At 44.2% G+C, this 61045-nt stretch overlaps 2 long non-coding RNA genes across 2 annotated transcripts; both read left to right on the top strand.

Moving 5' to 3' along the window:
* The first annotated feature begins 15093 nt into the window (after positions 1-15093).
* Positions 15094-15852, top strand: LOC122429466. Its single transcript, XR_006266047.1, has 3 exons — positions 15094-15281; positions 15366-15434; positions 15524-15852. It is a non-coding gene; the product is annotated as an uncharacterized LOC122429466 (long non-coding RNA).
* Positions 15853-26584: 10732 nt separating this feature from the next.
* LOC122429510 lies at positions 26585-54300 on the top strand. Its single transcript, XR_006266052.1, has 3 exons — positions 26585-26662; positions 35786-35936; positions 53947-54300. It is a non-coding gene; the product is annotated as an uncharacterized LOC122429510 (long non-coding RNA).
* Positions 54301-61045: the final 6745 nt, after the last annotated feature.

Raw genomic sequence — 61045 nt, forward strand, 5'->3', positions numbered from 1 at the left:
TCCCAGGGCTGATTAACTATTGAAATTCAAAGGACTTAAATAGATCTTGCTTCTGTCAACTGTCAGGTCTGCAAGAGACCACCCAAAGCACATAGATCAGATATATTGCAGGAGGGACAAACACTACTCCGCTAGCAAAAAAGTATTTACACACAAGCACGGTTTGGAAAGAAATAAAATGATCTTTATTCACAGATGACGTGATTGCTTAAGTAGCTAATCCCTAACAGATAAGGAATTTGCCTTGACGAGCCATTTTAGCACGATTTCTGAATACAACAAAGAGAAAATAGAAAAAAGATACCATTTGTAACTTATTCAAAACATGTAAAATACTTAGGAATAAATGTGATGATAGATGTAAAAAACAGCTACGAAGAAAACTATAAAGCCTTAGTGAGAGAAATAGAACTTAATTAAATATATGCATTTAGAAGGTCCCAATAGTTTACAGATTAGTTTACCCCCAGTTGACCATTAGATTGAGTAGAATTCTGGGTGGTGTTGCTAGAAACCAGAAAACTGACTCCAGAACTAGCAAGCTGACTCCAGAACTCATTTCGAAATACCAAGGACCAAAACTAGCCAAGAAAAATCTTGGAAAACAACCACGTTGGGAGATGCAGAGTCCCAGGTAGTATTTAGGAAAGTGTGGTTCTGAAAGTGTGGTATTGGCGTCAAGTAGACAGAAACAATTTATAACAAAACGACGTGCAGCAGAATCCTGAGAGGTGGGGCTAAGTCAGTTTGGTGTCTCCAAGGAGCCAAACACGCCTTTCCTCTGTCTGTTACCAACTCCTGAAGAGACCACCCCCAAACTTATTGATTACAGAAACTGAATTTATTAGATCTACGTTTTGACGTAAGTCAAAGTAAGCTATTTGGAGCTTGGAGATTTGGACTGAAGTGGCTAAAGGTAAATCTTTGAGGGCTGGGAACTGAATACGATTAGGAAAATACATGACATCATCGTTCAGGATGGGCGGCAGAGTCCTGAATCAAGTCTAGGTGAGCACAATGACTTTTGGTAAGTCAATCGCTTGCTCAGATAGGAAAGCAATTATCCTGACAGGAGACAGTTTCCTAGATAAATAAAATATTTGCCTGGAGAAGCTGGTTTGAAGGACTTTCCTGGAACAAATAGTTGTCTTGCCCCAGATAGCCTCATTTCTCGGCCCTGCCATTTTTGTGAATTCCACCCCCTTCCCCATGGGCTTACAACTGAACAACGGCAACAACGAAATGATATGAACAGCATCGTGGACCAAGATCAGCCTGAACGGATTACCATTCACACTAACAAAGCGAAGTGGAGAAGGAGAAGGTCAGTCTGGAGCGCGTACAGCTTGTTCAGCTGTCTGTCCAACGGTCCGCCGGGGAATCTTTCTCGGTGTCAAGCTTAAGCCCTTCATCCTGCGTTCAAGAAGCATCTACAGCTGGACGGGTGCTAACGCCCTCCCCTCGGGGCCAGACTGAGATCTTAATGGACAGGCCAGGCCCTGTTTTCCTTCTTTCCTTGCTGCAGGCAGAAGGAAATAGCATATGCTCTGAGGCTGGCGGTCAGGAATGGGACGCTTGCAGTTCTCGCAGGCATCCTCCTCTCCAGGAAGCCTCCATTCATTCCCCCTGACTTCACATGTGCGGGGGAACATTTGCTGCAAGGTGACTCTAACATGGGTTTCAGCTGACATCCTTTCTGCTAGTTCCAGAAATACAAATTAGCCTGTTGCTGGCAGAGGATTAGGGACTGCTCTTTTAAGCAATCTTTCATTCTGCAGTTTTATTTTCCATTCATCTTGCCAAGAGAGTATCTTTTTCCAGAAGTTTCTCCTCTGCTCTCCCTGCCCTCCTCTTCTTTCACTTTAGTTTCCCCCCACCCCTTCCTGGATCCAACCGTATCTTCACTAGAGCCTCTTGCTGTTTCTTATTCTTGTATTTTCTTACACTGCTGGTCTCTTTCATCTCTACACTTTCATCTCTGATTTTGAAGTCCTTGGCCAGCAGCCACAATGTTTATAAATTAAGCACTACCCATGAGATGGGTAAATGACTTGTTTTGCTCAATCACATTCCACTGAACGTTCAGATTTTCTTGAGTCTCATAAATTTGAGATGTAGACTCTCGGGCTAACCCTCGTTCATTAGCTATTGATTGTTTAGACCCTCTTCCTAATGAGAGTTTCATGTTCCCTTACATCAGAGAAGTGTGGATAAGAGGAGACCACTGCCTTCTGCAATCCTCTCTCTCTTGAATTCAGTGCCTCCAAGACGACGCTGTGTTACATGCTTACGTTCAGGAAGCCTAACGACGGGTACAATCCCTCGCCCAGTACTCAGTGGGTCTAGAAGAAGCTCGCTTTGGCTTCAGTAGCAGCAGAAGGGGGAAAAGCCAGGGCCAGTTAGAGTGTACCCCGCACCCCCGTTCCCTTCTCCCGGGTCTGCCACACAGGCTCATGATTTATCTTGTTTACAACTTTGGAACTTTGGCTGTCTCTTCACTCGCAAAGTCTTGCCACTTCCCGCAGCAAGTATGAGTGCATAGCACCAGGGTCGGTGGTCACCCCGCGCTGTTTGGACATTTCCAGGGAGGGCGCCTGGGACGGCGGTTTGAGCCCTGTGGAAACCCTGCCTGGTGACCTGGAACCCAGGGATTAGTTGAGAATTTTTGTGGCGTTAGTTCACGCCTCTCTCGTTTACATGTTTTTAAAAAACACTTCTTTTCTTTGGTTTTCTATGAGGTTGAAATATCCATGACTTAGCAGGAAGGCATGCTGTTGTTGGGTCTTTTCTCTATTTTTCATTTCCTTATTTGTTTATTTTTATTGAAGTATGGCTGATTTACAGTAATGCCAGTCCCTGTTACACAGCAGAGTGACTTGGTTATACATACACACACATCCCTTTTTAACGTTCTTTTCCGTTATGGTTTATCATAGGACATACTTTTAAATTGGAGTGTAATTGCTTAACAATGTTGTGCCGATTTCTGCTGTGTAACCACGTGACTCAGCGATGTGCACACAGCATCTTCTCACTCTTAAGCCTCCCTCCCGCCCCCCATCCCACCCCTCTCTGTCATCACAGGGCGCCGAGCTGAGCTCCGGGTGCTACATAGCAGCCTCCTGCTAGCTCTCTGTTTACACTTGGCAGTGTACATGTGTCAGCTCTGTGTGCGTGCTGAGTCGCTTCTGTCGAGTCTGACTCTCTGTGACCCCACAGACTGTGGCCCACCAGGCTCCTCTGTCCATGGGATTCTCCAGGCGAGGACGCTGGAGTGGGTTGCCACGCCCTCCTCCAGGGGATCTTCCTGACCCGGGGATAGAACCCTTGTACCTGTGTCTCCTGCATTGGCCGGCGGGTTCTTTACCACTGAGCCACCTGGGAAGCCCTATGTCAGCGCTACTCTTTCCCAATACAGTGTCCAAAATGTGTGCTCGTCTTGAGCACCGAGAAAGCATCTTTATGGAGTGATGGACAAGTTCAGTCTCATTCCTCCGTCAGATCTTGTGTTCATCAGGTGACTCGGCGGTAAAGAATCCTCCTGCCAGTAGAGGAGGCTCAGGAGACCCAGTTCAGTCCCTGGGTCGGGAAGATCCCCTGGAGGAGGGCATGGCCACCCACTTCAGTACTCTTGCCTGGAGAACCCCCATGGACAGAGGAGCCTGGTGGGCGACAGTCCATGGGGTCACAAAGAGTCAGACACGGCTGAGTAACTGAACACGCGTGCCCGCAACTGTTAGAAGGGAGTGGGTTTCTCGGGAGAGAGATCTCTCAAATGAATGACATTTAACCATTTTATTTTCATCATGTTTTATTTGTACTACCACTTGAACCTATTCTCAGTTATAAAATTAATAAAATAAGGGCTGACTCTGGGCCTTCCTTGCTGGAATTAGAGGTTATGGAGCTATCGATATTAATTTGAAAGGATCAGTGGCCTAGAAATCCAGAGAACTGTGATTTCAAATCTTTGTATCTGTTTGTCTGTTAAAGGGAGTTTATTCACTGGGGTTGGGGACCTTAGCTGAGGCCATGACACTGAGTGTAATAATATCATCTGAGTTTCATGACACGAAGTATAACAATATCATCTGGGTCCCAAGCCATAAAAGTGACTTGTGGGAAAGGGGTAGTTGCAGTCATTTTTTCTATGTAGATTCTGTCCCTGGAATACAAAGAAGTAAAAGAAGGAAGAAAGAGGAGAAAGAGGAGGAAGAGAAAAATTCTATATCTTATTTGCTGTGCTGTAGTGAAATATTACTAATATACAATAATAATCTAGGATCTTACTCCCCTGAGTTGCTTTGAGAAAACCCCGATATAATCATAAAGCCTTTTTCCAAGAGTAAAAATTATTCGAACCTTAAGTACAATAAATAGGTTAAAAGTATTTAGTCCTCTTGAAGGCCTCTGCTTAGAGAAGAAAACAAATGAAAATAACAGCCAGGATTCAGCATGGATAACGTGATGAATGTTTGCATGACCAGTCTGTGGATCTTGTAATTTTTCTAGCGCTCATCTTCCACTTGTGGAGGCCTAGGAACATATACATCCTTATCGTTTTGATTAAGCTTTTGCTTTTAATGTGCCCAAGTTTTCATGAGAGCTATCGCTTTATTATTGTGTTATGATAATATTTCATGTCTTTGTCCATGCTGAGTTGCTTCAGTCATGTCCAGCTCTTTGCGACCCCATGGACTGTAGCCCACCAGACTCATCTGTCAAAGAGATTCTTGAAGCAAGAATACTGGAGTCCATTGCCTTTGACCCATACAAAGCCAACCTAAACACATTTCTACCTAGTACATTATTTGAACTTCAAAGCTATCAGAAGAGTAGGTAAAAGAAATCCAACTATCTGTATTTTACGAGTAGAAACATGAAGTTTCAAGATACTGTGACTTCTTTAACTTCAAGGTCACACATCTATAAATCATGGGGGCTGCATGTTAGAATTTTTGTGCCTTTCTAATATAGCTTGTTCCAGTATTATTAACTTTAAAAGTTTCAAGGAAAATTTTTAAAAATTCCACTTACTTTTTTTCAATACCATCCCTCCCTCCTCCCAAATTAAAAAAAAAGGGGGGATTCTCTTTAACCTGTTGCTCATCAAATTCATTTTGTGGAACTAACCAAGAGGGGAAAAAAAAAAAACTGGAAGAAAAAATAGCAAAATGCCACCCTCTTTAACTGCACTGATTTAAGACATAACAAGGGAAATGGAAAAAATTGGGCTATCCTGACAGATAATTTTGTTTGCCAAACTACAGGCAGATCAGGATTTAAGAAGCTTAGTCTTAAACTCCTGGAAAATAAGAGAATTATTCCAACTGGAAATTTTGTAAAAAAAAAAAAAAAAGACTTTCAAAAGTAGGACATTGCAGATTAGTGATACGGTACAAATGCAAAAGTTAATAAAGAGAGTGTAATTCATCAGACTCTAGGTACACTTACTCACATGTCTAGAGGCATTCTATATGTGTTGGTAAACATCTTTATTGCCAGTGGTGCAAAAATGTTATATATTCTCAACAGTTTCAAATGGTCTCTTCCAATTTAAGACCATTAAAACCCACTGAAATCCATGGGGCTATAGTATAAACAGAGATATATAAACATGCATGCATTAAATGTCTTCAACAGCGACCAAAATGTTAAATCGATTTTATGAGAACTTGGTTTTCCAGCCACTGAGTGGCTGTAAATGTTAAATGTTTTTACAGGTTGTTGCTTCCCCAGCTGCTGAACAGCCTTAAATGTTATCACACACACACACACACACACACACACACACGCATTCTCCCTTTCCCAGCTGTTAAGCCTCTCTGTACATTTTTATGAAGTTTTTCCTCATTCTTCCACTTGCTAAATCTATTTATATTTTACTCACAAAAGCAAGTGCAAAGTTGTCTTGGCATCACCCAGCTTTTATTTTTATTGTATTTTTTTAACTACAAATAAAAATTCCATCCCCGTTTCAGTGCTTTCCAGAAAGTAGGGGCTCGAGTTATAATGAATCCAAGATGAACATTACGCGTTCATCTCAGAATTTAGATACCACAAAAGCACTCTCGTTGCGGTACGCTCAGTGGAAACACTGTTCTTGTGGTATTTCCATTGGAAATATTGTACTTGTGGTATTTTTCAATGGAAAAACTATTACCGTGGCATGACTGAGTGCTGCAGGAAATGCTGGCTGGAGTCTCGTAGCAAGTGGCCAAGAGACAGACAGAGATGCTGAACAAGAGAGTTACACTCAGGTACGCCAGAGGAGAGCCGGGGTTAAAACAAGGGACGGTGCGGATGGTGTTTTATTTGAGAATCCAAAGTGAAGTCCCTGTTCTATTATAAATGAGCGAAGAAGGAAATCCTTTCATGTGCAGCAGAAGCTTCATAAAAAATAACCCAAGATAAAAGTGGGGGTTTGAAGTAAGATTTACACATGATAGTGGAATGAAAATAATGAACACAAAATAAATGTGTGAGATGGGGGTGAGCCATGGGGGTGGGGGATGTGCTTAGAGTTGAATCTGAGTGTCTGTTCACAAGTCCCAGAAAGAAGTGTGCAAGGAGGGGGGACACAAATAAGAAGTAGATATTCAAAGAAAAAGACCCAAAGGAGAATTTGCTGAAGAGCTTTTCTCCAGTCATGTTTGAGACTGGACTGCTGTGCTGAACTCAACCGGCTGAAATAACCGCCTGCTCCCCAGGCTTGTCCGGGTCTGACGTGGGCTTGGGTGCTTCTCTGGGTGGCCAGCACTCCTCAGCAAGACTCTCTGCTTCTGTGGGGCAGAGGCCTCACCATCTCTCACTTATGCCTGGCATTTCTTCACATTTGTTTCCTGCAAGGGTCCCCTCCTTCCTGGGAGACCCTGCACAGATCCCAGTTCCTCCTGGGCTTCGAGCCAAGGTCAACGTCCAGCTCATCGAATGAAGCCCTTCTGACTTCACCAGCCTCTGTGGATAAACCACTCTTTCAAACGTTAACTTGGTGGCATTTCTGTACATGTCAGCATTTAACAGTGTTCTTATGATCCACTGCCTTCCCAGAAATGTGGAGGTCGGCGCCATAGTTGTTTTTTTTTGTTTGTTTTTAAATCCGAAATATTCTGAAAGCACTTTTTTATTGGAGTAGAATTGCTTTACAATGTTGTGTTGGCTTCTGCTGTAGGGCCACATGAATCAGCCGTTTGCACACAGATATCCCTGCCCCTCGAGCCTCCCCGCCACGCCCCGTCCCACCCTCACCCCAGAGCCCCGAGCTGAGCTCCCTGTTCTGCCCGGCAGCTCCGCACTAGCTCTCTCTGTTACACGTGATAGCATGTATATGCCAATGCTGGGGCTTCCCTGGTAGCTCAGCTGGTAAAGAATCTGCCTGCAGCGCAGCAGACCCCGGTTTGATTCCTGGGTCGGGAAGATCCCTGGAGAAGGGATTGGCTACCCACTGCAGTATTCTTGGGTTTCCCTGGTGGCTCAGCTGGCAAAGAATCCGCCTGCAAGGCAGGAGACCTGGGTTCAATCCCTGGGTTGGGAAGATCCCCTGGAGAAGGGAAAGGCTGCCCACTCCAGTGTTCTGGCCTGGAGAATCCCATGGACTGTGGGGTCTGTGGGGTCGCAAAGAGTTTTTATTTCTTTGTGCCCTACAGCACCTAGCATGACAGTAAGCGCCAAGTAAGGGCTTATTCGTTGGCAGTTGCTTGATTGACCAAAGCCAAGCAAACAGCATGTGTCGTTTCTCTGAATCCTCGTGAGATGATTATTTGAGCTGCTATACCAGAGGAGCCCCCGGATCGCAGAGCCTTTAACAACAGCAGCTGCTTTCTCATACACAGCCCGTTTCCACGTGAGCAGTTCTGGTGGAGTGGCACTTCTGTAAGCACGGACTTGCGTATAAATCGTGAGAGAGAGAGAGAGAGAGAGAACGTGCTAGGAAGGCCCGGGGACAGAGTAACTCATTCTGCCTGAATCCCACACACAAAAAAAGGGTGCACACAGTAGGTGCAATTTGGGCTGGATCCTAAGGCACTATGGTGTAAATTCAGGAGCACAGACATCGGTGTGGGACACAAATGTCTGTCATTTGTTTAGCAAAATAAATTTGGGTTTTTTTTTTCAGTGTAGTGGTTAAGGGTACAAACTCTGGAGTCGGATCGCTAGGGTTTGCATCCCGGTTCTATTACTCATTGTACAACCTGGGGATGTTTATGTAACTCCTCTGTCCCTGATTTCTTCAATTATAAAGTGAGGATAAAAGTAAATAGACCCTGCTCTGTGGGCTTAGTGAGAAGACCTATGAGTTAGCACGTGCAAAGAGCCCTGAGTGCTTGTGTTACTACCCACGCCTTGTTCTGCTTATTCTCAGTGATGCGGGGAGAAGCAGCCTTTAGGATGGATCTGAGGAACAAAGTCAGGATGCTTGCACAGACCTCCCTGGTGCTCCAGCGGTTCTGACTTTGCCTTCCAGGGCTCGGGTTTGATCCGTGGTCGGGGAGCTAAGATCACGTGTGCCTCTCAGCTGAACAGCCAGAATGTAAAACAGAAGCAATATTGTGACAGGCTCAATAAAGACTTCAAAAACAAACAAAAAAAAAGCCTACATGCAAAATGTCTAGGCAGTGGACTTCAGCTCAGAAACATTGCTTGCTTATTGATTCACTGACTCAACCAAGAGACAGGACTGTAGGTTGCCTCTATGAGGATTGCCTTTTCCTCTGTGCAGGAGACCTTTACCTTTATGTACATGGATTGAGCCCTACAGATTAGGATCTGAGCAGCAAAGTCAACATAGACCACACATTAACTGCTTTCAAATTCTGTACTGAGTTTATTTTGTTTTTCCTTTATGTGAATCTCTGTGATCCCACAAAACAGTTCAAATTAGAGTGTGTGAATCAGTATACTGTGAATAAGATTATTTCTCCCATGTAATTAACATCCTTTGCAATGTTTGGCTAAATGATATGATGAGACTTAGAAAACATAGCCGCTCTGAGTGAACAGGTGCATTTACTGTGCCTTTCTCAGAATTATTTTTAGCATCATTCCTTACATCCCACTTCGTGTAAAATATATTTTTAGATGGCTGAAAATGATACATAAAACTAAGCTAAAAATAAAAATAAGAGCAGCTGAGGGGAAAAATAAAAGTGGCGATATGAGAAAAACTCAGAGTTTCCATAGAGATATCAAATCTGAACTGTAGGTCAAACTACCATATGGCTAGTGAGGGACCACAGAAATTGGCCCTGACCATCCTGTAGATTAAACCAAAAAGGGAAAAATGATCTGTTCTGATACCTGTAGGGCCCATCAGATAGAAACAAGCATGTTAAAAGAACGCGTTTAAACACTTTTATCCATTTATTCATTGCTGCCTGGGCCGGGCCCTCCGTTGCCGCGCAGCTTTGCCCTGGCTGCCATGAGCAGGGGCTGCTGTCTAGTTGGGGTGGGTGGGCTTCTCGCCGAGCTGGCGTCTGTCGCTGCAAAGCGTAGGCTCAGTAGTTTCATCACGTGAGCTCAGTAGTTGCGGCTCTGGCTCTAGAGCACAGACTATAGTTGCAGCACCCGGGCTTGGTTGCCCTGCAGCGTGTGGGATCTTCCCGGCCCAGGGATTGAACCCATGTCTCCTGCATTGGCAGGCGGATTCTTTACCACTGGAGCACCAGGGAATCCCCTCAAAAGAACACTTCTTGCCAGTCTTCTAAATACCTCATGGTTCTCTGGACTCACAAACGTTGTTTCTAAGCTTCTTTTGTGTATGCACCTAGCTTCTGTTTTATTATCTATATCTGATTATTAAAATGGGCTTCTCTGCTGGCTCAGACGGTCAAGGATCTGCCTGTAATGTGGCAGACCCGAGTTCAATCCCTGGGTTGGGAAGATCCCTTGGAGACAGGAATGGCTACCCATTCCAGTATTCTTGCCTGCAGAATCCCACGGACAGAGAAGGCTGGCGGGCTACAGTCCGTGGGTCGCAAAGAGTGGGACACTAAGCGTGCACACACACACATTTACTAAATCATAGGCTCCCTGAAGACAGAGGCCTTAGTGTGTCGACTTTTGTATAACAGTGTACCTCACACAACACAGGACCTTCATAAAATGTTTGCACAATGAATTAGTGAAACTTTAAGATCAAAGATCAAAATTAGTGAAACTTAAGTTCAAAGAAAGAAGCCTGTTTGAGTGGACTTCTCACTTTCAAAGAAACTGGCCAGAAAGGCAAGCTAACTGGTGAACTGTGTTGGAAAAGATGAAAGTTAGAAGTGAATCTCCCTGTTTGTACAGAGATAATTGCCATGGAGACTTATTATCATTTTCACATGATGAGATAAGACTGGCCATTAGAAGGTAATTGCTTGCTAAGAAGGGAGAAATTATTGAATCCAAATTCTTCATTCCAAAGATCAATCAACATCTAAATCTCAATAAGACAATAATCTAACTTCACTGGGCAAATGCTGTTCATTTGCTTTAAAACCAATATTCATGAGCAACAAGTTCCCTCTATTTGCTCTTGCTAAGTCCCTTCGGTCATGTCCAGTTCGTTGCAACCCCATGGATGGTAGCCCGCCAGGCTCCTCCGCCCATGGGTTTCTCTAGGCAAGAATACTGGAGTGGGTTGCCATGCCCTCCTTCAGAGGATCTTCCCCATTATATGAAATGGCAAAGTTTATGGCATGTTAATTCCATCTTCATTAAAAAATAATGTGTTTTGAAAATTCATATATCCAAGCACTCTTGTAAATTGTTTAACTTAATTCTTTTTGTGTGTTTCAGAATCGTTTGTTCATTAGCCCTCCTTGTTTTCACACCTACTTTGATTTGATATCTGAGACCACCTTTTCTGTCTTATTCAGATTAGCAATCCTGCTTTTTGTAATCCTGGTTTTGACAGTGGTCTTTCTCCAGCTTTCCAGTTCCAGTCTTGTTGTTAATTCTAATATAGAAGACTAACTCCCCATCCTAGCAGCTGCGACACTGCCCCCTGATGCTTTTCTTTACCTGACTCCAAGGTTGGCTGGGCAGGGAAATTGTGCACAGAGATTTGATTGGAGTTAGGTAAACTGGGCACTTTGCACAAATTATATGCTTTTTTTTTTTAAGTTATACGCTTTAAAAAAATGTTTTATATTTATTTATTTGGCTTTGCCCCTTCTTAGTTGAGGCTCTTGGGGTCTTCAATCTTTGCTGTGGCTTGCAGGATCTTAAGTTGTAGCATGTGGGATCTAGTTCCCCAACTAGGGATGAAACCCCAGCCCTCTGCCTTAGGAGCACGGAGTCTTAGCCACTGGACTGCCAGGGAAGTCCCTATATGAGTTACATGCTCCTAAGGCTTAACCTGGGCTTCCCATGTGGTGCTAGTGGTAAAGAACCTGCCTGCCAATGCAGGAGACGTAAGAGACCCAGATTCAATCCCTGGGTCAGGAAGATCCCCTGGAGGAGGGCATGGCAACCCAGTCCAGTATTGTTGCCTGGAGAATCCCGTGGACAGAGAAGTCTGGCAGGCTATAGTCCATAGGGTCGCAAAGCGTCAGACATGACTGAAGCGACTTAGCATCCAAGGCTTCACCTCCAAGGAGGTGGGAGGAGGAATGGACACGGGAAGCGGGGAAGGACAGGACCACGTGCAGGAGTGGACAGGAAGGCGGAGCTGATGCATCTGGGGTCGAGACAGAGCAGCAGAAGCCAAGGTACATTTTTAGTACCAGCCAGCACCACTTCTGGTCATTTAGCTTCTCAGAGTTTCTACTGGAAGGTTATATATTGTGATAAAGCGTTGCATGGTACCTGGCATAAACACTTCATAAACTACAAGGACGGTGCTAGGACTCTGGGTTCTGTTTTTGCTTCTTGGAGACTCTTGCTTCCAAGCCGGTTCATGAATCATCATCATTATCATCTATGAGAGGTGGGGACTAGCATCCCAGTTTTATAAATAAGACCACTGAATGACGAGCAGGATCCTGGGACTTGCTCAAGGTCACGCAGTTAATGTGCCCTTGGCCTTTTCCTTGGGCTGTGGTTTTGTGCTGAGACAGAGCAAATCCTGCTAGATCTGGAAAGAAGCTGGGAGCTCAGAGGGTGATAAAATCTAAGAGTAGCAAAAGGGAGATGGGAATTAAGAAGTAGAAGTGGGGGCAAGGTGGATGCCAGGAAAATCGAGGTCAACTGAGGAAACCTCTGAAGAAATAAGGCAGATCCTGACGGGACCAAGACCTATCTTTAGCGATTTGAATTGGCAGGGCTGAGCCTACAAATCAGCCCAGCAATAAGAAAGAAGGGCAGGGCGCCTTTGATGGATGCCAATGCCTTGGAGCTTGGATGGGAAAAGCTGAGACACTCTGAGCGCCTAAGCAACTGGAAGAAGGGGCCAAGTAGGGCAAATCTCACAGCAAACGTTATTTGTGGAAATATGTTTTTTACCTCTTGCCATGGTGAATTGTCTGATAGCTTCATCGGGGGAGGCATGAAGACATAGAAAGACCACTTGGAGTCAAGCTCATTTGCAGCCTGAGGGCTCTTTAAATACTGGTAAATTCACTATCAAGGAAGGACAATAGCTTGTAGGGAATGGTCATCAACCTTGATGACCCCCAAACAGCCAAGCAGCTACTTTGTCCTAAAACCAGTCTTCCTTTCTCCTAAATCCCAATATCACAAAGTCCTCTGAGAGTTGTCAGTTATTATATACTATTGAGCAACAACAATTATATATTTCAGATCATCTTTTTGTGTATTTAGGCTATCCCCTCTTTGTTGTTGTCGTTCAGTCACTAAGTCGTGTCCGACTTTTTGCAAACCCATGGACTGTAGCCTGCCAGGCTCCTCTGTCCTTCACTATCTCCCAGAGTTTGCACAAACTCATGTCCATTGAGTTGGTGGTGCCAGCTAATCTTCTCCTGCCCTCTCCTTTTGTCTTCAGTCCTTCCCAGCATCCGGGTCTTTTCCAACGAGTCGGCACTTTGCCTCAGGTGGCCAAAGCATTGGAGCTTCAGCATCAGTCCTTCCAATGAATATGCAGGACTGATTTCCTTTAGGATGGACTGGTTTGATCTCCTTGCTCCCAGGGACTCTCAAAAGTTTTCTCCAACACCACACTATGAAAGCTGCCTCCCCTACTAGATTATAAACTCTTGCCAAGATAGGTGTGGATATTAATGTTTTTTTTTTTTTCCTATGGACGTTGCTTGTCCATTGGACTCATTTATCAAATCTTGAATGATTGACCTCTTGCATCAAGCATAGAAATGATTTGCACAGATGAGTCCTGTTTGGGCCCACTTGGCCAGTGCAGATGGGCAGATACTGTGAGGCAGATACTGAGGTGGGAATTACAGCTCAGGATGTTGATCGAGGTGTCCTCTTGGGATCAACACCCGAGGAGAAAGAAGCAGGAAGCAGATGAGACAGAGGAAGACGCTGAGCTGCAGTGGGCCTGATGACAGCTCGGGGGACCACAGAGCCAGAAAGATGCTTCGGGCTTGTCTCAGGCTGGGCTGATGCAGACAGGACCCTACTGCTCCATCAGTCAGCTGCTGGACCTGGGAAGGGGTGGGCCGGGGGGAGGCAGCTATTTGAAGGGGCTGACTTCTCAGGGACTGAAGGGCAGCCATTCTTCAGTGAAGAGGGTCTGTGCGCTGCAGCCCCATGCCCACCTGTGCCAGGGAGCTCCAGACAAACGGAAGTGCTCCCTTTAAAGGTAGGGATTATTTATTTCCTCTGCTTTGCAGTACCTCTCTGAGGCCACAGACAAGGGTTTCAGTGTCCACTGTTATGTTCATCATTTTCTGGTTGAGCTCAGTTAAATTGCATTTGTTATGGCAGTTTTAGAATTTGCTGTCAGCACCTAGAAAAGAGACACATTTTTGAAAACTCAAACACTGCCTTGGCCACTATGTCAGGACTCTTTCGGGCTTCCCTGGTGTCTCAGTGGTAAAGAATTCACCTGCCAAGGCAGGAGACATGGGTTCGATCCCTGGATCGAGAAGATTCCCTGGAGAAGGGGATGGCAACCCACTCCATCCAGTATTCTTGCCTGGAGAATCCCATGGACAGAGAAGCCTGGAAGGCTACAGTCCATGGGGTCACAAAATATTCGGACATGACTGAGCGACTAAGCGACTAAGCAGACAGGACACTTCCAGACTAAGTTCCCAAGATGTTACATGGTCTAAGGAAATGCTGGCTGAGATGGGACTTAGATTCAATTGCAATTGTTCCCTTTTCCTAAGATAACTTCAAGTATCAATACATTCCGAATTGCAAACACAAGCTTGGAACGGACATGTGCACACTGCTGTATTTAACGTGGATAGCGAACAAGGACCTTCCCAGAGCACAGGGAACTCTGCTTAATATAGTGTGACAACCTAAATGGGAAAAGAGTTTGAAGAAAGAAGAGATACAGGTATGTGCATCACTGAAGTGCTTGGCTGACACCTGAAACTAACACAACATTGTTAATCAACTCAGCTCTACTCTAAGATAAAATAAAAGGTTAAAAAAAGGTACTGGGGTAACTAACACCACTGCAAAGCAACCATACTCCAACTTTAAAAGTGTTTAAAAAAAGAGGGGGAGACGGAGAGAAACAGTCTGCTGGTACCCTTTGCTGGGTTCTTCAGAGGAATCCCCTTCTCTTACAGATGCGGCTAAGGTGACAGCGTAAGCTGGGAAGTGAGCCGGCTCCCAGGCGGCGCTGGTCCTAAAGAGCCTGCCTGCAGTGCAGGCGATGTTGGTACACGGGGGTTCCATCCCGGGGTCAGGATGACCCCCCGGAGGAGGGCCCGGCAGCCCACTCCAGTACTCTTGCCTGGAGAATCCCAGGGACAGAGGGGCCTGGCGGGCTGCAGCGCATGGGGTCACAGACAGCTGGACACGAATGAAGCGCCTTAGCACGCGTGCACACACATGCGCACACGCACGCACGCACACACAGAATGGCTTGCACGGGAAAAGCTAGTGAAACAAGAGCGCATGTCCCCGGTGGGTGCTTGATGCTTCTCTGCGAACAGGCACCAGGGGAGCGGCGGGGCTTCGAGCTCACGGAGGAACAGCCGGGCAGAGCCTCTCCCGGCTGCGCGGAGAGACCAGCAGACGCACACCTGCTCCTGCGCGGGGCCTCTGCCAGGTCCGCCGGGCCGCTCCAGGCTCTCAGCTCCTGGCCGCTGCTCCGAGCTCCGCCCGTCCTCGGGGAAGGAGCCCCTCCCAAGGCAAGTTCAACCGGGTTCCTTGGCAGCCGAAGTCTACACGGACCCCGCAGGGAGTGGTGGAGAAAAGTGAGTTTGACATGCTTGGAAATATTTAGATCTGGGATGTAAACTGCAAGGAAAATATTTACACTGTTTGTTTTCATACCACAGAGATCTGGATCCAGAGAATCTTCAGAGAAGCCTGAACGGCTCCTGCCAAGACACCGATTTGACAATCTGGTCAGTGACACAGGGCATCCTGTTTGGGAAGCCTGAGTTTAAAGAGCGTGTTTCCAGGGCCCTGACGTGTCTGTCCTGTCACTTTACAGGACTGTTTTCTTTAATCTCTGAATCTGGGGTTTGGTGTCTGCATTTGGACAGAATCAAAATGCTTTCCCTTGATAAAAAGCAAGTGAGCAAGCACATCCTATGCGCTGAAGAGCCTGCTCGCCAAGCCCAGGCAACCCAGAGCCACCTGACTCTTCTGAAGCCAGCTCTTCATAGGAGTCGCCTGTGCTCACGGCCCACGGTAAAAGTCCCCGGACATGTCGCAGCCTGGAGTTCAGACACTGCAGCGTGCTACAGAGCCTTCTCATCGTATACTTGCTCAGTAGGTTTTAACCAGGACTTATGATAAAAGAGGGCTTCCCAGGTGGTACTAGCGATAAAGAACCTGCTTGCCAGTGCATGAGATGCAAGAGAGGTGGGTTCGATCCCTGGGTGGGGAAGATCCCCTGGAGGAGGGCCTGGCAACCCACTCCAGTACTCTCGCCTGGAGAATCCCATGGACAGAGGAGCCTGGTGGGCTGCAGTCCATGGGTCACAAAGAGTTGGACACGACTGAAGTGACTTAGCTCACTATGATAAAAGAGAAGACTTTGTAGACGTGATTGGAAAGCTTGCCTGATCTGAGGTTTTGTCTTCTGTGGAGAGATTTCGTCTCGTAGGACCCAACCTGACCTCTTTAGCATTTTCGGGTCAAGTTAGTTGACAGCAGATTGGGGAAGTTACTTGTAAAGGGAAGTTTTAGAAAAGTCTGAGTTATGTCCACGGTGTATGTGAGGACCTACTGGGAGGAGAAATGTGCCAGAAATCAGGCTGACATCCAAATGTTCCCTACATGAGTCTGTAAGAGATTAACTGGGACACCTTCCTGCCTTCAGATAACATACAAGGCAGAGGCAATTTAAACCATTTTCTGCTCTCAGAAAAGCAGATTCTGTGATCTCTTACAGTTTCCTGTCCCACCATCTAATTACTTCCCTGCTTTGGCGATTTCTCTTTCAATCAAGCCTCTTTGGCTGCACGGCCAAGCCAACTCCTCTTGTCTAATTGACATGGAGAACAAGCGGCTGCTTCGCAATTGTTGGTCACAGTTGTGTTTCTCTCCCAACAGCTGTGAAACAGAGTTCCTCTTCGGAATCTTGTAACAGCCAACTAAAAGCAGAGGGCCTCTTTTCCTCTCTGTGGTGATAGAGACTCATTTTCTGCTTCCTTTTCAGGACACTTAATGGCAACCCACTCCAGTATCCTTGCCTGGAAAATCTCATGGACAGAAGAGCCTGGTGGGCTGCAGTCCATGGGGTCCCAAAGAGTCGGGCACGACTGAGTAACTAATCCCTTCACTTTGACCCTTTCTGCGTCCCCTTTGACTATCCTCACTGTACCTGTAGTTCCAACTAAATCTGATGTCTGCTGATGAAACTTCAAATATTTAAGATCCTCTGGTCCATTTCTCCCTGAGTCTAAAGAGAAAGTTATTTCATTTCTTACCTCTCGACAATGAAATGAAGAAAGCCATTTAATACCCAAGCAGATATTCTGACATAGTGCACATTTTTCCACATTTCTTCTTAGTTGCAAATTAGTCATAAGAACATCTATAGTGGGAAAAGTTCAAGCATGCAAAGGAATTACATTTATTAATGAACTAATTTGCATGAAAATGAAAATATAAATGTATTTGATTTTATCAGCTTAGAACACAGGGATAGGAAAGATGAATTATTCTAAATCTAGTTCCTTTTATTTTGGAGAAAGAAAACCAAGCAAGAGAGGTAAAATAATGTTTTTAGTCAGATAACTAGTCTCTAGTGTAGCTCAGACTGAGCCATAAGTGAACATCATCTTTGTCCACCTTCTATTGACCAGCTAAGTCCTAGGCATGCATGCTAAGTCACTTCAGTTCAGTTCAGTTCAGTCGCTCAGTCGTGTCCGACTCTTTGCGACCCCAGGCCTCGCTGTCCATCACCAACTCCCAGAGTTTACTCAAACTCATGCCCATCGAGTCGGTGATGCCATCCAGCCATCTCATCCTCTGTCGTCCCCTTCTCCTCCTGCCCTCAATCCCTCCCAGCATCAGCGTCTTTTTTAACACTTTTTGAGCCAGCTCTTCGCATGAGGTGGCCAAAGTATTGGAGTTTCAGCCTCAGCATCAGTCCTTCCAATGAATATTCAGGACTATCTCCTTTAGGATGGACTGGTTGGATCTCCTTGCAGTCCAAGGGACTCTCAAGAGTCCTCTCCAACACCACAGTTCAAAAGCATCAATTCTTCGGTGCTCAGCTTTCTTCACAGTCCAACTCTCACATCCATACATGACCACTGGAAAAACCACAGCCTTGACTAGACAGACCTTTGTTGGCAAAGTAATGTCTCTGTTTTTTAATATGCTATCTAGGTTGGTCATAACTTTCCTTCCAAGGAGTAAGCGTCTTTTAATTTCATGGCTTCAGTCACCATCTGCAGTGATTTTGGAGCCCAAAAAATAAAGTCAGCCACTGTTTCCACTGTCACCCCATCTATTTCCCATGAAGTGATGGGACCAGATGCCATGATCTTGGTTTTATGAATGTTGAGCTTTAAGCCAACTTTTTCACTCTCCTCTTTCACTTTCATCAAGAGGCTTTTTAGTTCCTCTTCACTCTTTATGATAAGGGTGGTGTCATCTGTATATCTGAGGTTACTGATATTTCTCCCGACAATCTTGATTCCAGCTTGTGCTTCTTCCAGCCCAGCATTTCTCATGATGTACTCTACATATAAGCTAAAATAAGCAGGGTGACAATATACAGCCTTGAAGTACTCCTTTTCCTATTTGGAACCAGTCTGTTGTTCCATGTCCAGTTCTAACTGTTGCTTCCTGACCTGCATACAGATTTCTCAAGAGGCAGGTCAGGTGGTCTGGTATTCCCATCTCTTTCAGAATTTTCCACAGTTTATTGTGATCCACACAGTCAAAGGCTTTGGCAGTCGTGTCCAATTCTTTTCAAACCTATGGACTGTAGCCTGCCGAGCTTCTCTGTCCACAGGATTCTCTACGCAAGAATACTGGAGTGGGTTGCCTTGCCCTCCTCCAGGGAATCTTCCCAACCCAGGGATCAAGTCTCAATTTCCTGTGTCTCCTGCATTTCAGATGGATTCTTTACCAGTGAGCCACCAGGAAAGCCCAGTTAAATCCTATCGTGGTTTAGTTGCTAAGTTGTGTTGGACTCTTTGGGACCCCATGGACTGTAGCCCACCAGGCTCCCCATGGGATTTTCCAGGCAAGAATATTGGAGAGGGTTGCCATTTCCTTCTTCAGGGGATCTTCCTGGGGATTGAACCCAGGTCTCCTGCACTGCAGGCAGATTCTTTACCAATTGAGCTATATTTATACCTAGTTGCCAAGGGTGACAGGAAGTGTATTCTGGTATGTTTCCAGTGGGAAAAGGTATGGAATCTGGTATGTGTGTGCCGTCTCCATCACCAGAGGGTGCAGAATTGAGTATATTGTTCACCAAAAGCCAGCTGCACTTGGTTACAGAGCGTTGCTTAGGGGTAACCATCACTGGCAGTTATTGAATAGTTAGCAGCAAAATCCCTGTTAATAGAATAATATTCTTATCCAGTGATTTTAAAATCTCAAGGTGTTCAAAGCATCATAGATCAGAAGTCGTTTATTTACCCAAATGTATTGTTATATATGTTATTGATATGGGCTTCCCTGGTGGCTCAGATGATAAAGAATCTGCCTGCAATATAGGAGACGTGGGTTCGATCCCCGGGTTGGGAAGATTCCCTGGAGAAGGGAAAGCCGACCCAGTCCAGTATTCTTGAGGGCAGGAGGAGAAGGGAGTGATGGTTGGATGGCATCATGACTCCATGAACATGAGTCTGAGCAAACTCCGGGAGATGAAGGACAGGGAGGCCTGGCGCGCTGCCGTCCATGGGGCCACAGAGAGCCAGACACAGCTTACCAGCTGAGCAACAACAGTTGGTGTACTTTTGATAATATCTGGTAACCAGACATTGTATGACGTGCTAGACCAATGGAGACCAATAAGACACATTCTTATCCTTGAAAAGCTCTCACTATTTAGAGGAGGCAGGCATGTGCACATGTAACTAAAATACAACCCTTTTTTCTATAATAAAATTATATACATTTGGGGTTAACATATACACACTACTATATATAAAGTAGATAAGCAGCAATGACCTGTTGTAAAGCTCAGGATTCTTGTTTTTTAGTTGCTGACTCGTGTCCCTGATGCTGGGAAAGACTGAGGGCAGGAGGAGAAGGGGGCAATAGAGGATGAGATGGTTGGATGGCATCACCGACTCAATGGACATGAGTTTGAGCAAACTCTGGAAGATGGTGAAGGACGTGGAGGCCTGGAGTGCTGCAGTCCTCGGGGCCACAAAGAGTTGGACATGACTTAGTGACTGAGCAACAACGAAGTTGTATCCGACTCTTTTGTGACCCTGTGGGCTGTGATCCTCCAGGCTCCTCTGTCCATGGGATTCTCCAGGCAAGGATACTAGAGTGGGTTGCATTTCCTTCTTCAGGGGATCTTCCTGACCCAGGGATCAAAGCTATGTCTCCTGCACTGGCAGGAGCTTCGCTATCACTGGGCCACCATGGAAGTCCATATAGCTCAGGGAGCTATATTCAGTGTCTTATAAGAACCTGTAATGGAAAAGAATCTGTCTATATTATCTTTCTGTCTGTCGTCTGTCTATAACTGAATCACTTTTCTCTGCACCTGAAGCCAATACAGCATTGTGAATTAACTACACTTAATTAACTACACTTCAATTAACTGCACTTCAATAAAAAATGGTTTAAAAACGTACATGTGTGCTATGTGTTCTAAGTTGCTTCAGTTGGGTCTGACTCTTTGTGACCCCATGGACTGTAGCCTGCCAGGCTTCTTTGTCCATGGAATCCTCCAGGCAAGACTACTGGAGTGGGGTTGCCATTCCCTTCTCCAGGGGATCTTTCGGACCCAGGGATCAAAATTGGCCTCCTGCCTCTCTTGCATTGGCAGGCAGATTCTTTACCACTGGCGCTGCCTGGGAAGCCCATATATATAAATCAGATAAGAAAGAGACAAAGACAAAAATGAAGAATGAATATCTAGAATATTTTTCAATATTGGAATCCATTATAGGGCTATTAAAATTCAAGCAATTGCTTTTGATGAATTCTTGGCTCATCAACATTACTGATTATTTATATTATTTTATTTATTATTTCTGTCATTTATAAGTAAATTTTTATAATACCCATTCCAAGTTCCTCTGTCCATGGGATTCTCCAGGCAAGAATACTGGAGTGGGCTGCCATTTCCTTCTGCAGGGATATATGTGCTATAGAGGCACCAAAAAGGGAACTATTATGTCCTGGTCTGATAAGAGAAGTAAACAGGGATGGTGAGGGAAAAGTCAGCAGTAATTAACCGTGCCTGTAGTATCTCATTAAATAAGGTAGTTTACGAGTAAGGGGTTATCAAAATGCAAAACAAACCGAACTGAAGAAGTAAAAACAAAAAGTGTTTTAAAAGGTCAGTGGTTTTTCTAGTTCAACATCTTAGGAAAGAGGTCTTGAAATCTAGAATAACGTTCAAACTAAGAAAATCAGCAAAGCCCGACACCCACCCCCCCACTTCGTGGTTTCCCCTTGGATGGAGCCAGTTAATGGTCAAAGTCTTGTTGCCGAGATGCTTCCAGCAGGGCACTTGGGCCACCTCCCGCGATGCTGGGCCCCCGATGGGTCTGACGAAGGCAGACTTTCATTAGAGCCGCTCACCACCAGTGGCTGGAACCCGTCCACTCCATGCGAATGGAGAACCACAAGTATTCCGTTCTGTGGATCAGCACCAGAAGGAGAAGCATGGAATGCACCCAGTATGCTTTGAACCTCATAATTGTTCCTTGTAATAATAAATTTTTACATTTGAACCTGTGAGTTATCAAGGAAAAAGAAACACAAAGCCACTTTGGTTAAAGGATCGACTTAAAATAACAGGAATTATGGAGATGGAAAAATACCACTTTTCTTTGTTGGCCCAAGGATTTATGTTTGGGGAAAAAATGATTCAGAGGTGATGGCCTTTCTTGGACAGCGACAAACTGGAGGACGGTCTGCGTCCCTGACAGGGGCTGGTGTGTCTGCTCTGGTGGGGAGGGGCTGGGGCAGAGAAAAGGAAAGAGCTACGTTCAGACAGCTTGGTGTTTACAAAGGGGAAAATTCTGAATTCCTTTTGTAAGGAAAATTTATTATGAAATTCTCCTCAGCCTTTACTAGAGAGTGAGAACATTTGTTGTGCTTTAAACTGGAATACCAATATTGCTGAAAGTGATATATCCATACAAACAACAGGTTTTTCCAGCCAACTTGTTATACTCAACGCACGCTTATCAGATTCTGAGCCTTATACAAATGAACTCCAGATGGGAGAAACAGTCAAACATTTACACGTTAGAAACCCCGTGACAAAAGAATAAAGAAAAGATAGACATTTTTTTCCCCGAAATTTCCAAAGAGGAGAATTGAAAGGAAAAAGTTGACTGTTGGAATTACAATACATTTTTCAAATTTCATACATAAAAAATTACTTTATATTGAAAGGCAAGCTGCAGAGTACCCAAAGGGAGTTTGTCTCTCTTGTTAATGCCATGTGCAAATTCATAACAAAATAATTAACTAATAGATACACTATCCAATGTTGTAGCTAATTTATATGAGCAAATATAGATAACAGATAAGCAAATAAAAATATTTACTTATGTTGATGATTAAACATTGTCATTAAGTTAAGGTCATATTTCATCTGTTAAATTACAGTAAACATCAAAAGGGAATTTTTAAAGCTAGCAAAAGCATCATAGAACCAACTTTCCTTCATCACTGATGAAACTTGTAAATAGGTAAAAATGTTTTGGGATGCAACTTCAACTTCCACATACTTGTTGATTGAATGAGCTACGTTCAGAGATGTGAAACAGTGAAAAAATTATGTTTTTCTTTCACAGTAGCCTGTTAAAGTTCTGTGTTGAATCTACCTTCTTTGCTTTTGGACAAAAACCTCTGGTAAATTCATTTTTGAGTATACAGAAGTCCAGTTTGAGCTTAAGAAACAAACACAGCGCCAGCCCTTCATTGTGTAATCCTGCCTCACGCTTCTTCCCTGGACACCCGACTTAGAATTTGGAAACCTGGAGTGCGGAAGGTGGAGGATCTGTCATCTGTCCACCTTGTTCTCTGTTCCTCCTTCCTTACTGTGCTGCTTGGCCCCTCCTTGGCGATAAGGAGTCAGAGAAGAGGAACTGGGTCTTAAAAGTTATCAGTTTGTGCACTGGTCCAGTGACCCACGATGGAGGCACGTAGTTACATGCTGGCCTTTCTGCCTCAGGGTGTTTAGGGACTCTTCAGAGACCACCCGTGATCCCACCCAGTGACTTGGGCAGTGGCCCACGCGGGTGGCCGTGAATGATGTCCGTCTGAACTCCTGCCCCTCGTGGAGGACTTCTTACACCCTCTTACTCTTGCAGGCAGGCCACGGATGGTCCTCTGCAGTGGTCCTCTCCTCCTCTCTGCAGGGTCCATCCTGACTCAGTTTCCTTTTCTGTGCTGAGCCCTCTGGATTCCTTCCATCCCACCTCTTGCCTTTAAATGTTTCAGGCGAGGGTCAGCTTCTTTGTTTTCCAAATTCCTCACATAGCCACGTTTTCTCGCTTGACCTGAGACTGGGTGGTAAAGCAGAGTGGAGGGGAAGAAAACTGTGGGACTTACTGACAATTGTTCTAAAACCTTACTTAGCCATCTTCCCAGTGCAGTCTTAGCTTTTGTTACATAAAAGAAGGTAGGTGATAGGCTGAGAGGAGCTGAATCTGGTTTTGGCTACCTCCTTCACAGGTCACAGGTAAATGACCATGCATCTCTCTCTACAAGGACAATCATACATGCCGTTGCTGTCATAAGACTTACATGAGCTGAGACAGAGACAGTGTCAGTAAGTATGCACTCAGAAAGCCCTCTTCAAATCTTGAGAAAGACATGCAGAAATGAAAGTAGGATGAGGTTAAAAGGATGATATTTCTTTCACCTTATTCATATTCTTCAACAGTGCTCTATTACTTCCACAATTAAAAACAGACTCAAAGAAACCAAGTGGTAGGAAATTGATATATTGGTGATGCCAGCCCACGAACTCTAAGGACGACTCCTGAAGAGGAGGGTGCACCAGACTGAGGCTTCTGCATATTTCCCTGGCAAATCTGTTTCGTCACAGATTGTGCTAAATCATCTAAAAAAGACTCTGCACATCCCAGTTATCGGTGCTCCCTAGCCCTCTCTGCATCCCCGGGTACCGCTCCCTTGGACTTCAGATATAAGCTCTCTGATATATGTTCACCCAGCTTTCTCCCAAGTCCATTAATGTCAAATGATATGATCTCAATAAAACTCTTAAGAAATAAACCAAAGCTAATGTCCTTTGATGAAAGAGGGAAAATTACAACCTCCTAGAGTGTGTTTAATGCAAACAAAAGAATACATCTTGGCAAACCTTTCAGTGAATTTTATCTGTTTATTACATGTCCTCATTATCTGAACTATAATCTGCATATACATTGGATATGAAAGTAAACTGCTTTTGAAGGTTTGCAAATAAACTCTTCCTAAAGCATGATCACTCTTTTATTTACTGATATTTGCACTAATAAAAACATTATATGCTTTGTTTCAAACCAAGAAGAGAGCTAATGATAGCATTTAAAGTGGATGAAAAGGTCGAAAATTTTAAAGGTCTTTGTTGAGTGGGTTTAGGGACTAGAACTTTTACCGTGTGTGCCCCAGAAACATCTAACTGATTAACCTAAGCGAATCTACTCAAGTCTAAGTAAAATTAACTTTTGCATATCTACTTTTTACATGGCTTTATGCTGTTGCTTACACTGAGAACTAGTCAACTTGCACAATCAATAGTGTTAAAAATCTAAATTCTCATGTTTGAGGGGAAGTTTAAATCTTTATAACTACATGTCTTGGTTCATGGTTACATAAGGATAATTGATTAAAAATAACCCCCCAAATAAAAGCATATCAGGTGTATCCATTTAAGAATATCATCCTTTGGGGCTTCCTGGCGGTCCAGTGGCTAAGATTTCGCCCCTGGTTGAGGAGCTAAGATTTCACGTGCTTCGGGGCCAAAAAACCAAAACATAAAACAGAAGCAATATTATAACAAGTTCAATAGAGATAAAAAATGGTCCACATCAAAAACTCTTTTTAAAAAAAGAATTATCTTCCTTTGATCTTTTAGTATTTAAAGAAAAGAGGGTAAAGCTTGTGGTCAATTATTTTTAAAGGAACGTGGAGTTGGGCATAACGGCTCATTGAAATTTGGGCCCTGTGGTGCATCAATCCACTTTGGCTCCTAAACAACGACGGGAACTCAGTCGCACTCAGGCACAAGCACTTATTTCCCGTCTGTGTGTCTGTGTGGGAGCAGGGTGCGGGGTGGGGATTCCCTGGGTGGCTGGGACCAGCCGGACCTGGGCTCTGGACACAGTCAGTGTTGCTGTGTGTGTTCATCTTCAGGGACCAGGAGGCGAGACAGGGAACGTGCTCATCAAGGGGGACGGATGACCCCAAAGAGGATGAGGAAAAACAAACCATACCTCTCAAGGCTCAGAACTGTAACGTGCATGCTATCCTTTCCACTCATTATTATAAGTTACGCATTTGTGTGTTGGAGAAATATACTCCTCCCACAGAAATTCTGCAAGAATGGAGGGACGGTCCCTGAATAACAATCTCATGTCACACAAGCAACACGTGTATTCTACTTCATGGTCCTACAACGATGTCGTAAATACATCAATCTAATCACTGAATTCTCTCGTTATTTTTTCCACTTTAGTGTTTCTCCCACCTCTCCAATTTCTCCATCCCTTGTTATGTGTATAACATCCCTCCCCTAAATTATTACAAGGGATTCCTTCCCTGTATTTCACGCACCTTATCTGTACCTCCTATAACACTGTCATTGTTTACTTTTTAACATAAAATTTGGTCATATTGTTGTTGTTTAGTCACTAAGTTGTGTCCGACCCTGAGACCCCGTGGACTGCAGCACGCCAGGCTTCCTTGTCCTTCCCCATCTCCTGGAGTTTGCTCAGACTCAAGTCCATTGAGTCGGTGATGCCATCCAACCATCTCATCCTCTGCCACCCACTTCTCCACCTGCCCTCAGTCTTTCCCAGTGTCAGGGTCTTTTCCAATGAGTCAGCTCTTCGAATTAGGTGGCTAAAGTATTGGAGCTTCAGCGTCAGTCCTTCCAATGAAGATTCAGGGTTGATTTCCTTTGGGATGAACTAGTTGGATCTCCTTTCAGTCCAAAGGACTCTCAAGAGTCTTCTCCAGCACCACCATTTGAGAACATCAGAACTTCAGTGCTCAGCCTTTTTGATTCTCACATCTGTACATGACTACTACTCTTCCCCTTATAATTCAATGAGCCCTCCATCATGACAGGTGGGCAGGTTTTTTAACATGGAATGAATGAATGTCCTCTAATTTGCTCCTCTCCCCTCACCCCTTTCCTGAACAACTGCTAGTTATTGCCATGGCTTTTGTTCTTGACAAAATTTTGATGACTCTTGGAAGAGTCTACCATGGGCAAGTTTAATAATCAGAAGGACAGACAGAAGAGTATGAAAAGTCTGGCAAGAAATCTGGATTCACCTCCTCCAAAGCCAGCATAGAATATGTTCATTCCCGATCCTCTAATCCTAGATTGAGTCTCCGGGTTTGGGTACCTTGTGTGTCTGTATCGGTTTCTGGGACCCTTTCTAATAAGCTTGCAATAACATAGGATCATTTCAGTAGCTTCCTTGAGTCAGATTCAGTGGGCCTGTTGGCCCCTTCATGCTTAAAAAAAGATGGTTTGGAGTCAGGGGTATTTCTGTGACAACTTTGCTCATTAATCAATGCCTGTGATGAACAATGAGAACCAGCCATTTGGGGGGTTTGGCCTCCTGTTTTATTCCTTCCTACAGTGTGAATTTCTGCCAGGGGTGATCAGATTTCTTCTTGTTCTCCCAACCAAGATGCAGGAGAGTGATGAATCTGCTTGAAGAAAAGGATAACATGGAGACCTGGGAGAGTGGGAATATAGCTTACCTCTAGACCAACAGAGGTAAGTCTAATATTTTATTTTACTCTGGAAACATGCCAAAGTAAGGGGATTATGATCCTTTAGCTATGTTTCTATTCTTTATTTTACAATTATTTTATTATTCTTATTTTTATTTATTTTATTTATTTTTTGGCCATTACTGCCCAGCATGGGGGATCTTAGGTTCCTAACCAAGGATGGAATTCACACCCCTTGCATTAGCAATGCAGAATCTTAATACCTGAAGCATCAGGGAAGTTCCTAGCTATATTTTTTGTTTAAAAAAAGTGCAAGTCAATGTGTTAGTTGCTCAATTGTGTCCAACTCTGCAACTCCATGGACTATAGCTGCCAGGCTTCTCCATCCATGGAATCTCCAGGCAAGAATATTGGAGTGAGTTGCCATTCCCTTCTCCAGGGAATCTTCCTGACCCAGGCATCAAATCCAGGTCCCCTGCATTGCAGGCAGATTCTTTAGCATCTAAGCCACCAGGGAAGCCCAGATACATTTTTAGATAGCCTATATTCCCTGGCAGGTCAAAGTATAGCCTATGAATTTGACCTGAAGAAAGTGAAGGAAAATAAGTCATTAGAAAAGAGTCAGAGAAAGAGGAGGGCTTGGTAACCTCTGGGATGACGGCCCAGAACTCGACAGCCATCTCCTCTGCTATGAAACCCCATGAGTAACCTTCACCCTTGGCAACGAAAGCCGAACTGGGAACGGTTGGACACTCTGGTGATTCCCCTGGACGTAGAGGAAGGAGCCCTTCGGCTTCATGTCCGCCCGATGCCCCGTGAGTTGTGACAACCAATGACATGGGTGGCATCTGTGGGCGGAGGAGAGTGAGAGACCGTTTCAAAGGTAGGGAATTCCATCATGCGCCTGGAGGAGCATTTCTTACTGCTGTTTATTCCCCGTAGAGAACCAAAGAGGAACGTTTGTTTTTCTCCTTGTAACAAAAGTGCCGTTAATTCTCTGAAGCACATGGATGAGGTACTTCCCTGGGGGCTTGGTGGTAAAGGATCCACCTGCTGATGCAGGAGACATGGATTTGACCTTTGATCCAGGAAGATCCCGCACACTGCTGTGGAGCAACCAAGCCCGTGTTACAACTACAGAGCCCGTGTGTTAGAGCCGGGGGCCACGATTTCTGGGCACACACACACTGTCCTGCAACAAGAGAAGCCACCTCAAGGAGAAGCCCATGCACCCCAACGAAGAGCAGGCTCTGCTCACAGCAGCTGGAGAAAACCCAGCGGAGCAAGGAAAAAAAAAAGCACAGCCCAAAACAAATAAATAAAACTTGTACAAAAGAATATGCATGAGAAGGGAAATACTTTACTGCCTGGACATTTGTTCTTGTCAAGGTGATGGAGTGTAGGTATGATTGACAAATAACCTTACTAAAGCACTTGTCTTTCTTACTGACACTGGGCTTTCTGGTGGACCATCAGCTTGTATGACCTCAGAAGTAAGGTCACAAAACTTGCCAAACTTGGTGGAGAAAAACTTGTGTCTTTGAAATTTAAGAGCAGTTTTTATTCCCTCTGGTCGTCTCTCTGAAATTCTGTGAGCAGGACTTACCTAGTTTGATTCTCCATTACTTGGAAGTGCTGAATCGTTTTTCTTGGAAGTGACCAGATGGAAAAAATTAAAAATGTTTTAGAAGACCTATTAATGCTGGGTGGATTTTTTTCTAGAAGCTTTTTTATTTTTATTTAGATTTCGATCAGGCACATTTATGAGCTTAATATTTGCTTATCCAATGTGATAAAATTTGCTTTGGTTGGAATTTTAAGCCAAAGAGAAATGCATGGATAGGCTGGATTCTGCTTCAGATGGTCATCTTTGCCTCTTTTGAGCATTCAGAAGACAACAAAATGAAAATTTTTACTATAGTTTTGCTTCAAATGGCATAAATTATTGTGTTTAAAAATGTGAACCCAAGGGAGCAATGGTTTGTCTCCAGAATCCTTTCATAGAGGACATTTAGTCCCATTTCTTTTGTTCTAATGGATGTTCCTTGGTAAAGAACAAGACCAAGAGGATAACAGGGAACTCTCAAAGGTTTTTGTTTAGTTTCTTAAACAAACTAGATTTTAGTGAGTGGTAGGAAGAGAAATTCTACAGAGAAAAATAATGAATAAACTCAAATAAATTAATTTTCTTCTTCATATTTTATAATCCTATGCCATCAACAGTTAGAGATTACGTGTTGAAATCCTCAAAATTTCCACAAATGGGAGAGCATTTTGTAAGATTTTCATGGTGCAGACCCAAATACTGTAGGGTGGACAGAGGAAGAACAAGGCTCTTAAGTCCAAGGAGGCGCCAAATAGTTGGCTGCTCAGTGAATGTGACTTACTGCCTTTGCCAGAAACAGCGCCTCCAGGAGTTAGTGTGTTCCTCTTTCTCTTTTACAAGACAGAGGCTGAGACATAGAAGAAGCGAGAAGGTTTTGGGTGAGACAGAGGCTGAGACATAGAAAGAAGCGGGAAGGTTTTGGGTGAGACAGAGGCTGAGACACAGAAAGAAGCGAGAAGGTTTTGGGTGAGACAGAGGCTGAGACATAGAAGAAGCGAGAAGGTTTTGGGTGAAACAGAGGCTGAGACATAGAAGAAGCGAGAAGGTTTTGGGTGAGACAGAGGCTGAGACACAGAAAGAAGCGAGAAGGTTTTGGGTGAGACAGAGGCTGAGACACAGAAAGAAGCGAGAAGGTTTTGGGTGAGACAGAGGCTGAGACACAGAAAGAAGCGAGAAGGTTTTGGGTGAGACAGAGGCTGAGACATAGAAGAAGCGAGAAGGTTTTGGTTGAGACAGAGGCTGAGACACAGAAAGAAGCGAGAAGGTTTTGGGTGAGACAGAGGCTGAGACGTAGAAAGAAGCGAGAAGGTTTTGGGTGAGACAGAGGCTGAGACACAGAAAGAAGCGAGAAGGTTTTGGGTGAGACAGAGGCTGAGACACAGAAGAAGCGAGAAGGTTTTGGGTGAGACAGAGGCTGAGACACAGAAGAAGCGAGAAGGTTTTGGGTGAGACAGAGGCTGAGACACAGAAGAAGCGAGAAGGTTTTGGGTAAAGCAAACCTGGGTATGCAGCGGCAGCAGCTTCATCTTCCAAAGGTTTCTAAATCTTTCCAAACATCTGTTTTCTCCTTTCTTAATTTCTAAAAGGGCTTCCCTTTCACAGTGTAGATACAGTTGACAAATAATCACACCAAAACACTAGTCTTTCTTATTGACATCAGGCTGACCGGCTGACTTTGTCACAAAAAGCTAGAGATACTGCATAGCTATTTCCATCATGCTTTCTGGTGTACCGTCGACTTCTATGACGTCAGGTTAAGGTCATAAAGTGTACCAAACTTGGTGGAGAAAAACTTGTGTCTCAGGGGTAAAGAACCTGCCTGCAATGCAGGAGATGTGGGATTGATCCCTGGGTCAGGAAGTTCCCCTGGAGAAGGTCTCCCACTCCAGTATTCTCTTGCCATGGACAGAGGAACCTGGCTTGCTACAGTCAGTCCATGGCATTGCAAAGAGTTGGACGTGACCCAGCAACTAAACAACAGACAACAATATTGCTTAGGATGAAAACGAGAAACAAACTATCCCTTTAATCAGAAAACCAAGGTAAAGAAAGAAGTGACAATGGTAAAGAAATAAGCAATTATTTCTGTACTATATTTACTTCATGACATTTCCTTCTAAGCAGGATGTTTAATGAAAGCCCCAAAGACGTGATACAAGGTCTCATAGTTCTGAATCCTTGAGTTTCTCCAGGTTCCAATCCCTTATGGCAATAAAATTTCTTATCTTCTACTTACAATGGAATTCTTACTCCAATACTGCCCTTGTGACTATAGTAGCTGATGATTGATTATGTAGACAATTTCTGTTTGTACAGAGCCAAGCAAATAAAAAATGCAATAGGATTATTATTATGAAGTATAAATTCACATGAACTCTGTACATGGAGAGTACCAAAAGCCATCCAGAGAACTAATTGTCAGAAAGAATCAACTCAGCCAGAGGATGGCCCATTTACTGACTATCACAAACAGCAATATTTGGTCCTTGATGGAATCTTCAGCATCCCCAGATATACAACGTCAAGTAGCCCCAGTTTTCAGTTTTTTAATGATAATTTATAGGGATTTATACATTCTGCTTATTTTTTTGTAATTGTTGTTTTTCAGTTGCTAAGTCATATCCAACTCTTTGCAACTCCATCAACTTGCAGCACACTAGGCTTCCTTGTCCTTCACTATCACCTAAAATTTGCTCAAACTCCTGTCCATCAAGTCGGTGATGCCATCCAACCATCTCATCCTCTGTCGTCCCCTTCTCCTCCTGCCCCCAATCCCTCCCAGCATCAGGGTCCTTTCCAATGAGTCAGCTCTTTGCATCAGGTGGCCCAAGTACTGGAGCTTCAGCTTCAGCATCAGCCCTTCTGATGAACATCCAGGGTTGATTTCCTTTAGGACTGAGTGGTTTATTCTCCTTGCAGTCCAAGGGACTCTCAACAGTCTTCTCCAGCACCACAATTCAAAAGCACTTGCCCAATTTTAATTTTGGAGAAGCAAATCAAATTGCATGAGTTCCTGGAACTGTTCTTTATGTAGCCTCGTTGTTCGGTTATCCTGGGTGTAGTGAGGTTAACACTGACCTTCTGCACTGGAGACCAGCTCTTCTGGTCTAATCTTCCACATGGATAATAATACCTGGAAACAGTGAAGCTGTGAAGGACACAGATGATCTGGTCCAAGGTTTCAAGAACATCTGGTAGTTTTTAGTTTTTCTTTCCTCATATTTCTCCCCTAATATGTTTTCTCTCAACACAGAAACACCTTAGAATATAGACTGGTGACAGAAAGAAAGCCGTTCGGAACTGTAAGATATTGATTTTCCATGCCGCTTAAAAGAAAATCTACATATATGTGATTATGCTGAGAGGAAACAATTAAAAGTAATGTCTATTTTATTGCAACTAAAGTTTACAGCTTTTCAACACACCAGCTCCAGCAAGACTTGGAGAAATATCCAGAAGACTCATAAAATGCCCTTAAATATCCATCTGAAAGTGAATTTGTTTGTGGCCTTTTGGTTTTGCCAAAAGAGGGAAATTTCCTGAAATGTTTGCCGATTTTTCTCAGACTCAGGGTATAATGTCCTAGTTACTGAGATCCTCTGGAAAATCAACGAGGCAACTTTGTCGATCTCACTCATTCAGGAAGCGAAATGAACAAGCGTCTCTTTTCTGATGGGGCAGTGACATCACTGGGCACTGGAGTGTATTGACTGATCCCCAAGAGAAGAGAGGTGATGAGAATGTCCTTTCCTAAACTGCTCACATCTCTTTTTATTTTCCTCCAGTGAAGCTCAGTCACAGACCTAAGGCGTCTTACGAGTTCACTGGTCTGCCTGCCCAGTGCTAACTCTGTCAGATCTTCTGAACCTTGTCCCTATTGATATTTGGGGGCACGTAATACTTTGCTGGGGGTTCCCTGGTGGCTCAGTGGTAAAGAGCCTGCCTGCACTGCAGGAGAACCGGGTTCAATCCTTGGGTCGGGAAGATCCCCTGGAGGAGGGATTCTTGCCTAGAGATCCCATGGACAGAGGAGCCCAACAGGCTGCAGCCATATAATACGGTTGCACAAAGTTGGACACAAATGAAGTGATTAAGAGGCAGGAGCAGCAATGCTTTACTGGGAGAGGGAATGTCTTACACACTGTGGGGTGTTTAGTAGCATCTTTGGCCTCTGCTAGATACCAGTTGCCCCCCCCCCACTAATTATAACAACTAAAGATGTCTCTAGACATTGCCTTTGGTTGAGAACCATTGCTATAAATCTTAAAAAATAGAAGTAAAGCATCTTTAATATTTTAAGACTTAAGATGTGATGTAGAATATTAGATAGGCAGAAAGATAGATACATATACATAGATATGTACTATATATATATATATATATATAAAGTATAAATATATATTTAGTTTTGTACATCTATCTTGGCTTACCAGGTGGTACAGTGGTGAAGAATCCTCCTGCCAATGCAGGAGACCCAAGAGACTTGGGTTCAATCCCTGGGTCAGGAAGATCCCCTGTAGTAGGAAATTTCAACCCACTCCAGTATTTTTGCCTGTAAAGTTCCAGGGACAAAGGAGGCTGGCGTGCTACAGTCCATGAGGTGGCAAAGAGTCGGGCATGACTAAGTGACTGAGTGACACAGATTACATCTATCCATATGACATGCATTTGTCTCTTTCACATACGATTATCTACAGTCTTTGGTTGATCTTTTAAAAGAAACTGAAGGTTAGCTAATAAACTACTGTCTTCTCAGTCAAAACTTGTAATTTGTGGGACATGTGTATTTTGAAAAGTGTTTTTAATGGGTGGGCTGCTTGTTCATTATTGATAGAAACCATTTTTTGCCTTTGACCCATCCCTCAGAGATCTCAGATCGTGGATGGGGAAGATTATGTTCCTGGACTCGCTTCCGAAGGGATCGCATCACTACTTTTAAATACACTTTCTGGTTTCACAGTCTTATGTGCAGTGGTCTCCAAGAACTAACGGGCAAGGACCTCCTTGGAACACGCGTCCCATGTTCCTCTCCCAACATTTCTCCCTCCCTTCCATGCTATACGTATATAGATTCTGATGAGAGGACTTGCTCAGAGAAATAGTCAAGAAGGCAATATATTGAAAGCAAAGCTGTGACTGACAAGAAAGGTCCTCAAGGTAAGTAAGAAGATGGGGTTGCACTTGTATGCTGTGTCGGAAAAGGTCATCCTCGAAAAATCTGACTCTGGAGGTCAGCCGTTATTCCCTTTGGGGGAGTGTGTTATGCAGAAGTTCTCCTGATTTTAAGAAGTATCACAATGACCTCTAAAGACCTTGGTGCTTTACTCAGGAGCATGGACCAAGTTTCAATCAAAGAAAGAACATTGACTTAACACAGCACCTTTCTCTGGGCAAGCTGCCTTCTTTGTAATCTCTCCAGTGTTATGTAAAATTTATATTTGCAATAGAAAAATATGTAAGCATATAATTCAGCCCACAGATTAATTGTTTGGATTTTCTAAATTCAGGAGAATTGACTTACTGAACCAGATGTTTCTAAATTTTATCTCTTTACTGAAATCTCCACAAATTGAAATTCCTTTTAGATTTGCATGATTTGGGGGCCTGATAACCTTGAAAATAACCATCTGATAAAACTATTGCACCTTCTCTCCATGTTTCTGTTCATGTATTTTCAAGAAAGCATTGAAATTTGTACCAGAGCTCTTATGTAGATGGTCTCTTAAAAGCTGGGCTCCATCCCGTGTGTGTGGGTGTGTGCTCAGTCGTGTCCAGCTGTTGGTGACACCAGTTGGACTCTAGCCCACCAGGCTCCTCTCTCCATGGGATATTCAGGCAAAAATACTGAAGTGGGTAGCCATTCCCTTCTCCAGGGGATCTTTCCATTATAGGGATGGAATCTGGGTCTCCTGCATTGTCGGCAGATTCTTTGCCGTCTGAGCCACTAGGGAAGCCCTTTAGATGAGTGGAAAGGTTTAAGAAGTGCATTCATTAGAAGAAACAACATCATAGAGATGGCAGTTTTCCCTAAATTGCCAATAGCAAAAATATCCTCAGGTTGCCAATTTGTTGATCTTTGAGTAATACAATTTTTTTTTTAAAGGCTGGGAAATTTAAATGTAAATGATTAATTGTAGGATACTTTTAATGAAAGATTTAACACACTGGTTGCTATAATTATTAAAAGTGTTAGCATTTCTCTTATTTATCCATTTCATGAGCACACATGCTCTGAAAGCTTTATGACCCACGTGCTTCGCAGAGACACTAAGAATGAACAAAGCTGCAGGCTGCATCGCTGCTCTGACAGCCATCCTATCAGAAGTTAAATACAGTGAGATCAATACAGATAAACCTGAGACCGGAATAAATGGGTGCTTTTTCAGCTCTTCAAATTTTTGGTTCTATGTAAATAGAAGACCCACATGTGTGGCATGGAGCTAATCAAACAAGACTGAGGACAAACCAAACTGATGGAAGAGCTAACTGGAAAAGGCAAGCAGAGGAAACTATATGGTGATCAGTCCTGAAATAAGTGCATTTTTTAAATGACTCCCCACGTTCCAGATGGTGAGGTGGGGCCTTGTAGACTATCCATTCAGTCCTTTCCATTGCATCAAGAAGCTGTGATTATTTATGACTCTGGTACAGATTAGGAAGCAGACTTAAAGAGATGACTTCCTCTGTTGTACCCTATAGAGCTAGTAAGTGGTGGACAGGTTTTGAATCCCAGTCCCGACTGCCCAGCTCTGCTTCGCCCCCCTGAACTGAAGCTGTGACGGGGGCTTCTCTGTAGGACAACCAACAGGGTCTAACTCCTTCAAAGATCCTGGCACCCTGGGAGCCTGTTTCTTTAGGTAAGGGGGGAAAATAGAACCGTCCTCATTTTCTCCTGACAATAAATCCTTCAGTCATACAAACTCCAAGTATAAATGCTTGGGAATTTAGTGGAACTGTGTTTTCTTCTTCTTTTTTTTTTTTTTAAAGGGATGTGGGGGATGGAATTTCAAACCAAGCAGCTTCTGGAAAGAGCCTCGCCTCTGAAGCTGCACTCGTCCTCTGGAGGTCCCGCCATATTGGAACAGGTCCTAGCTGGCGGAAAGAAAGGGCAAGATTCGCAATGAATGTAATAACAGGGCGAGATGGAAGGAAAAGGACTCCTTTCTCTTTTCCTTCTAATCTAGGGGCCTGATAAAAGACATGCAGACACATAGCGAGAGCCTTCCAAGGTTGACTCATATTTGTTTTCAAACCTGCTGTCCTTAAAAATGTAGGTTCAGAAAAATAAGCAACCAACAATCAAGAAAAACCCTCTCATCCTGGGCCAGGTTCTGAGCTGAACAAAGGCAGGATATTTTCTAGAAGCCTATTAAGTGTTTGACCAACATGAAACAGTCCTGCATGTGTTATAAAATGTTTCTCAGGCTCCCACAGCTCCAGTGATACGGATGGGTTTAAGTGGAGAGAGTGACATGGGAGAGAATGTTCATGACGCTGTTCACGTTGACTAATGGGAGATACAGGGTGGGACCACTTGACTCATCATTTCTATTATTACAGGTGCCCACGTTGATGGCTTTGATCTCCACTGCAGACAGCGTTCTGCTCCATCTCAAAAGAGGTTGCCGTGTGTGCCCCATTAGCTGGCCTTTGGAATAAACTTGCAACAGACCTCACAGCTAGAATTCCACCACTGACCATTCACAAAGAGGTAAGTTGTAAGTGCTTCGCATCACTTCCAAATATTTCTTTCAACAGAGAACAGTTTTTTTTTTTTTTTTTTTAAATCTATTAGCTAATATTGCCATCTGCTTTGGTCCTAATAAGGTTTAGAGTTTGGGCCTTAATCATGAAGTGTTTTGCCACAGCCCCCTTTTTCTTGCAGTCGTTGAAGGAACTGCAATTTTAGGCCTGGGTAGACTTTGTAAAAGATGTTTTTAAATGTTGGCATTACACCCTTGCTGCTAATGAGAAGAACACTCATATCTGCAATTTGAAACCTGATTTCAGATAAGGATGCACCATAGAACCACAACTGTAGTCAGTTGGGAGGAGATGTTAGTCCATTTTCCGTGGGATTTTTTAAAATATTTATTTGGCTGCACTGGGTCTTCATGGCAGCATTCGGGATCTTCATCTTCAGTGTGGCATGCGGGATCTTTAGTTGTGGCGCGGGGGTCAAACCCAGAGCCCCGCATTGAGAGAGCAGAGACGTAATCACTGAGCCACTAGGGAAGGCCCTCCACGGGGCTTTTCCCCGCTAGTGTGTATTTTTAGTCTAGGGGCCGGTAACATGTGCATTTCTGAGGTAGAGGGAGGTTGTTTTGCCATTACAGGGGACAGAAAAAATATAACTGGCTCTCGTAAGGCGAGAAAGTGTGACTCATTGGCCGCTGAGTTTTAATTACCTAAGACTAAACGAAGGCAGGCAGGTCGGCAGACTGAATAGCCTGGGACTTGTGGTCAGAGTCCTGAGACAAAAGCCAGGATGTGTCCTCAGTCCTGGCTGTCCTTGGGTGAGCCCATTCAGACCGCACAGACTCAGTGCTCCGTATCCTATCTCTTACCTGAGATGCATGCTCACAGCTTGTCTCAGTGAACCGTTGACTTAATATTTATGGGACTAGTTTGTAAACAGTCAATCCTGTGTAATGTGGAGTGTGCCATCCTCAGTCGTGTTTGAATCTCTGTGGTCCCGTGGACTGCAGCCCTCTAGGCTCCTCTGTCCATGAGATTTCCCAGGCAAGAATCCTGGAGTGGGTTGCCTTGTCCTCCTCCAGGGGGTCTTCACAAATTAAGGATCAAACCCATGTCTCCTGTGTGTCTCCTGCATTGCAGGCAATTTTTTTTTCCTCTCCTGAGCCATCAGGGAAGCCCCAGTGACCACCAGCTTTATGGCCTAAAGCAGCACACATTTGTCACCTCACAGGTTCCATGGTGAGGAATCTGGGCTCGGTTTAGCTGGGTTGTCTGGAAAGTTGCCATCAAGCTGTTGGTCGGAGCTGGGTTCTCATCTGGCGGCTTGACTGGGGTGGATCTGCTACCCAAACCATCCAGTGTGCTGGCAGAGTTCATCTCTCCGTGGCTGTAGAACTGAGGCCTTGGCTTCCTGCTGTCTGTTGACTGGGGATTGCTCACGGCTCTGAGGATTGCTGTAGCTCTGTGTCATCTGGGACCCTCATCAGGCTTTTTCCCAACAGCTTATTCCCTCAGCCTGGCAGAAGAAAGAGTCTTTAGCATGAGACTGCTTGCTAGCAGAGCGATTTTATATAATGTGATCATGGCAGTGACGTCATCACCTTTGTCATGTAGCGAGCATTGTCACAGGAGAGACAGCAGTCCTCTGCAGTTTCTGGGGGTAGAGGCAAGTCACAGCTACCACCATCCTCGGGGGGAGAGGACCTCTCAAGGCATGAACGCCTGAGAGCAGGGGTCATGTGGCTGCCTTAGCGTCTGTCCACCAAATGCTTCATTTTTAGGTCTCTCTGTGTTAAATATACACATCAGAGCATTTCTTCAGTTCATAGACTACAGAATTTAGGTATTGACTTCCCAACCTTTCAAGCAGACCCAACTGCAGAAACTAACAAATCGTCATACAAAAATAGACTAAGTCACATTCCCGCAAAGTACAAAACAGACAGAATATTCTACTTCTCAGCCAAAACTGGGTGTCCAACCTCTGTTAGTCTCCTCTAAGACAAGATGAAGATCTTCTTTAAAAAAAAAATTACTTATTAGCTGTCATGGTGTGGCCTGTCGGATCTTTAGTTGAGTCACGTGGGATCCACTCCCCTGACCAGGAATGGAACCCGGGCCCCCTGCATTGGGAGCACAGTCTCAGCCGCTGGACCTCCAGGGACGTCCCAGAGGTCATCTTTATTTCAGTGAAGTCGGGTCATTACGATGAGTGTTGCCACTGGGACTAGCAGCCTTGTGATGTCCCCCCTGAGTCCTTCTCCATCATCCCCCTTGCTGCGGGCTCTGGGAGGCTGACCACTCTAGATTCGATCAGGTCCTTTGAATTTCCTTTGGGCTCAGCCAGTGGGAGGCCACAGTGGGAGTGAAGAGAGAGGGGCTGAGTTGTCTTTCTGTCCCGTGTCCCCCCGCTGTGGGGTCTGCGTAGGCTGCCCTTGTCTCTGCCCCACCGGCCCCCACCCCATGCTATCCCCTCCTCCCGTCTCTCCAGGAGCCTTCTGTCAGGACACGGGAACTGCTCTCTTCCCCATCTACTGGGCCACAGATTACAACCTGGGTGTTACTAGCCCTGGGGGTACTGACGGCCCTGTTGGCATGTACTTGTGTGTGTGTGTGTGTGTGTGTGTGTGATTTCTCTGACCTCTCCCTGCAACTTTGCTAATAATTCCTCCATTAAAAATCTTCCTCAAATTACCACAAATCAAATGTGGCATTTTTTTTTTTCTTGCAGAATCTCTGGCAAATATATCCCTCAAGGAATTTAAGTTTCAAAAACACAGGGGTTTGTGCATAAAAGGCAATCAAAGCATTGTTGAATGATCGAGAAAAAAGATCCTTTACCAATAAGTGGGTTCTTTTTCCTATTCAATAGATCTTGAGGGGCTTCCTCTGTCTTGCAGAGTTCTATAAATTTTCTTTCTTTTTTTAAAAATTTGTATTGAACTTATTGCAATGTTGCTTCTGTTTTGTGTTCTGAGTTTTTGGCCACAAGGCACGTGGGATCTCAGCTCCCCAGCCAGAGATCGAACCTCACTCACTGCATTGGAAGGCAGTCTTAACCACTGGACCCCCGAGGAAGTCCTTGCCTTGCAGAGTTCTTGAGAAACTTGAGGAACATCAATATAATGGTTCATATTTCCTGGAAAATCTTCTAAGAGGCTTGAGATGACAGATTGCTCATTCCAGAAAAGATAAGGGCATTGCTTTTTACAGAATTTCTCCCTTACTCTTATCCAGTAAACAGGGATGGGGCGACGGGGGAGCAAGGTGTATATACGCGACGGACAGCACCCACTTCCGTGTCCACTGATGTCAGAGTCCACGTCTGTCTTTGGTGGAAAAGCAACAGTGCAGTAGCAAAGGGTGTAATATTAAAGAATTATCATAACATGCTTAAAAAAGACAAAATAAATGTGAATATTGCATAAAGCTAAAATGTTAAAAAAATTAAGCATGCTATAAGGAAAATCTAAGTAAAAATATGAGAGATGGTAGGATAAACACTTGAGGCAGTGTGAAAAGTTTGATTTTTAATGATAATTTGAAGGGAATTTGGCTGAATATTCTATATCGCCTTGTGGATGGAAACTGGGAAGCGATCAGGGATTAAATCAATAATTTCGGAGTCTTATTATGGCTCTGATGGTGTATAGGGCTATCTCATCATATTCTGGGGTTAACATTTGCTCAGTGGTGTCTGATTGATGAGAGATTGCTGAGATTTCTCAAACATCTGTTTTGATCACGCAGATATGAGTTATCTTAGCTGAAAATGGAAATAAGCAGTGGCCAGATTTCTGGGTTTTGTCTGCATTCTTTTCTCCTATTAGTTTTGACATTTACAGATACAAGATATCCTGGACGGACGTGGGGCCTTGGAGGGTGAAACCCGTTTCTAGCCGTGGAGTCATTTTGCTTGTTTGTTGGCCAGCTCGCGGCCCCTTTCCTCTCCGTTTGCTGCCTGCACTGCCGCAAAAGTAGGGCACGCCGTGTCGAGGCTGTAAATCTGAGCTCCTTTACAGACAAGCAGTCTGAGGTTCGAAGGAGGAAGGACCTGACTCGGGGGCTCTTCACAGACGTCATTAGTCTGTTTGTTTGTTTCTAATTAACTTTTTATTGGAGAAGAGTTGCTTTACAATGTTGTGCTAGTTTCTGACACGCAACAAAATGAATCAGCCATTTGTTGTTATGGTTTACTTGCTCAGTCGTGTCTGTCTCTTTGCAACCCCGAGAACTGTAGCCCACCAGGCTCCTCTGTCCATGTGATTTCCCAGGCGTGAATACTGGAGTGGGTTGCCTTTTCCTTCTCCGGAGTATCTTCCCGACCCAGGGATGGAACCCACGTCTTCTGCACTGGCAGGCGGGTCCTCAACCACTGAGCCACCGTGGAAGCCCGGATCAGCCGTGCGTACACTTACATCCGCGCCTGCTGGGCTTCCTCCCCATCAGGTCACTGCAGTGCATTGGGCAGAGCTCCCTGGGCTACACAGCGGCTCTCGTTAGTTAGTGATCTACTGTACCATCGTATCAGATTGGGACCGACACATACGCACTATTGATATCCTGAGAAACACTTTATTGCCAAGAGGAGTTAAGCAAAAATATAGTCTGAGGTTAATCTCAGGTAAATGTTCTTCTTTAACAGGGGTGCAACAGTTCAGTTCAGTTTAGTCGCTCTGACTCTTTGCGACCCCATGAATCGCAGCACCCCAGGCCTCCCTGTCCATCACCAACTCCCGGGGTTTACTCAAACTCATGTACATTGAGTCGGTGATGCCATCCAGCCATCTCATCCTCTGTCGTCCCTTCTCCTCCTGCCTGCAGTCCCTCCCAGCATCAGGGTCTTTTCCAATGAGTCAACTCTTTGCATGAGGTGGCCAAAGTACTGGAGTTTCAGCTTCAGCATCAGTCCTTCCAATGAACACCCAGGACTGATCTCCTTCAGGATGGACTGGTTGGATCTCCTTGCAGTCCAAGGGACTCTCAAGAGTCTTCTCCAACACCACAGTTCAGAAGCATCAATTTTTCGGCGCTCAGCTTTCTTCACAGTCCAACTCTCACATCCATACATGACCACTGGAAAAACCATAGCCTTGACCAGACAGACCTTTGTTGGCAAAGTAATGTCTCTGCTTTTTAATATGCTATCTAGGTTGGTCATAACTTTCCTTCCAAGGAGTAAGCGTCTTTTAATTTCATGGAGGCAGTCACCATCTGCAGTGATTTTGGAGCCCAAAAAATAAAGTCTGACAGTGTTTTGTCTCCCCATCTATTTCCCATGAGGTGACGGGACCAGATGCCATGATCTTAGTTTTCTGAATGTTAAGCTTTAAGCCAACTTTTTCACTCTCCTCCTTCACTTTCATCAAGAGGCTTTTCAGTTCCTCTTCACTCTTTATGATAAGGGTGGTGTCATCTGCATATCTGAGGTTATTGGTATTTCCCCCGGCAATCTTGATTCCAGCTTGTACTTCTTCCAGTCCAGCGTTTCTCATGATGTTCTCTGCATAGAAGTTAAATAAGCAGGGTGACAATATATAGCCTTGACTTACTCCTTTTCCTATTTGGAACCAGTCTGTTGTTACATGTCCAGTTCTAACTATTGCTTCCTGACCTGCATACAGGTTTCTCGAGAGGCAGGTCAGGTGGTCTGGTATTCCCATCTCTTTCAGAATTTTCCACAGTTTATTGTGATCCACACAGTCAAAAGCTTTGGCACAGTCAATAAAGCAGAAATAGATGTTTTTCCAGAACTCTCTTGCTTTTTGATGGTCCAGCGGATGTTGGCAATTTGATCCCTGGTTCCTCTGCCTTTTCTAAAACCAGCTTTAACATCTGGAAGTTCACAGTTCACGTATTGCTGAAGCCTGGCTTGGAGAATTTTGAGCATTACTTTACTAGCATGTGAGATGAGTGCAATTGTGTGGTAGTTTGAGCATTCTTTGGGATTGCCTTTCTTAGGGATTGGAATGAAAACTGACCTTTTCCCGTCCTGTGGCCACTGCTGAGTTTTCCAAATTTGCTGGCATATTGAGTGCAGCACTTTCACAGCATCATCTTTCAGGATGTGAAATAGCTCAACTGGAATTCCATCACCTCCACTAGCTTTGTTCATAGTGATGCTTTCTAAGGCCCACTTGACTTCACATTCCAGGATGTCTGACTCTCGGTGAGTGATCACACCATTGTGATTATCTGAGTTATGAAGATCTTTTTTGTACAGTTCTTCTGTGTATTCTTGCCACCTCTTCTTGATATCTTCTGCTTCTGTTAGGTACATACCATTTCTGTCCTTTATCGAACCCATCTTTGCCTGAAATATTCCCTTGATATCTCTGATTTTCTTGAAGAGATCTCTAGTCTTTCCCATTCTGTTGTTTTCCTCTATTTCTTTGCATTGATTGCTGAGGAAGGCTCTCTTATCTCTCCTTGCTATTCTTTGGAACTCTGCATTCAAATGGGAATATCTTTCCTTTTCTCCTTTGCTTTTTGCTTCTCTTCTTTTCACAGCTATTTCTAAGGCCTCCTCAGACAACCATTTTGCCTTTCTTTTCCATGGAGATGGTCTTGATCCCTGTCTCCTGTACAATGTCACGAACCTCCATCCATAGTTCATCAGGCTCTCTGTCTATCAGATCTAGTCCCTTAAATCTATTTCTCACTTCCACTGTATAGTCATAAGGGATTTGATTTAGGTCATACCTGAATGGTCTAGTGGTTTTCCCTACTTTCTTCAGTTTAAGTCTGAATTTGGCAATAAGGAGTTCATGATCTGAGCCACAGTCAGCTCCTGGTCTTGTTTTTGCTGACTGTATAGAGCTTCTTCATCTTTGGCGCAAAGAATATAATCAATCTGATTTCAGTGTCGACCATCTGGTGATGTCCATTTGTAGAGTCTTCTCTTGTGTTGTTGGAAGAGGGTGTTTGCTATGACCAGTGCATTCTCTTGGCAAAACTCTATTAGCCTTTTCCCTGCTTCATTCCGTACTCCAAGGCCAAATTTGCCTGTTACTCCAGGTGTTTCTTGACTTCCTACTTTTGCATTCCAGTCCCCTATAATAAGAAGGACATTTTTTTGGGGTGTTAGTTCTAAAAAGTCTTGTAGGTCTTCATAGAACCATTCAACATCAGCTTCTTCAGCGTTACTGGTTGGGGCATGGGCTTGGATTACCGTGATGTTGAATAGTTTGCCTTGGAAACGAACAGAGATCATTCTGTTGTTTTTGAGATTGCATCCAAGTACTGCATTTCGGACTCTTTTGTTGACCATGATGGCTACTCCATTTCTTCTAAGGGATTCCTGCCCACAGTAGTAGATAAAATGGTCATCTGAGTTAAACTCACCCATTTCAGTCCATTTTAGTTCGCTGATTCCTAGAATGTCGACATTCACTCTTGCCATCTCCTGTTTGACCACTTCCAATTTACCTTGATTCATGGACCTAACATTCCAGGTTCCTATGCGCTATTGCTCTTTACAGCATCGGACCTTGCTTCTATCACCAGTCACATCCACAAATGGGTATTGTTTTTGCTTTGACTCCATCCCTTCATTCTTTCTGGAGTTATTTCTCCACTGATCTCCAGTAGCATATTGGGTGCCTACTGACCTGGGGAGTCCCTCTTTCAGTATCCTATCATTTTGCCTTCTCATACTGTTGATGGGGTTCTCAAGGCAAGAATACTGAAGTGGTTTGCCATTCCCTTCTCCAGTGGACCACATTCTGTCAGACCTCTCCACCATGACCCGACCATCTTGGGTGGCCCCGCATAGCATGGCTTAGCATCATTGAGTTAGACAAGGCTGTGGTCCTGTGATCAGATTGGCTAGTTTTCTGTGATTATGGTTTTAGTGTGTCTGCCCTCTGATGCCCTCTCGCAACACCGACCGTCTTACTTGGGTTTCTCTTACCTCGGACGTGGGGTATCTCTTCACGGCTTCTCCAGCAAAATGCAGCCGCTGCTTCTTACCTTGGACGAGGGGTATCTTCTCACGGCCGCCCCTCCTGACCTTGAACATGGAGTAGCTTCTCTCAGCCCTCCTGCGCCCTGCAGCAGCCGCTCCACAGATACATGTAAATGGTTCAAAATATTTCCAGTGGCCACTGCTACAAACATGCATTTCCACAGAACTTAGAGTTAAAATTGTTATTGTGTAGCTGCTAGGTCGTGTCTGAGTCTTTGTGACCCTGTGGACTGCAGCATGCCAGGCTTCCCTGTCCTTCACAATCGCCTAGAATTTGCTCAACTCACGGCCATTGAGTCAGGGATGCCACTCAACCATCTTATCCTCTGTTTTCCCTTCTCCTCCTGCCCTCAATCTTTCCTAGCATCAGGGTCTTTTCCAATGAGTTGACTCTTCACATCGGGTGGCCAAAGTCCTGGACCTTTAGCTTCAGCATCAGCCCTTCTGATATATTCAGCCCAATTGAATATTCAGGCTTGATTTCCTTTAGGATTGACTTGTTTGATCATGCAGTCCAAGGGACTCTCAAGAGTCTTCTCCAACACCATAGTAAGAAAGGATCAATTCTTTGGCTGTCAGCCTTCTTTATCATCCAACTCTCACATCCATACATGACTACTGGAAAGACCATAGCTTTGACTATTTGGACCTTTGTTGGCATAAGATCCAATAATTTCTTGCTATGGTGACCATGAAGGTGGAAATGGGTTTTATCCCTCTTAATTATCACAAAAATAAATTGTGTGGCATCTGAAGGTGCTAAGAGAGGAAAGCAGATATCAGATCAGGGTGCTCTTATTCTCAGAGTGCACTCTTGCCTTAAAGCAGGGGTGCCTAATGAGCTTGCCTGAAGCAGCCCGTCACTGATGAAGCCGTGCTTCCTCTGAATCAGCTACTACTTGGGACCAACTGTGAAGTGTTCAAAAGGAAGCTCTCATCTTTCTGAGTCATCAATAACTTGAACATTTATTTTCAAGTCCAATCTGGAAGCAGAAGCAGTAAGATGAGTCAATACCAAAAGCAAAAGGGAGACCACATTGACAAAACCATCAGTGCTGCCAAGTTCAGACGCCTCCAGCTTTGCGGCAGGATTCAGGGAGGTCTTACCCATCAGAACCAGTTCCCCCTTCTTCTTCATTTCCCTTTCATGGACTCTGCCTCTGGGCATACAAAAGTGTCCTTCCATGCAATGGGGACTTAGCTTATTTGTGTGTGGGGGTAAGGCAGCCTTTGATAAATATAAAACCCCATCATTATCTCATTTTGGTGTATTCTGAGATTTTCCTAAACAGATGTCATGGAAAATTCATTGAGAAAGAACATAACTTGTTGCAAAAGTAACCCACAGATTTTATCTTTCTCTTTTCCCTTAGGAGTTCAAAGCTGGGAGAAAAGGGCTTGATTGAGATAGGCTTTGGAAGAGAAAGAACTGAACGGTCAGCATGTGGCATTGACAGGGTGGGAGAAGTGAATTGTTTGGGATGGAAACTTAAATGCTGTCGATGCCCTGTGATTGGGTTTGGCAACTGCAAATCATCCCATTTTCTTGCAGTATTAAACCGTTCTCCTTTTGAACATCACTACGCTCCCCGTAGTAAGAGGGTGTCACCATGGACAGAAAACACAGTTGCGTTTACTTTCCTACATAATAGACTGGTTTTTCCCTCGAACTAAGGAGAGGCCCTCCTCAAACCTCTGATCACAGAACTTTGGTAAATAATTTGAAAATTTGTTTTAAACATACATTTGCCATACGACTCAGCCATTTTAACCCTTGATGTTTACCCAAGAAACATGAAATTTGGGGTGTACAGAAAAACCTATATGTGAACGGTTGGCATGCTTTTTTTCACAATCGCCAAATCCTGGGTACAATCCAGATGTTTTCCATTCAGTGGCTGGATAAACAAACCATGTTACATCCACACAATTAAACTGATGTCTTAATCAACAGGAAATGGCAACCTGCTCCAGTATTCTTGCCTGGGAAATCCCATGGACAGAGGAGCCTGGCCAGGGGGGGTTGCAAAGAGTCAGACACAACTTAGCAACTGAACAACAACAAATATATGTATTTATACACACACACACACACACACACACACACACACACCACACGGGCTTCCCAGGTGGCACAGTGGTAAAGAACCCACCTACCAATACAGGAGACGTAAGAGACGCAGGTTCCATCCCTGAGTCTCGAAGGTCCCCTGGAGGAGGGGATGGCAGCCCACTCCAGTCTTCTTGTCTGGAGAGTCCCATGGACAGAGGAGCCTGGCGGGCTGCAGTCCATAGGGTGGCAGAGTCAGACGTGACTGAAATGATTTAGCACACATGTGCACATACACACATACATGCATACAAATACTACAAACTTATCTACCACGTTCCTAACGCACTCTCAGAGACTAGAGATTCATCGGCTGAAATAGATGGAATCTATCATTCACCAAGCAACTTGAATTTGATGTTTGTAATATTCTGGGGTCAAACATCTTTCCCTTCCACTTGCTTGTTTGTCGGTTACTGAAAGCTTTCCTGATTCAGCTGTTTCAACTACTAATTAAAGTTGATTTGAAAAGCACACAGAAGTAGCATCAATGAAAAAATAAAACAAAACACAGTATCCATTTGGTGGCCTCAGTCATTTCTGTTTTTCTGATTTATAACTCAAAAAGAACTGGAGTCTTTTGCAAGCTGAGATTCTGGAAACTAATTGCCATTTTCACTTTCACTTTCAATCTCATAAATCTATAGGCAGCACACACTCATTTGTTCGTTTGAATGTAAATTAGAAGTGGAAATTAGAAGTGCTGAGACACGAGGTGAGGACACCCTGTCAGGTCCTGGGGTGCGTGGTGAGGACACTTGTCTCTCAGGAGAGAGCTGCAAGTATGTGGCATCGACTATTTAACTAGACAGACATCTTCTGAGCATGCTGGAGCCAGGGGTTCTCCAGAACTCTGAGAGAGGAATTGTATGTGGTAATGAAGCGCTATCTGTCCATCCAAGGCAGTTCACCCTGAGTAACGTCACCACCCGAGCAAACTCGTCAGCCTCCAGCTCCGATCTGCGCTCAGTTAAAGTCGCATTAATGGGTCTGTTCACCCCTGGAGATTCTGCAGGTTCCACTTCAGATCACAGCAGGAGTGCTGCAGGAAAGTGAGTTGTACAGACTTTCTGGTTTTCCAGTGCGTATAGAAAGGATGCTTACACGATACCATCTATTAAGTCTATTAAGTGTGCAAGAGCAGAACTGTCTGTGCTGAGTCGCTCAGTCGTGTCTGACTCTTTGTGGCCCCCTGGACTGTAGCCCGCCAGGCTCCTCTCTCCATGAGATTTCCCAGGCCAGAATACTGGAGTGGGTTGCCATGCTCTCCTCCAGGGGATCTTCCCAACCCAGGATCAAACCCAGGTCTCCCGCATTGCAGGGTTCTTTACCATCCGAGCCAGCAGGGAAGCCCAAGAATACTGGAGTGGGTGGCCTATCCCTTCTCCAGGGGATCTTCTGACCCAGGAATCAAACCAGGGTCTCCTGCATTGCAGGCAGATTCTTTACCAATTTAAAAAATAGTTTATTGCTTTAGAAAAATGCTATCACCTGAGCCTTCTGCAAGTCCTAGGAGCAAGTTCAAACATTACTGGTAGCAAATCACTATAACAAATATACTAATAATTAAAAAGTTTGAAATATTTCAAGAATATCAAAATGAGATATGGAGACACAAAGTGAGCAGATGCTTTGGAAAGATGATGTTGACAGACTTACTTGACACAGGGTTGCCACAAACCTTCAATCTGTGAAAAATACAGTCTTTGTAACGTGCAATGAAGCAAAGCCTGATAAAGTATAGTAAGAACTGTATTTCTCTGTGTTGACACCAATAAACAGGACTTTCTAACTCCTTTCTTGCAAGAATTTGAAGAACCTCTAATTCTAGGATAAAACATGGTTTTGCTGGACTTAAGTGTTTCACCCTTGACTGGGATTTCCTCATTTGAGGCAATTTTGACCAGATTTAGCTTTTTGTTCATCTTTATTTTTCTAAATAGTGATTTAGAAAAACACAAATGAGAACCATGAGCCTCTTACTATTTTACTTTGCTGTAAGGAATTCACAAAATGATGAAAGTATCATAATAAAATCTGAATTATTTACATTTAGTGTGGACTTTTTAGCCACTTAGCAGTTTCTCTTATCATAAGAAAGACCATTTGAGAACCTTAAAATTATGTTGGATTCTTTTAAATCTGTGACTCAACCTTTTTAGCAAAGAGTGACTCCATGCTTTAAAGGAGATGAAAAATATTCATAAAATTAACTCGAGGTTTTGTAGACATCATACAGCTTGGATTTTTCTCTTCTCTGACCTCATAAATATTTTCATGTGCTAAGTGTACATGGATATGAAACACACAGATTAAAATAAATATACACTATTCAACAAAAAAGGAAAAAGCTTCGTGAAATGAGATGACTTAGAATAGACAAGACTGGTAACGACCTCTAAGGACCACCAGCTTGGAAGCACCCGTTTTGGAGTCTGACAGATTTACGTTTGAATGACATTTTTATCAGGGCAGATACTATATTTTAACCACCTCAAATCTGGTGTGTTTTTTTTTTCCCCTTCTTCGGTGGAAATAAAACTCCCATACATATGGGAGTTTTCAGCTTTCTTTTAGGCTTCAGTTCAGTTCAGTTCAGTCGCTCAGCCGTGTCTGACTCTTTGCGACCCCATGAATCACAGGACGCCAAGCCTCCCTGTCCATCACCAACTCCTGGAGTTTACTCAAACTCATGTACATCGAGTCGGTGATGCCATCCAGCCATCTCATCCTCTGTCGTCCCCTTCTCCTCCTGCCCGCAATCCCTCCCAGCATCAGTGTCTTTTCCAATGAATCAACTCTTTGCATGAGGTGGCCAAAGTACTGGAGTTTCAGCTTCAGCGTCAGTCCTTCCAATGAACACCCAAGACTTATCTCCTTTAGGATGGACTGGTTGGATCTCCTTGCAGTCCAAGGGGCTCTCAAGAGTCTTCTTCAATACCACAGTTCAAAAGCTTCAATTTTTCGGTGCTCAGCTTTCTTCACAGTCCAACTCTCACATCCATACATGACCACTGGAAAAACCATAGCCTTGACTAGATGGACCTTTGTTGGCAAAGTAATGTCTCTGCTTTTTAATATGCTATCTAGGTTGGTCATAACTTTCCTTCCAAGGAGTAAGCGTTTTAATTTCATGAGGCAGTCACCATCTGCAGTGATTTTGGAGCCCAGAAAAATGAAGTCTGACACTGTTTCCACTGTCTCCCCATCTATTTCCCATGAGGTGATGGGACCGGATGCCATGATCTTAGTTTTCTGAATATTGAGCTTTAAGCCAACTTTTTCACTCTCCTCTTTCACTTTCATCAAGAAGATTTTTAGTTCCTCTTCACTCTCTGCCATAAGGGTGGTGTCATCTGCATATCTGAGGTTATTGATATTTCTCCCGGCAATCTTGATTCCAGCTTGTACTTCTTCCAGCCCAGTTTTCTCATGATGTACTCTGCATATAAGTTAAATAAGCAAGGTGACAATATACAGCTTTGATGTACTCCTTTTCCTATTTGGAACCAGTCTGTTGTTCCATGTCCAGTTCTAACTGTTGCTTCCTGACCTGCATACAGGTTTCTCAAGAGGAAGGTCAGGTGGTCTGGTATTCCCATCTCTTTCAGAATTTCCCACAGTTTATTGTGATCCACACAGTGAAAGGCTTTGGCATAGTCAATAAAGCAGAAATAGATGTTTCTCTGGAACTCTCTTGCTTTTTTGATGATCCAGTGGATGTTGGCAATTTGATCTCTGGCTCCTCTGCCTTTTCTAAAACCAGCTTGAACATTGGGAAGTTCATGGTTCACATATTGCTGAAGCCTGGCTTGGATAATTTTGAGCATGACTTTACTAGCGTGTGAGATTAGTGTGCACATGTAAAAACAATATCTTTTCCACTCCTAGGCATATATCCAGAGAAGACCATAACTGAAAATGATACATGATACATGCATGTAAATAGAAGCCCCACTTACAATAGCTAAGACCTGGAAGTACCCTTAATATCCATCAACCCAGGAATGGATAAAGATGGTGTGGTGCATATATATATGATGGAATATTATTCAACCATAAGAAAGAATGAAGTAATACCATTTGCAGGGACGTGGATGAAACTAGAGATGATCATACCGAGTGAAGTAAGTCAGAGAGAGACAAATATCATATGATATCACTTGTATGTGGAATATTAAAAAGTGATACAAATGAAATTATTTGCATAACAGATTTACAGACTTTGAAAACAAACTTACGATTACCACGGGGGAAGCACAGAGGGGAGGGATGAATTAGGAATTTGGGGTTGACATATATACACTACTATATATAAAATAGATAACCAACAAGGACCTACGGTACTGCAGAGGGAACTCTGTTCAATATTCTGTAATAGCCCAAGTGTTAGTCACTCAGTCGTGACCTATTCTTTGCGACCCCATGGACTGTAGCCCACGAGGCTCCTCTGTCCGTGGAATTCTCCAGGCAAGAATACTGAAGTGGGTTGCTATTTCCTTCTCCAGGGATCTTCCCGACCCAGTGACTGAAGCTGGGTCTCTCACATTGCAGGCATAGTCTTTAGTGACTGAGCCACCAGGGAAGGCCTGTAATAACCTAAATGGGAAAAAACTGAAAAAGAACAGATACATGTATATGTGTAACTGAATCACTTTCCCATACACCTGAAACTAATACAACATTGTAAATTCTAGACCAATATAACATAAAATAAAATTAAAAAATAAATAATAAAAGCCAACTTTCCAAGATTTCCTTGCAGTTTGTTGTTGTTTCATCACTAAGCCATGTCCAACTCTTCATGACCCCCTGGACTGGAGCCCGCCTGGTTCCACCATCTATGGGATTTTCCAGGAGTGGGTTGCCGTTCCTTTCTCCAGGGGATCCTCCCGCCCCAGGGATCAAACCTGTGTCTCTTATGTCTCCTGCGTTGGCAGATGGATTCTTTACCACTGAGCTGCCTGGGAATCCTCGCAGCTAGTATGCCCTAATTAAGCAGGTTCAGACCTGTGGTATAAATGAAAACAGTGGTTCAACTTCGTGGAAGGAGGAATCGTGTGCTTCCCTTCTTTCCTCCCGTTCCTTCTAGTGCTGGAACACTCATCTTGGACCAAGGTGTAAAAATGGTAGTATTGGGATATCATTGAAATCTGTGGATCAATTGGGTAGAAAATTTACATTTTAACAATAGTGAATCTTTCCATACAAGAGCATGGAGTAGGTACCTAGTCAGAATTGATCAATAAAGGACCTGAGCCTGGGGATTTCTTTATGGGAGCATTTTTGGTTAGAAATTCAAGTTTTCAATGTATATATAGTTAACTATATCAACTTTGCTCCACGCCAATATGTAATGTTGGCCTAAAACTTCCAATAAGATGCTTTATTTTCTCCTCCCACTAAGAGGAGTTCAGGCAGAGATATGCATTCTCATGGCCATATACACAAGCTGGTGAAAGGTCTTAGTTAGCCCACCCAGCGTAGAAGACGTAAATCTAGCCCAGACCCACCAGGATGTAAATGTCAGTCTCTCAGTCATGTCTGACTCCTTGTGACCCCATTGACTAGTCCCATTGGCTAGTCCACCAGGCTCCTCTGTCCATGGGATTCTCCAGGCAAGAACACTGGAGTGGCCTGCCATTCCCTTCTCCAGGGGCTCTTCCTGACCGACCCGGGATTGAACCCGGTTCTCCCGCATTGCAGGCAGGCTCTTTACCATTTGAGTCACCGGGGAAGTCCCACGCCAGACATGAGGCTCAATTCTAAATCTCAGTCTAATGCAAGTTCAGTGCAACCGCTGCTGTTCTTCCATATGAATCATCCATGGTCTAGCCGTTCCGTTCAGTTTCCGGGGTTCCTCTGGCAAAACCATCTATAAACTCATCTCTTGAGCTCAAGTTGCCTCTTTATTTCTGGAACCTGAGAATTTCCCTTTCTTTCATTTGGATTCAGCTATATGATTAATCAGCAATTTCATTGTAGGGAGGAGAGTTCCTCACTACCTTCGAACCTAACATTGCCATTAGAGTTTATTATTCTTGAAAGCATGTAGACGGGTGTGTTTTATTTATATTTTTATTCTTTCTGGTACTTAGCTCATGGCTATAAAACTCCATTAGTGCTTAATAAAAATAAGCAGGATGGATTTTAAAGTGGATGAAAGCAGGGAACCGTAATACTCACAGTTAAAGGAGAGAAGGCTTCAGTATTTTAAAAGACGAATTCTGCCTCTCCATCTCCAGGGGTTGTGAGAATGAGGTGGGGGAGAGGAGTTGGCAAAAGGTCTTCCTTCCTCACTCATGTATCAACAGTCTCGTGTACCGCTTCATTTCCAAAAGAAAAACGTCCCATGCTGGTTGCTGTCCACAGACATTCTGCCAACATCCTGGTGGTTGCTGGTTTGTAATTTTATGGGTTTCCAGAGGATCAAACACTGTGTTATTATGTTTGGCTACTAACTTGGGTCAGCAGTTCAAAAGGAGAAGAGAAGGGGAATGAAGTGGGTAGAAGGGGACTTGGGGATCGTACCGGAGTCTGCGCATTGAAGACGATGTATTGAATGTGCTGAGAGTAAACCCAATCCTTACCAAAACTCAGTTAATTTCATTTCAACAGACGATGATGGTAGAGGTTCAAAGCTCTGTTTCACAAGACCTAAAGATGTGGCAGTTAGGTACCCGTTTTAATTTTGACTAAGGAGGAAATTAATAGGTTGTTTGCCCCACGCATAGTCTTCCTTTTACAAAATGTTGAAATGGAAGATTTTGTATCAACAATGACAACAACAGATACATGATTAAACATACCCTGAATCCCAAATCCCTCTTCCTTCAAAATAAATTTATTTACCTTAATATAATTTGTAGGAATATTGATAAGAAATATTATAATTTTTGACCTTTAAAAATAATGTTCAGTATTAAGGGATGGCCAAAATAACTGATATTAAGTTCTGAAACAATGTGCATATTTTCTCAGAAAATGAAGCTCAAAGTAAGAACTTAAGTAACTCTGGACTTACTGTGTTATTATTGAAATCTGCATTTCCAGTAATTTCTTTAGCGTCAGAAAAGAATCAGCATATGTGTAACACATGTATCAGGTGTAGCATCCTCTTATAGAACCAAGAAGAAATTATGTCATAGTTCATTTGCCCTGGATCCAGAAGGGACTGAGAGAGAAATGGGTAAAACCATTTTGTTTGACGCAAGACAAACTATTCCTGTATCTGTTGCTTCTCTTTCCTGCTGTATCCTCAAAATAATTGCTTTGTGTTGTTAACTCTCTACAACCTAGATGGGTGGGGTGGGGGTTGGAGTTGGGAGGGAGGTTCAAAGTGGAGGGGACATACATATACTTACGGCTGAAGTATGTAAGCTGTGTGCCATTGATACATGGCAGAAGCCAACACAATATTGTAAATCAATTATCCTCCAATTAAATATAAATACATTACAATGAACAAAAGGAATAGGAGAGAATGGTGTATGGACATTAAAACAGCATCAGAAAGGCATGAACTGACATTTTGGTACTGACATATATACACTACTGTATTTAAAATAGGTAATCAACAAGGACCCACTGTACAGCCCAGGGGTCTCTGCTCAATATTCTGTAATAATTTAAATGGAGAAAGGATTTGAAAAAGAGTACACACACACACACACACACACACACACATATAACTGAGTCACTTTGCAATACACCTGAAACTAACACAACATTGTAAATCAACTATAGTCCAATACAAAATAAATTTTAAAAAAAGCGTCATAGTACAGCTCTTTATTATTGTTACTTATGATAAAAGTGCATATATATATATATATATACACACACATACATCTATTTTATTTATTTATCAAATTATCCACTGCTTTCAATATTCCATTATTCTCTCCTCAATCCAATGTTTATGGACCACTTATCTTGTGTTTCTAGGTGCTGGGACTGCAGTCATGAGTAGTGAAACAAGATCTTCACTCCGGAGGAGGAGACACTCTGGCCTGGAGGTACCATAAACAAGAATGCAAATAATGCAAGGGCTGTGGATGAAACCAAGGCAAGAACTAGAATGACCAGCTTGTATCGGAAGGGCTGTGCAGGACAGGGTGGCCGGAGATGGCCTTTCTCAGGAGATGCCACGTACGCTGGTGTCTGACGACGGAAAGGGCCCCTGAGTGAGCTTGGGGAGTAGCCACTAGCAGCAGTGCAGGGGCCAGGCCCTCCGTGAGCTGGGGTCCAGGCCCTAGTGTGCTTCTGTGTGCATGCTAAGTTGCTTCAGTTGTGTCCAACTCTTCGTGATCCTGTGGACTGTAGCCCTCCAGGCTTCTCTGTCCATGGGATTCTCCAGGCAAGAATACTCGAGTGGGTTGCCATTTCCTTCTCCAGGGGATCTTCCTGACCCCGGGATCACACCAGAGTCCACTATGTCTCCTGCATTGGCAGGTGGGTGCTTTAGCATTAGTGCCACCTGGGAAGCCCTAGACCCCCATCTAAACACTTGAAAGTTATAAATCAAGCTCACAAACCATTACTATAAATTTTATACAACCTTGACAAATAAGCCTGCTGAACAACCTGGAAGGCTTGCTTTGTATTTAGAATATCCTGGACTTTCTGGCATTCTTCACTGGCGCATGGAAGCTTGGGGAGAGCCAACCCCATCCCTGGCATGTTCCTCCTTCTCTTCTCACCGCTGGCCCCCTCCCCAATCCCAGGAGCCTCCACACTCACCTGTGGACCCCTCAGGCCATGCACCCAAGCTCTGTCTACACCCTCGCCAACTGCCATTATTGGATCACTCCTTGGGCCAGGAGAATACACGTCAATATCGTCAACCAACCTGACTTTACTGAGAGTCACCCCTACACCTAGAAGTTATGGCTATAATGCTCATGAGCTGTGACTGTGATTGGGATGTGTCAGCAAAAAAGCAGAAAGTTCAGGGTGGGCAGTGAACATTCACCCAGGATAGTGGAAAGGTATTGAGCATGACCTGCTATTCTCCACATGTTTGTCTCCTATGGGCTTTTCCATGTGTTACAAATATGCTTGTGAATTTCAAGGCATCGTTTCCAATCAAACGCCTGGTATCATTCATCCCTGCTCCACTCTCCTGGAAAGAAGGACCCCTACTCCAACAGTAGCTCCCTGGAGAAAGGAGAGTCAGCTGTGGTTTATGGGTAAGTGAATGAAGCTCAGTGTTCAGCGGTGGCAGAACAGAAAAGGGTGAGGAGCATGGAGACCGACTTGGGTCCCAAGTGTCCTGTATGTTGGTTGTGTGACGTTAGATGAGTTCATATCTTTACCTTTGGTTCCATCTAAGAAATCCTCTAGTCAATGGTGATCACGACAGTATTCATCACCCAGCGTCATGGACGGAACTTAAATGAGCTGACATATGCAGTGCATTTAACAGGAGGCCTTGGCCATCATTTATGGTCAAGAAACTTTGATTTGCTTTCACTATTACTTCAACTACGGGACAACTACTTCTGCTACGATTATTTACTCAGGACTGTGTGCGTCACATATGCTAAGTCACTCGGTCATGTCCGACTCTTTGTGACCCTATGGACTGCAGCCCGCCAGGCTCCTCTGTCCATGGGATTCTCCAGGCAAGAATGCTGGAGTGAGTTACCATGCCCTCCTCCAGGGGATCCTCCCCATCCAGGGATCAAACCTGCACCTCTAAGTCTTCTGCCTTGGCAGGTGGGTTGTTTACCACTAGCACTGCCTGGAAAACCCATTACTCAGGGTTTCATTAAGCAATTGAGAGAATTTAAATGTAGACTTTCTGATTCAAAGACTTGAACCCTGGAAAGCCTTCAGCGATGCTCATTTCATAAAAAAAGTAAACATAAAACGTAAAACAAGAAAATCCAACAGCACCCTTACTTGCAGACACCCACCGTCATCCACAGTCACAGTATGAAAGGGGGTGAGGTCAGGGCATTGACATCTGCTTGCCTTGTAAAAGGCAGAGCTATTTCCTTTCCTGTATGATCACACTCACTGTGTGCTGGCCCCGGACCAGAAGCTGGAGGAAGCTCTTGACTGTTCACACAAATGGAGTGTGACAGCTTGGAAAATGCAGAACAATGGGCCGCTCAGCCTAATTACAGCTTGGCTTTTGGCTTTAGGGCTGGAGGTTCTAAGTCTGTCTCTCTCTGCCCTTCTCTGCCTCCCTCCCTCTCTTTTCTCCTCTGTCTCTGTCTCTCTGTGTCTCTTTCTCTGTCTGCCTCTCCCTCACATGCACACAGAAGCACAAACACATACACAAAGACACACATAGGCACATGTTAGACGTGCATGCTATATTCACCTCTTTGCCTCACCTTGTTGCCCTTCGACTATAGTAGATAACCATTCCTAATCAATAGTTAGCTATACGCAAAATGCCAACATCACCTTAAATATCCTGCCGTGTTACACATGGCATGCAATCAGGATAGGGTCAGTGAGTTAGCGAATGGTGCTGAGGTTGTTTTCCAGAAGAAGATACTTTGTTCTCAGGCTTTGTTACCTGAACTTTGTTCTGCTTCTTGGAAATCTTCTATCTCTGGTAAGAACTTTGAGCTCAGGAGACTGGGGGTCAAATTCTAGCTTTCCACAAGGGATTTCTGCAAGGTTCAATCTCTCTGATGAAGTTAATCATAATAAGAACACTGTTATTATTCTACCAGGTTCAACCTCTCTGAGCCTGCCCTTTGTTGTAAGGTAGACTCTCATAAAGAGCTACTTTTGTTATTGTTAGTATTCATTATCATGATTATTCCTTCAAATTAGGGCTGAGAGACTCTATGAAATGTGTAGTAGTCCTTATCGACCACTCAGAAGGAAAATGTTTGACCAAAAACATCTTAAAGAGCATGTTGTTGGCCTAGGTTTCTTAGGGAAAAAAGCCTGAGGCTGTGTGGGATGGTTTCTTTGGGGAAGTCATCTCAGACATGAGGAGGGGTGGGCTAGAGAAGGTGGAGCAAGGTGGGTGGGGAAATGGCATTATCTCATCCTTTTGTCGGCTGAGTAATATTCCATTGTACATGTATACCATGCCTTCTATATCCATTCCTCTGTTGACGGACGTCTAGGTTGCTTCCACATCTTGGCTGCTGTAAATAGTACTGCAATGAACACTGGGGTGCACATATCTTTTCCAATTATAGTTTTCTCCAGATATATGCCCAGGACTGGGATTGCTGGATCATATGGTAGCTCTATTTTTAGTCTTTGAGGGAACATCTGTACTGCTCTCTACAGCGGCCACACCAATTTCTGTGCCCAGCAACAGTGTAGGAGGGTTCCCGTCTCTCCACACCCTGGAGATCCACACCCTCTCTAGCAAAGACTCGGACAAAACTGAGCAGCTTGCAGGTACATACACACAGTCTACTAAAATAACAACATCTCTCCTTATCCCCTTTCTGTCTACCTGTCCAACCCCCAACCACTGACCCCTTCCTGTATGTGTTCCCTAGGCCCAAGTACAAGGAAAGTTCATCTGTATGCCTGACAAGCAACCATCCAAGCGGCCTGTACCCAGAAAGATTTTTCTCTGTAGTTCTGTTTACTAGAAGTGCTATTAAAAGCAACGTGATAGAGCCAACACAACTGGTTGTAATCAAGAGCAGTTAAATAAAGGAATCTTCTAAAAAAAGTATCAAGGGAGGACTCAATAGTTTGCTAGGATGAGGTACGCTTAAAAATATTTTTTATGTGTTTTTCTCCATGTTAAAACGCTCCTCATTTCAAAGGGAACGGCTTCTGTAGCTCTTCAGAATGTTTCCTCTGGTAAGTGCAAACCGAACCATCAGCAAATTAACGAAGATAATATAAGTCTGTCCAGGAACAGTTTTTTCCCTTTCAGATGTTTTTGTCAAATAAATGTTTCATTTTAGAATAATTTTAGATTGACAAAGGTAATGCAGATGGTCCCCAAGCACCACATTCCCAGTCATCCTTGTATTGTTAACACCTTCCACTTGCATGTCTGTTTGTCACAGTAAATGGAGCAGCATTGCTACTTTATTATTAACTAAAGTCAATACTTTACTCAGACGTCTTCAGTTTTTCCCTAAAGTCCTTTTTTATTCCAGGATCCCACCAGGAAACCACATTACATTTAGTCATCATGTCTCCCGAGGCAACTCTTGACTGTGCCAGCTTGTAGCATCCTTTTTCATGCCCTTTAGGGCAGAGTGCTAATGATGGCTATGGATGGGGACACATGGCTTTGCCCTCTGTGTATCTGTAGGGATTGCTACATCATGGGGATTCCCTGAGTGTCAGGACCATTGAACCAGAGACTATAATCTCATAACGATGCATGAGGTTCCTTGACATATGAAGACTTTGAGTGGCTTCATTTTTTAATGTTTTCCAAATTTTTTTTTTTTTAATGTGGACCATTTTTAAAGCCTGCATTGAGTTTGTTAGGATATTTCTTCTGTTTTATGTTTTGGTGTTTTGGATCTTAGCTCCCCAACCGGGGTTTGGACTCTACCCGCCTCACTGGAATGTGGATTCATAACCACTGGACCACAGAGAAGTCCCTCAGTGGCTTTGGAATCTGGTCCCAAGCTCCCTTTTCGGCGCCACGTCTTTCTGCCCCCACCATTTTCTTACATCCTGAGACTCAGATGTTCATGTTAGTCCGCATTTGGCTATGGTTTTTCCAGTGGTTATGTATGGATGTGAGAGTTGGATGGTGAAGAAAGCTGAGCACTGAAGAATTGATGCTTTTGAGCTGTGGTGTTGGAGAAGACTCTTGAGAGTCCCTTGGACTGCAAGGAGATCCAACCAGTCCATTCTAAAGGAGATCAGTCCTTAATATTCATTGGAAGGACTGATGCTGAAGCTGAAACTCCAATACTTTGGCCACCTGATGTGAAGAGCTGACTCATTTGAAAAGACCCTGATGCTGGGAAAGATTGAGGGCAGGAGGAGAAGGGGATGACAGAGGATGAGATGGTTGGATGGCATCATCGACTCAATGGACATGGGTTTGGCTGGACTCCAGGAGTTGGTGATGGACAGGGAGGCCTGGCGTGCTGCAGTACATGGGGACACAAAGAGTCGGACACGACTGAGCGACTGAACTGAGCTGAAGATGCTTGACTCAGCTCTGGAATCCTGATGAACCCGTTTGGAGGGTCTTCCCCTCCCCTCGGTGCCTGTTAACACCACCCCAACATTCACGGTTCCCCCTCTTATGAGCCTTTCTCCCAGGCACAGTCAGCTTCCCTGTTGACTCAGCTCAGCATGGACCACTTCCAGTTACCTGTTCCTTCTGTGTGCGTGCATGCTTCAGTCCTGTCTGACTCTTTTCTGACCCCCCTGTACTGTAGCCCACCAGGCTCCTCTGTCCATGGGATTCTCCAGGCAAGAATCCTGGAGCAGGTTGCCATTTCCTCCTCCAGGGGATCTTCCTGACTTGGGGATCGAACCTGAGTCTCCTGAGGGTCCTGCTTGGGCAGGCGGGCTCTTGGCCACTGAGCCGCCAGGGTCTCCCGCTTGTTCAGTCCAGACACGTGCGGAAACAGTGCTCAGCACCTCATTGCTCTCCCCGTGTGCCCTGCACTGGCGCTTTCCACACGTTGCCTTGTTTAATCTTGGGGACAACCTCGGGAGGAGGTACTGCAAAGTGACCCCACTGTAGAGAGGGCATGGGGGTGCTACACATTTTTCACCATCCCATGTCTCCTGAGTGGGAGTGTGATGCCCGCAGACTCAGCCTGCCCTGCTCCTGGTAAAGTCTGAGGCTGGCGCCTTATTTTTCTCGTTTCTGATATAAGGCACTGCTTTTCTTGCTGAAGCCCATCTTTCTCTGTCCCACAGTCTCCTGTGAGCTGCTTACACCTGGGATCCAGTTTATTCATGTCTCCATTCACAGGGTGCTCAGTTCCATACCTTACTTCTGGAAGGCATTCACTAAAAGCTTATTGAACTGGATTTCTTATATTAAAAGAAAAGAATCCTGTCCTCTAAGCTTGGACCAGGCACCTGTGAAAGTGAGTATTGGAAGACATCTCATGGGAGGAGAAGAGCTAAAAATACCTTCTCATTAAAGTGCTAATGCAAACTACCAATAGACTCCGGGAAGGACAGTCTCCAGGGTCTCTGGCTGCCCTGGGCTGAGGTCTGACTGGGGAAACACGCCCCGTCCAGGGACCATCCTTTGCCCACACTGGGAAAATGACAAGATGGGGTAGAATGCACTTTGCTCTGCGACTCAGCAGACCTGGCGTCCAGCCTGCCAGATGCTAACTCCGTGACCTCCAGGGAGTTTCTGAACCCCTCCGGCTCCAGCATCCTCACCTGTAAAATGAGGGGGAAGGACCCTGGCCAAACTCTGAAGACCCTGCCAGCTCACAAATCCTGTGCTTTTAGGTGCAGTTATGCGGGTCCTGGAAGCTGGGATCATCCACACAGCCTTTTGGAAAAAAGGAAAGGAAAAAGGAAAAGAAAAACACTTCCATAAAAGTATTTATAGCACAGCCAGTGACTATGAATCATGGCATAATTAATTCTCTTTTATGCAGTTGCCTCGCTCTGTCTTGGTGCGGTCATTCCCAAGCCCGCCCCAGCAGCAGCTTCATTGACAGACATGGCATTTTCCTTGTCATCTCTCATGGAATAAGTTCAGAGCACCCAGACTGAGTTTCTGCCAGTTCCAGATTTCTGTAACTGCATGATTCTAATCTTCTCTGACTAACTGACAGACCTAGTTCCCAAAGGATGGGAGATAACTGTGATCTATTCTGACTTCAACAAAGTTTGGAATTAACTTCCTCACATCAGTTTTGTCCATCAGTTTTGAGGATTAAGTGCTTTGCCATTTAATTATGATTTGTCTAGAAAAATTGACCATGGGCTGGTTTGACATTGCCCTGTGCCCATCCAATAAAATAAAATGTTAGTTGCTCAGTCATGTCCGACTCTGTGGCCCCATGGACTGTAGCCCTCTAGGTTCCTCTGTCCGTGAGATTGTCCAGGCAAAAATACTAGAGTGGGTTGCCATTTCTTTCTCCAGGGAATC

Source organism: Cervus canadensis, chromosome 1, assembly GCF_019320065.1.
Source record: "Cervus canadensis isolate Bull #8, Minnesota chromosome 1, ASM1932006v1, whole genome shotgun sequence".
NCBI classification, from domain to species: Eukaryota; Metazoa; Chordata; class Mammalia; order Artiodactyla; family Cervidae; genus Cervus; species Cervus canadensis.